A 72,089-nucleotide genomic window follows, 5' to 3' on the forward strand; every position below is an offset into this window, starting at 1 on the left:
AGAAGAAATATTTAAGACAATGAATGATAAACAAGGGAAGGTTAAGGAACATAAAAGGTTTCTCAATTTCAATTGAACTGGTAAAATTTTGACTCCAGTAGACTGAGATAAATAATGTGTATATAATAAAATACCCATAACAACAACTAAAAGGCTATACAAAAAGATACAGTCAAAAAATTACATATGAATCAGAATGGAAATCCAAATAATATTCAACTAACTCATAGGAATATGGGAAAAAGAAAACAAAGAATCAGAAAAACAGAAAACAAATCAAAACCAAAAAATAAAATACCAGACTTAAGACATATCTAAAATTGCCTTTGATATAAATGGTAAATAAATTAAATGACAGAGATTAACAGAGTTAATTTTTTTAAATGACTGAACAGATTGCTGCTTACAAGAAACTGACTTTAAATACAACTCTCTCTATACATAGGTTGCTAGTAAAAGGAAAAAAAAATACAGTTGTTCCTTGGTATTTATGAGGGCTCTTTACAAGATCTCTCGCTAATACCAAAGTCCTTGGGTGTTCAAGTTCAAGATATAAAATGACATAGGATTTGCATATAACCTATGCACATCCTCCTGTATACTTTAAATCGTCTCTATGTTAGTTGTCTAATATAGAATACAACGTAAATGCTATGTGAATAGTTTTTATACTGCATTGTTTAAAGAATTATGAAAAGAATAAAAAGATGTAGTTATTCAGTATAGATACAATTTTATTTTTTGAACATTTTCAATCTGGAGTTGATTGAATCCATGGATGCGGTGCATGAAGAAATGTACATATATGTTATAAATCAAGTACAGTAAATGCTAATTACAGGTGGTAGATATATGGTTATTCACTACAAACATGTTTTCAATTTTTCTATATGTTTGAAAATTTATAATGAAGTGTTGGGAGACAAATTCATGTAAAAATACATTAAAATTATCCAAAGAAATGGTATTCCTTCTGTAGCAGTTCAAAAATTGGTCATAGATGAGAAGTTGCTATTGTTCTGTCTAATAAGGTTTAAAAGAAAGACTCTAAAGGACACAACAGTTTCTATGTAAGTTAACTGCATCTCAGAATAAACCTCAAGTTTATTTATAAGAATTCAAACACGTCCAGCCTCTAACAAAATACAATTCACAATACTTGGCAATCAAGAAAAAAGTACAAGGCATGTAAAGAAGCATAAAAATACAACCTATGATGAAAAAGAGAATCAAACCAATAGTAACAGACTCATATATGAGACAGTAACATTCATGCACAAATACATTAAATGAGTTACTAGAGCTATGTTAGATATGTTACAGAAGGTAGAGAAAAGCATAAGCCAGTTCAGGAGACAGTTGCAAAATATAATAAAGATCCAATGAATTTATAGTGATTAAAAAATCTAAAATTTAATATGAAAATAATGCATTGGATGGGTTTAACAGACAATTAGACACTGCAGGAAAAAAAAATTAGTAAACATGAAGGTATATCAGTAGAAATTATACCAAGTGAAACACAAATATTAATGCTAGTAATAGTAACAATAAATAATGGTAATAATAAACAGAGCATCAGTGAGCTGTGGGACAACTCCCACGGTAAGTAAAGTCTCTGAAGAGGGAGGCAGAAAAAATATTTGAAGAAATAAGGCTAAAAGCTTTCCAAATTTAATAGAAACTATACACTCTCAGATCCAATAAGTCTGACAAATCCCAAGTACAAGAAAAATGAATAAAGTTCTGTTAAAGCATGTCATGACCGAATTGGTTAAATAAATGGTAAACAGAAAATTTTATAAATAGCCAGAAAAGAAAGACATAGTATATGCAGAGGAGCAGAGAAAACAATGACAGCAAACTTCTCTTAAAAAACACACTGCATGACAGTGAAGCACATCTTTAAAGCATAAGAGAAAAATCTCTTAGTAGAAATCTGTAGCAAGTAAAAATATATTTTAAAAACAAATACTGGCCCAGCACGGTGGCTCATGCCTATAATCCTAGTACTTTGGGAGGCTGAGGCAGGCAGATCACTTGAGGTCAGGAGTTCAAAACTAGCCTGACCAATTTACATACATATACATATAATATACACACATATATGCATATACATGTATATATATGTATATAAATTAGCAGGGTGTGGTGGTGGGCACCTGTAATTCTAGCTACTCGGGAGGCTGAGGCAGGAGAATCGCTTGAACGCGGGAGGCGGAGGTTGCAGTTCACCGAGATTGTGCCATTGCACTCCAGCCTGTGCAACAAGAGTGAAACTCCATCTAAAAAAAAGAAAAACAACAACAAAAAAAAAACCCCAAAACTATATGAACTTCTTTTCAGACATGCGAAAGCTAAAATAATGTATTACCCTTAAACCTGCTATACAAGAAATTTTAAAAGAATTATTTCAGCAAGAAGAAAAATACCAGATGGAAATATGGATTTATACAAAGGAATGAAGAACAATGGAAATAAGTGGGTATCTATAAAAGTTTGTTAAAATATCTTTTAAAATCTTCTTTTAATTATAAGTGACCATGTAAAGCCGAAAAATGACATGGTGGGTTTTAGAATATATATAGAAATAAAATATTTTACTAAAAGAGCACAGAGTTTAATAGTGGAAAACAGTAGTGTACTGTTATAATTTTACTGCACCATGCATGAAGATTTACAATATGTTTAGAAGTTAGTGCATGATAAGTTTACATAATTCATAATTCCATTTACTTAAAAATTATGGAAAATACAAACTAATCTATGGTGATAGGAGGAGATCAATGGTTGCCTAAGGTTGATAGACAAGGACCTAGGAAAGCAGGGATAGATTACAAGATGGCAGAAGAAAAGCATTGGAGTTGATTGATATATTCAATATCTTGATTGTGACAATGATTTTACAAGTTTATACACATTTATTAATGAAAACATTCAATCATAATTCATTTGAATAATTTGGAAAAATTAGTTCCCTCTTTTAAAAAATGTTTCAAAGTTGATCATTTACTATGTGTCAGGCTTTGTATCAAAAGCATTATATGAAAGATCTTCTTTCGTATTTATGACATGCATTACCATGAAAATACAATTATTATGTCTATTCCATACAAGGGAAAACAGAGGTGAAAATGACTGTGTAAGTTACTCAGCGTAACAGAGCGAGTTTTTTGCAGGACCAGAATTCAAGCTTGGACAGTCTGATTTCAGGATCTATAGTCTTCAGGATCCATACTCTTATCACCTAATTTATCCAGCTAATACTGATATTTTGCTCTAATATCAATGTTAAAATCAGTTTTAAGACTAAAAGAAATGGTCAAATGTGTAATTCACACTTCTTTCTTTTTCCTCCTGCAACCTCCATCACCACTGGAATTGATCAGTTCTGTACTGAAGCACAAGGTGGCTGCAGTAGCGTTTAATCTCTCTGATGTTGTTTCATCCTCTCCGCAAAGATCTTGCTGACCATTTCCAGAACTACTGTCATGATACACTAGTTTCCATACGTCACCTGCCTTTTCAGGATCTTAGAATAACCCTGTGATTCAAAATCCTATTCGAACTTCACAAAATTCCTCACCACTGCCTGCCAGTTATATATTATCACTTGTAATTTTAAATATACACAACTCTTGTCATTAGCATGTGACAAACATATTCTCAGGCCAGTGTCTGAGTTCAATTGCTCTCTCCAATAAGGACTTCCACTCAACTTATTTTAGAGTATTTGAATCTCCTCCTTTCTCTTTTACTGAAATCAAACTCTATTTGCTTCATGGATTCTATTCTGGATCCTGTAATCCATACTCATATCCTCCTTTTTGAATGCATTTGATGTTTATAATCAGCGCTTAACATTTAATCCTTGTTTACTGGTTATAGATAAGGCTCGTGAGATTATAAACACTTTCAGAGCAATACCTACTTCTCCTTTGTGTCAACTACAATTCCACAGCAGTTGGAATATCAGTAAGTCTTTACAAGTTTTCTGAATCACAAAGTATACATTTTATGTTGTGAAGTGTCTCTGTACATAGCTTTAAAGTCAATATTACTTAGATTTTTTTACTTACAGTTAGTTATGTCAACATCATTATGGCCACTTTGGGTGAATAGGGTTATGGTTAAAGAGCTATCCAGTTACATGATTCATTTCCATAAACGTAAAAAGTGCATGTATAGTGTTTGTATTCATATCATCTACCACCACTGTGACACAGATATTGTACTAGGTATTTATGTTAAGTATATTATTTTATGTATTTTGTATTGTTACACTTTAGAATCTTACAGGACTTTAGGCTTATTGTTTTCAGCAGTAATTCCCATTACACAGGATTATTGATGCTAGCAAGTTCAAAGATTTGGCTGAATGGGCCAACATCCTTCAGAAATGTATTAACTTTTCTATTTGTCTTTAAAACATATAATTTAATTTTTTAGCAAATACCAAGTTTCTGTTTTGTTGCAATAACTGGAAGAGGTAGTGGGAACACAGTGTAAACAGGATATAGGCTCTGCAATCAAGGAGGTTATAGCCTATACTTGTGAAGTAGACAAATGCATAGGCAATGGGATTACAGCATGAGGCAGGCTGTGAAAGAAAGGCATCCAGAGTCCTGTGCATCACAGAGGAGAGTTGTATAACTCAACTGGAGCTACCTAGGCTAAAAATGTAGAATCCTGCATTAAAATTTGGACATAATCACATATACTGTCACAAAGCAGTACCAATTTGAGTTCAGTTTTTGAAATTTTCACTTGGAATCGCTGGTACTTTCAATTCAGTTAAACTAATGTTTCTGGGTCATAGATTGCTTCCTAGGTTATAAACAGCCTTCTAGATGCTATTGTTAATAGAAAGAATAGAAAGATCAGCCTGTCTTCTGGATGTGCAAATATTCTCCGTAGTGGACTATCCTTCTAATTTGAAGATGGCAACAAGAACTTGGTCTGGCAAAAAGAATGGGTGATCAATATGCATAGTATTATATTTGGTCAAAAATCGATATATGATTATAGTGTTGAGGCTTACGTTTTTTCAGGCCTTGTACATTGATTTTTTAACAACGCCAAAAATAGCATATATAAAAAATATTTTGAGAAGTAAAAACACCTGAAGTTAACATATTATTTCTCACCTTGATATATAAGATTCTATGTCAGAATCACTTATTATGTATTTGTAGTCCTTGTGATGTCCCTTCTCCCTCTTTCGTCTTTTCAAGAGCTCATTTAATAGCATTGGAATTACTCCCAGATTTTAAAATAAGAACCACAAAGCCAGCTCTACAAAGAGAATGTCTTCTGATATAATTGAACCAACAGAATAATGTTGGTACTTGTTGAGTAAAACATCCAAACCAATCTGAGTTTAAAATATTTATAACACCCAGGAAGGAATCCAAGCTTGTTAAAGAGTTTTATCATGTTGCAAATGTTTTGCACAAATAGAGTGACTTAAATGAGAGTTTGCCTCAGAAGACTCTCCTTTCAACACTTTTGTTTGGTTAATGTTAAGTCTACTGCATTTACTAGTTTAAAAAGAAAATAAATACAAGAAAGTAAAAAAAAATCAAAACCATACTAAGATTGAGTCTACTTCTCTTTAAAGTTTTTCTGTGAGGGAAGTCAAAAGTAACAGCCATACACACACACACACACACACACACACACACACACACATTTTTTAGATTAATTGTCTAAACTATATTTGATTTTATACCCAAATTATAGCAAACACTTGTCACTCATTGATTGTGGAACGTTTTCTCAGTCTTTTATTTACAGTTCTGTTTGGAAAACTCAACTCTCTAAAGCACATGCTAAATAATGACTTAAAAAGTGAAGGGAAATTAACCTTACAAAAAATGAAAAGCCCAATGAAATGTGAATTATAAATATTGAAAAAGCAATTGATTCAAATTATTCTTCAATTCATTATAATTAGGTGATCTGTGCTTTTCATAAAATTAAAACTTTTCTTACTGCTGATTTTTTATGGCAACTGACTGGGAGCCTGTATGACTGTCTTCTTTGATATTGCTTTGCTACCTTCTAATCTTCCTTTTATAGTTATATGTATACATCCAAACTAAGAAACTCAATTGAGAGTGCTTAACAAAACTGTGATCAAAAGAATCCTTAAAATTGCCTGTAAAAATATCTTAATTCAGAGATATATGTCAACATGCAAACCATTCTTTGATACTGATCTGCTTGCTTTTGTTCACAGAACCAAACACAACTTTATTGGAAATTAATGATAATAAATATTTTTGTTACCTCAATATTGTAGAGGGGTAGTTAGAAAGATAGTTTAATTCACTGCTGTGGCTTTCCAAATATGTTCCTTGGAAATGTGGATCTTCAAGGACCATTTGGAACTCACAGTGTTGAATATATGTATAGTCTATGCTTAGAGTCATGTTTTTGTGCTTTACTTCTAATGGTGAATTGGGAGCCTGAAGTTACAATCACAGCATAGAAACAAAAAGAGAGAAAATTTATGGGTAGGAATTCAAAGATACTAATCTTACAGATATAACACTGTGTTAGATATAGAGGAATTAATGATAATCTCAGTTTGGTTCCTTGAACAGCAGCATAATAGATAAAAATATGCTTTTTGGAGGCATGCAGCAGGTTTTCAAATCTTGAATGACCTTTTCTATGAGCAAGATTTCCTATGACTCAGTTTCCTTAAACATAAAATTGTGTTAATATGACTTAATCATCAAAGGGAAAATGCAATAATAAAAATATTCAAAAAATCTGAGACAAATCAAGAAAGGACAGTAAAAAAAAAAAAAAGGAACAGAAGAGGGAGGCCACAGAGCACAAAATAAGATGGTAGATATGAACCCAAATATTTGGATAATTACAATAAATGTAACTATGCTAAATGTTCCAATTAAAATACCAATATTTTCAGACCGGATTTAAAGATTTAAAATCAAATTATAGTCTTTTACAAAAGGCACATATGAACATAGTGCTACAAAAATATTAGAAATAAGTTGAGGGAAAAAGAAACACTTTACCACTATATCCAAAAGAAAGTCTGTGGAGCCATGCTAATATCAGGCACACCAAACTTTAATGCAAGAAAACTACTAGAGATAAGAAGAGGCATTCCTGTGATAAAGATTCACCAGGCAAGAACTATTTAAAATTTGAGTACACTCAATAACATAGCCACAAAATGTAGAAAGCAGAAAAAGACAAATCTATGGGGAGAAAATAAATCAACTTACAGTTATAGTGGGAAATTTGAACCAGCTCCTTTCAATATTTTATAGAGCAAGATGGAAAAGTCAACATAATACAAATGCAATACACAAGAAAAACAAGTATCAATGCCTAGTTTGGAGTAGCTATGCATCATTCAGTAAGATGAGCTAACAGGCCTGAAAATGAAGTCTTTTGAGACATCACCCCTTCTTCCATCCTTTCCACACTTGTTCACTCTGGGTTCAACTTTCCTGAATTCTGTTAGTAACATGACAAAGTCAGACCCATTAGCTTAGCACAGTCTTTAATGAAAGAACATTTCTTATTCTTTCCCTCACTGCTTCTTAAGGCAAAATTCCATCAATGATGGACTATTCCATTTTCCAGTGTTCAGCTTTATTCGTTTCCAGCCAGAACTTAATCAAGATTTAAGGTCAATGAATAGAGTCAGTCTGGCCCTTGAGGGAATGAATGATAGCAAAGGACAAATGTGACTTAGAAAATTCTTATCACTGCCATTAGACCTACAGACAATCAAATATATATCTGGCTGTTTAAAGACTTTATTTTAACACTCCAGTGATCTGACTGGCTTATAATTTGGAAAAGGAAACCCAGCTAGGGCCAGTCAAGGCAATTACATATAAGAAGGAAAGCTTGATTGTTTTTCCATGCATGAAAACATTAAGAAAATTAAGTCTTTCCCCTTTTGTCCAAGTATTGGCTGTAATTATAGATAGCAGGGATTCTTAGTTACTATAAAATATAGAAGTGCTTTTATATTGCTGCTAACTGTATAGTTGTTTATTAAAGGATTATAGGAAAGCTTTGGTTTAATGAGTGCATTTTTGAAAAACAATGGGGAGAAAAGGCATTACTACATAATACTGCTGCTCCTTTATTATTAGCTTGAAAGGACAGCCAAAGCAATGTTAAACTAGCTCAGCCTCCATTCTAGTATGAATTTCCCATTAGTTGTTCTATCACTACCTCTTCTTTCTTAAAAAGACAGGGAAATGCAAATATATAATGTTGTAGCACAAAAGCTATTTAAATTACAATTTTCCTGTGACATTGTCCAGTGTTCTCAGCCTGGTAGGCAAAACAGAAACTCTTGATTTATATCAGAATAAATTTAGAAACAGGATGGAAACTTGGTAATAGAGGTGAAGAATATATGTCAAAGAAAAGCAATGTTCTAAGTCAGAAATAAGTTGAATGTTTGGAGTTGGAAAGAAATTTTTAAAAAGACACATTAATTAGGTTGTAGCCAATTCCAATAACTGCCATAATCTTAGTGATTATTATTACTAATTGTACAACAGTCTATTCTAACACTGAACATGCAAAACTCAATGGAGTATCATCAGAAAACAACTTGTCTCCCACAGTCCCTTTAAATTTACCCTGTGGGTTTAAGCTTTCCCTTGCCCCTGGAAGAAAAATGAAACAAATCTTCAGGGTGTTTCTGTTTAATCCTAAGTAGTGCAAATCATTATCCAGTCCCTTTGATTCACACAACATAGTTTCAGTTTAGTAACCAATTGTTTAGGTCTGTGTAATAGTGATAACTTCAGTATCACTTTCAAGTCCCACTTCTTCCCTGACTTGCTTACCATAAATGAGAATCTGAAGATAGAGAAAGGGCTTACAGTTCCTTACTCCACTTCTGCCACATGCCTTTATTCCTCCTTTACCCATTTTGTTAATTATGACTTTTGGCCCCCTATGATTGGAGCAGTAGGAGGAGGAGAGGAAATAGAAGCAGGAAATTTCCAGTGATTGGTGCCATTGTGAAGATCTAGCACCCTCTGAGCTTGGCAGGTGTTTCCATTCATTCTCAGAAATCTCACCATCACTCTGACAAATGCAACTGAGGTTCCATAAGTGTTGAACTTATCTCTATTCTAACTTTTCCCTTGTGATTCCTTTCACAGCCTCTAGGCATCACCATTATGCTCAGCTTCTTTCTGCTGTGAGCTTGGATACGTTCAAAGGCACCCAATGTTGGCTTCTGTTTGTTTGTTTTCGTGCAGAAGTGCCAAAGGAAATTCTCATGCTTCCACTACCCTGAAAACCCTGAAAAATTTGTGAATGCTGGAAAATTTGAGGGAATAACAATTGCTTATCTTTTCCACCATCAGAGCAATTAACCAATCACCTAGTCTACCTTCAGATATATGTATATATATGTAGTATGTCAGAGAGCAGTCCATTGTGTCTCACAAACTAGGTTAGAGCCATGTAAGATGTTCTGAGTTCCCAAGTAAAGCTTCTTTTCTTAGTCTGGAAGTGAGAAACAGGCTTCCTGTAATCCTTCTTTATAGAAGTTGTGATGGACACCCACTAATATCTGTTAGCCAAAGTATATTCTAATCTGTAACCACGTGAAGCCCTCTTATCTCCTCAAAGGGGATTAATAGTTTAAAAGTCATAAATTGTTTATAACTGGTTAATATGCATTCCTGATATCATACCTTTTCACTTCTCTTTAAAATGTGGTACGTATTCCCACAGTACTTCAACTACAACTTCCATTTTACATTGTGTTACATTAAGCTTGATGTTATCATTGCACAAATAGGGAGAGTACTTGGTCACAACTAATTTCATTTGATAGATCACTCTTGCACAAAGTTCTTAGATTAATCACTGTTTGGGCTAGAAATCAGTGCACAAAAATATCTAGGAATGCTATGGCATTATTCTTACCCTGTATAGTTGTAAAAGTGATCTGAAATATAAAGAGTAGCACTTTGCATTTTACTAATGTTTATAATTGTAGAACTTTTTGCTAGCATTCTTCTACTTATTCATTATTATGATTGCTTTGTAAAGACTGAGTGGATAGTTAGAGATAGGCTAAATAAAGACCTTGTCCTGAAGAAATAAAAGATTACTGGTGAATTTGGAAGCACTAAATCCCCAGAACATTTATTGCCCCTAAATAATTGCCTGTATTGTGTCTCCACAATAATTTTTTTATGTTTTCCAGATTATGCAAGCATAGACTAGTGGAACCAAATTGAAAGCAAGTTTTTACAATGATTACTGCATAATATTAGGTTCTTTTACCAAGTATAGTTTTGCTCTTTAAATAACAGGAATATCACACTCTAATTGAGTCCCTGAGTAATACTGTGTTCAGAAATTCCTTACAAGTTCATTAATGTATTTTCCAGAAAAGCTCGGTAGAAAAGTGTCCAGATCATTCTTTTAGTCACAAGAGAAACTAATAAAGAAAACTGCTGACAGTAAAGACTGCAGGGCTAAGTCCAAGAAACCTGGATTTTCACTTCATGGAAGTGTCATCTCACACAAGATATTTAATTTCCTTGGACTTCATTTTACTTGTTTTCCAAAATGTTGAATAATCCTGTATAGGCCGCCTCATAGATTACAAAATAAAATCCATGCATAAAAGTCCTTTGCAATTTTAATAAAAGTTTAAATCACTTTGTTCAGTTATGATCACCACCATTGCTATCACTATTCTTTGGATTTTATTATTTAAATCCTAATGTGGGGTATTGTCATTTAGGCCTTTAAAAAAAAACTCTGAAATATTATAGATATTTTAAGAAATAATCTAAATTCGTGAAATTTGTAACTTAAGACTAGCTGGGACTATGTAACTATAGATTTTTTCATACACACAAAAATGTTCTTTGATATTAATATTATGCTGAGATTAGGGGAGGTATAAGAGGTCAAATCTTGCCAAATTGATAATGTATACATTATAAATGTGACTATCATCATTTTTGATAGACCCACTGAAATTTATTATTCTCATTCTTTAAAGGTCATCATGAAAAAATGATGACCACACTCATCTGTGGGTGAAGATTCAATATATTTTTGCAAGAGGAAAGGGACTACTAGATGCACAGACAACTCATAATGTATCTGTTTTGACAGGAAACTCAACGTATTGAAATAATGATTTTGGATTAATCCAGAGCAGGTCACCTAAAGCAAGTGCTAAAAAAGGTCAAAAAGCAACAACACTCAATAAAGCAATAAAGTTAGTACATTTCCTCTAGTTTTCAATGTCTATATTAAAAACAGCTGTAATGTGGAAGAAATATCCAACCCCAAGTGTGCAAGGAGTGCCAAAACCTCAAAACCACCAAAGGTATAAAACCACGTCCTACTTAATTGAGGCTGGATGAAAAATGATAGTAAAATGTTGCTTGAGGTTTTCACATAGAGCTTTCCTCAAGCCAGAAGAAAATAAACAATCTCCAGATGTTCAGATGATGTGCACATTTCCTTTACTAATGTTTTCATGTGGTCTCCCAGTTAATCGTTTATAGCAGTTCTAACTAGGAAAAGAATAACATTTTATTTTAGAGACTTTTCTCAAAGATAGATGTTTAGGTGTATAAATCATTCTTTTCTCACTTAAACTTCGGATCTCTTAGGAATAGTGGGATGAAACTTCTTGGAACCACAAAATGAAGCTAATGCTAAAACCATTGCAATTTGCTGTCTGGCGAAAGAAGCAGCGCAGCTGCCTATAACCACCTTCAGCTAAGGGGTGGTCTAATTAGGTATAAGATAATATTTTTCCGATTATTTCATTCAAGACATTTAAATCGAATGACATAGTCTATTCCGTCTCCTTCTTTGACAGATACTCAACCAGATTCCACTTTATGGAATTCTATAATGCCCTCTTATTTCTAAGTGACCTGAGTTGAGGAGGTACTGCCAAAATGAACTAGGAGCTAGGTTTAATGGTATGGCTGTTTTAAATTACCAAGTGTAATCAAGTATCTCTTTTCTACAAATATTCTGACTATTATCATTGTACATGAGTCAATTTACTATTTTTTGTTTTGATTTAGGTTTGGCATCATTAAAGGTATAGACATGGTCAGAAAGTATAAATTAACATGATGTATTACTTTTTTTGAAGATATATATTTTTTCTAGGATTTTTCCCTTATTGCAATATAGGTTGACAGTAAGGGGCAAAGTGAAAAGGGCATTACTTTTCTGCTGTTTCCAACTTTCAGGATGTATTATTGTCTAAAACATTCCGTGAGCATCAGGACCTATTTATAATTGTGTGTGTGTGTGTGTGTGTGTGTGTGTGTGTGTGTGTGTGTGTGTGTGTTGGAAGGGGGTATTTTTTATTTTTTTAAAAAACAATTTTCTCAGGAATATATCCACTCAAATTTGATTTTAGTTCCTTATAAAACTACTTAAAATTTTAATTTTAAATAGGTTTTTTTTTTGGAAGGGCATTACTCTCAAGGAACCATTATTATTCCCTGTAGAAAATTCAACTACCATTTTTTTTCTGTTTATTTTACACAGAAAGATTTACCACAAGGATAACTTGAAATAATACTTGTCTTAATTTTGTTATTACCATCATAAAAATTACAATAAACTTAGTGACTTAAACAATACAAACATATTCTCTTCTCTGAGAGTTATGGAGGTCAGAGTCCAAAATAGAACTTAATGGCCTAAAATCAAAACGTGTACAGGGCATTCTTGAGGCTATAGGGAAGACTCTATTTCCTTGACTTTTTCAGCTTCTAGAGCTGCTTGCATTCCTTGGCTCATAGCTTCTTCCAGCTCAAAGTCAGCATCTTTTAATTGCTCTCTGAGTCCGATGCTCACTCTTCTGACTCCTTCTTTCACTTATTAGAGTCTCTGTGACTAAGTTGGGCACACTCGGATAACCCGAGATAATCTCCCCACCTAAAAGTCAGCTGATTAACAACTTTTCCCATCTGAAAACATAATTTCCCCATCATATAGGAATAAGATATTCAAAGTTTACATAAATTAGGACATGGGTATCTTTGAGTGGAGGGGAATGAAGTGAGATGATTATTTCTACTAGCATAATAATTAATCAAGAAAATAGTAGTAATATGGTTACTTCCAGAGACAACAGTCATACCTGAATTCTCTCGAATGCTCACATCCTTTGACTTCACTGTCTTCATACCTCATGGGAAGATGGGTTGGATGTTCCATTTCAGTTGCAATTCCCTGTTAGAGGGTTACGGTTCTTCAGAGACATAAAATATTAATTATTATTGTTTTTTAACTTCTTGAGACTACGCAAAAAGTATTAGACAAACAGATTAAGTGGGTTGTTTATATTCTGCTTGTTTGAAGTGCCTTACTTTTGATATTGTTGCTGCAATTTCAATATCTACTTGGCAAGTTCAAGGTGCTGCCAAAAGGAACTATTGCATGGCAGGCTGCCTGCCTCCTTAGGGACCCTCCTGAAGTGATGTGGCACAAATCTCAACAATGCAGAAAAAATTAATACATTTGAAATGTTTTGTTGTGCTAACTTTGGGTTTGTGAACTGACACGTCTTGAGTGTCCGTTATGTGGGGTGTGTTTAATGAGCAACTTTTATTTATCCCTTGAAACCACCTTTCATAGATGATGAAGTTGGGGCTCAGATTTCTGACCTTGCCCAGAAAACATAAACAAGATCACACAGCCAATATTTGGCAGAGTTGAGATTCAAATTTGGTTCTGTCCGAGGTAATTACTTAACTAATAATACACCATAACAAAAACTAAGGAAGGGCATTTTAAAATATAACTATAGTTATACATAGGAGTAAAAAAAGAAAGTAGCTCATTCAATATGATATTGGCTGTGGATTTGTCATAAATAGCTCTTATTATTTTCAGAAACGTTCCATCAATACCTAGTTTATTAAGAGTTTTTAGCATGAAGGGCTGTGGAATTTTGTCAAAGGCCTTTTCTGCATCTATTGAGATAATCATGTGGTTTTGTTGTTGGTTCTGTTTATGTAATGGATTATGTTTATTGATTTGTGTATGTTGAACCAGCCTTGCATCCCAGTGATGAAGCCAACTTGATCGTGTTGGATAAGCTTTTTGATGTGCTGCTGGATTCGGTTTGCCAGTGTTTTACCGAGGATTTTCACATCGATGTTCATCACGGATATTGGTCTAAAATTATCTCTTTTTTTGCTGTGTCTCTGCCAGGCTTTGGTATCAGGATGTTGTTGGCCTCATAAAATGAGTTAGGGAGGATTCCCTCTTTTTCTGTTGATTGGAATAGTTTCAGAAGGAATGGTGCCAGCTCCTCTTTTTACCTGTGGTAGAATTCAGTTATGAATTTGTCTCGTCCTGGACTTTTTTTGGTTGGTAAGCTATTAATTATTGCCTCAGTTTCAGAGCCTGTTACTGGTCTATTCAGAGATTCAACTCCTTCCTGGTTTAGTCTTCGGAGGGTTTATGTGTCCAGAAATTTATCCATTTCTTCTAGATTTTCTAGTTTATTTGCGTAGAGGTGTTTATAGTATTTTCCGATGGTAGTTTGTATTTCTGTGGGATCAGTGGTGATATCCCCTTTATCATTTTTTGTTGCATCTATTTGATTCTTCTCTCTTTTCTTTTTTATTAGTCTTCCTAGCAGTCTATCAATTTTGTTAATCTTTTCAAAAAAAGCAGCTCCTGGATTCGTTGATTTTTTGAAGGTTTTTTTGTGTCTCTATCTCCTTCAGTTCTGCTCTGATCTTAGTTATTTCTTGCCTTCTGCTAGCTTTTGAATTTGTTTGCTCTTGCTTCTCTAGTTCTTTTCATTTTGATGTTAGGGTTTCGATTTTAGATCTTTCCTGCTTTCTCTGTGGGCATTTAGTGTTGTCAGTTTTCCTCTACACACTGCTTTGAATGTGTCCCAGAGATTCTGGTATGTTGTGTCTTCGTTCTCAACGGTTTCAAAGAAGATCTTTATTTCTGCATTCATTTCGTTATTTACGCAGTAGTCATTGAGGAGCAGGTTGTTCAGTTTCCATCTAGTTGTGTGGTTCTGAGAGAGTTTCTTAATCCTGAGTTCTAGTTTGATTGCATTGTTGTCTGAGACACAGTTTGTTGTGATTTCTGTTCTTTTACATTTGCTGAGGAGTGCTTTACTTCCAACTATGTGGTCAATTTTGGAACAAGTGCAATGTGGGGCTGAGAAGAATATATATTCTGTTGATTTGGAGTGGAGAGTTCTATAGATGTCTATTAGGTCTGCTTGGTGCAGAGCTGAGTTCAAGTCCTAGATATCCGTGTTAACCTTCTGTCTTGTTGATCTGTCTAATATTGACAGTGGTGTGTTACAGTCTCCCATTATTATTGTGTGGGAGTCTAAGTCTCTTTGTAGGTCTCTAAGAACTTGCTTTATGAATCTGGATGCTCCTGTATTGGGTGCATATATATTTAGGATAGTTAGCTCCTCTTGTTGAATTGATCCCTTTTCCGTTATGTAATGGCCTTCTTTGTCTCTTTTGATCTTTGTTGGTTTAAAGTCTGTTTTATCAGAGACTAGGATTGCAACCCATGCTTTCCTTTTGCTTTCTATTTGCTTGGTAGATCTTCCTCTGTCTCTTAATTTTGAGCCTATGTGTGTCTCAACAAATGAGATGGGTCACCTGAATACAGCCCATTGATCGGTCTTGACTCTTTAACCAACTTTTCAGTCTGTGTCTTTAATTCAACCCATGTACATTTAACCCATTTACATTTAAGGTTAATATTGTTATGTGTGAATTTGATCCTGTCATTATGATGTTAGCTGGTTATTTTGCCCATTAGTTGATGCAGTTTCTTCTTAGTATCAATGGTCTTTACAATTTGGCATGTTTTTGCAGTAGCTGGTACTGGTTGTTCATTTCCATGTTTAGTGCTTCCTTCAGGATCTCTTGTAAGGCAGGCCTGGTGGTGACAAAATCTCTCAGCATTTGCTTGTCCATAAAGGATTTTATTTCTCCTTCATTTGTGAAGCTTAATTTGGCTGGATATGAAATTCTGGGTTGAAAATTCTTTTCTTTAAGAATGTTGAATATTGACCCCCACTCTCTTCTGGCTTGTAGAGTTTCTGCTGAGAGATCTGCTGTTAGTCTGATGGGCTTCCCTTTGTGGGTAACCCAACCTTTCTCTCTGGCTGCCCTTAATATTTTTTGCTTAATTTCAACCTTGGAGATTCTGACAATTATGTGTCTTGGGGGTTGCTCTTCTCGAGGAGTATCTTTGTGGTGTTCCCTGTATTTCCTGAATTTGAATATTGGCCTGACTTACTAGGTTGGGGAAGTTCTCCTGGATAATATCCTGAAGAATGTTTTCCAGCTTGGTTCTACTCTCCTGGTCACTTTCAGGTACACCAATCAAACATAGATTTGGTCTTTTCACATAGTCCGATATTTCTCGGAGGCTTTGCTGATTTCTTTTCACTCTTTTTTCTCCAAACTTCTCTTCTCACTTCGTTTCATTAATTTGATCTTCAATCACTGATACCCTTTCTTCCACTTGATCAAATCGGCTATCCCACAGCCAATATCATACTGAATGGGCGAAAACTGGAAGCATTCCCTTTGAAAACTGGCACAAAACAGGGATCCCCTCTCCCTCCACTTCTATTTAACATAGTTTTGGAAGTTCTGGCCAGGGCAATCAGGCAAGATACAGAAATAAAGGGTATTCAATTAGGAAAAGAGGAAGTCAAATTGTCCCTGTTTGCAGATGGCATGATTGCATATTTAGAAAACCCCATTATCTCAGCCCAAAATCTCCTTAAGCTGATAAACAACTTCAGCAAAGTCTCCGGATACAAAATCGATGTGCAAAAATCACCAGCATTCCTATACACCAATAACAGACAAACAGAGAGCCAAATCATGAGTGAACTCCCATTCACAATTGCTACAAAGAGAATAAACTACCTAGGAATCTAACTTACATGGGATGTGAGGGATCTCTTCATGGAGAACTACAAACCACTGCTCAGTGAAATAAAAGAGGACACAAACAAATGGAAGAACATTCCATGCTCGTGGATAGGAAAAATCAATACCATGAAAATGACCATACTGCCCAAGGTAATTTATAGATTCAATGCCATCCCCATCAAGCTACCAATGACTTTCTTCACAGAATTGGAAAAAAATACTTTTCCATGTGGAACCAAAAAAGAGCCCCCATTTCCAAGACAATCCTAAGTCAAAAGAACAAAGCTGGAGGCATCATGCTACCTGACTTCAAACTACTACAAGGCTACAGTAACCAAAACAGCATGGTACTGGTACCAAAACAGAGATATAGACCAATGGAACAGAACAGAGGCCTCAGAAATAACACCACACATCTACAACCATCTGATCTTTGACAAACCTGACAGAAAAAGAAATAGGGATAGGATTCCCTATTTAATAAATGGTGCTGGGAAAATTGGCTAGCCATATGTAGAAAGCTGAAACTGGATCCCTTCCTTACACCTTATACAAAAATTAATTCAAGATGGATTAAAGACTTAAATGTTAGACCTAAAACCAGAAAAACCCTAGAAGAAAACCTAGGCAATACCATTCAGGACATAGGCATGGGCAAGGACTTCATGACTAAAACACCAAAAGCAATGGCAACAAAAGCCAAAATTGACAAATGGGATCTAATTAAACTAAACAGCTATTGCACAGCAAAAGAAACTATTATCAGAGTGAGCAGGCAACCTACAGAATGGGAGAAAATTTTGCAATCTATCCATCTGACAAAGGGCTAATCTCCAGAATCTGCAAAGAACTTAAACAAATTTACAAGAAAAAAACAACCCCATCAAAAAGTGGGCGAAGGATATGAACAGACAATCCTCAAAAGAAGACATTTATGCAGCCATCAGACATATGAAAAAATGCTCATCATCACTGGTCATCAGAGAAATGCAAATCAAAACCGCAATGAGATACCATCTCACACCAGTTAGAATGGTGATCATTAAAAGTCAGGAAACAACAGATGCTGGAGAGCATGTGGAGAAGTAGGAAGGCTTTGACACTGTTGGTGGGAATGTAAACTAGTTCAACCATTGTGGAAGACAGTGTGGTGATTCCTCAAGGATCTAGATCTAGAAATACCATTTGACGCAGTGATCCCATTACTGGGTATATACCCAAAGGATTATAAATCATGCTACTATAAAGACACATGCACATGTATGTTTATTGTGGCACTATTCACAATAGCAAAGACTTGGAACCAACCCAAATGTCCATCAATGATAGACTGGATTAAGAAAATGGGGCACATATACACCATGGAATACTATGCAGCCATAAAAAAAGATGAGTTCATGTCCTTTGCAGGGACATGGATGCAGCTGGAAACCATCATTATGAGCAAACTATCACAAGGACAGAAAATCAAACACCGCATGTTCTCACTCATAGGTGGGAATTGAACAATGAGAACACTTGGACACAGGTTGGGGAACATCACTCCCTGGGGCCTTTTGTGGGCTGAGGGGACGGGGGAGGGATAGCATTAGGAGAAATACCTAATGTAAATGACAAGTTAATGGGTGCAGCAAACCAACATGGCACATGTATACCTATGTATCAAACCTGCACATTGTGCACGTGTACCTTAGAACTTAAAGTATAATAATAAAAAAATTAAATAAATAAATAAATAAAAAGAAAATAACAATGCCATGTTAATTAGCGCAATGCAAGTTTTGAGGATAGAGTGATCAACATTGCATTTGTGGAAGAGAAAGGGAAGAATGAAGGATTATAAGATTACTTAATTACTGTTGATCCATCTACAAGACAGGGGTATTGGTATTATGATGAGTCAGATGGCAAAATGCAGGGAGATCAAGGGTGATAGGAAATGAAGATAGAAATAAAAAAAAATCTCAATGCCAAAAATGAAAGCACTGAAGGAAAGGAAAGAGAATGAATAGCAATTAGAATAAAAGAAGAGCATCTGTTGGTGCTATATAAAAAAACAACACTGGAGTTAAACATATATGAGAGAGAACTTTGCTTCTGCCATTTAGTAGACATAACTGTGGCCATTTAATAACTATTTGGATTGCAGTTTCCCATCTGAAAAATAGGGCCATAATAATTAATTAATGTTGTTGTAAGGATAAAGTATAAAAATATTAGATATCATTAGCGCTAGAAGATTTAAATGCTGAAAGAAAAGGGCTTGATGGAAGAGAATGGACAGAGTACTGAAAAAAAGGTGACAAGTAATGGAGATGTTGAGTGTTTTTTTTTTTTTTTTTTTGAGACAGAGTCTGTCTCTTGTTGCCCAGGCTGGAGTGCAGTGGCACGATCTCGGCTCACTGCACCCTCTGCCTCTTGGGTTCAAGCGATTCTCCTGCCTTGGCCTCCTGAGTAGCTGGGAATACAGGCATGCACCACCTCACCCAGCTAATTTTGTATTTTTAGTAGAGACAGGGTTTCTCCATGTTGGTCAGGCTGGTCTTGAACTCCTACTTCAGGTGATCCTCCCACCTTGGCCACGCCCAGCCAACATGTTGGTTTTTAAGGAGACTGAGATGGATTGAAATCCAGAGACTAAGTGGAAGAGTTAACATTCAGCCAAAGATTTATATTGTGTGTAGCTCCTTAAGTAAACTCAGAGTAATTCCGTAATGGTGAGAATGAGATACCATTAGAAAATGTCAGATGAGGGGATAAAAGGCTCTCTGATCTCCTTTAAGTTCTTCAGAGTGTCATTGGCTCTATCTCTGTCTCTTTCTAGTCAGTTCTGAAACCTCTGCTAAGAAAGAATACAGTATCTCAGAAATCCCTCTCAAATACTAAGCATTATTAGATTTATGCAGCTTGACTAACTTCTTAGCTTTGTTATATTAATTGGTGGCCTAGTGTGCAGTGGTGTGAATGTGGGGACTTGCATTGGTGTTCTCTGATACGACAATGATAACCCATCAGGAGACGCATGAGTGGGCTTCTGTATAACTGGGCAACAATTCCTTTCCACAAGCAAGGTAATCTAGTCTAATCAATATTTGGAATGTGGTCGGGTTAAATTATGTACTGGGTCTTTGCTTACTTTTTTCATAAGAAATCATTACAACACAGAAATCAGCATGATTACTCAGTGTGCTTTCATATTTGGCCTCTTAGAAGACACCATATAAATCTCCATTAGAAATTAGTGCCAGGAAAACCTTACTGCTCCTGTTGATATCATATGATTTCTTTTATAGTACATTGACAAAAATAGATCACACAGGATTGTGCTTTTGTGTGTGTGTGTGTGTGTTTTGTCTTTTCTTATAGAAAATTCAAAACTAAGCAAAACACTAAGTAAAGTAACTGTGTTATTGGAGTCCTTTGTAGGATTTTGTTTGTAAAATTTGTATGACAATGCTCAGTTAAAAAAAAAAAGCACAATTATATATAGACCATATTTATAACTACAAAAAGATACATAGAAAAAAAGAATTAGCAAAATGTTAATAGAGGTTGTGCTTGAATAATGAGATAATTGGTGTTTTTCTTCTCTTATCTTTATTCAATAAGTTGAGTAGTTTTATTATAAGAGAAAATAAAAAGGATTAATCCTACTTGACCTCAAATTTTTCTTGTAACAGTTTAATTTACTCATTTATTTATTTTGTTATTTTGTGTTTTCTTTGTCATCTCAAATGGCTTATTCTTTGGAAACTAGCAGGAAATAAATTATATTTTATAAAACATAAAATGCTGTATGTAAATATTTTGATAGATCAAAGATATATTATTTACTTTTATTTTAATGCTTTTTCTTTAAATTGATTCTAGTTTTAAAGAACAGCACATTGTCATTGAGGATTGTGAGTGGGAAAATAAGAAAAGGCTAGTGAATAGAAAGAAGTCAAATAAAAAAAAATATAACAATCTAGTGAGAGTATCTTTGGATACTAGATAACCCAGCCTGTGGTATTTGCTGTATTCGTAAGTGTTCTTTAAAAAAATAAAATAAAATGTAATGATATGGGAACTTCCTGGGAAATCAGAGGATTAACATCTAAGTGTTGTGATTTTTTATTTTAAGAAAGGGAGAGAGCCTCCCCTGTCCTGAATTAGTTAGTTCCTTTTCTGGTTTTCTCTACCAACTAAGACTTGTATGTACATGTGTGTGTGTGTGTATTAGTTTGTTTTCATGCTGCTAATAAAGACATACCTGAGACTGGGCAATTTATGAAAGGAAGAGGTTTATTTACAGTTCCATGTGCCTGGGTAGGCCTCACAATCATGGCAGGTGAAAGGCATGTTTCACATGGAGGCAGACAAGAGAGAACTTGTGCAGGGAAACTCCCATTTTTACAGCCATCAGATCTCCTGAGACTCATTCACAATTATGAGAACAGCACAGGAAAGACTCACCCCCATAATTCAATCACCTCCCACTGGGTTCCTCCCACAACACGTGGGAATTGTGGGAGTTACAATTCAAGATGACATTTGGGTGGGGACATAGCCAAACCATAAGATTCTGCCCCTGGCCCCTCCCAAATCTGATGTCATTTCAGCATTAACTCAAAAGTCAATAGTCCCAAGTCTCATCGGAGATATGGCAAGTCCCTTCTACCTATAAGCCTGTAAAATCAAAAGCAAGTTAGTTACTTCCTAGATACAATGCGGGTACAGGCATTGGGTAAATACAACCATTCTAAATGGGAGAAATTGATCAAAACAAACGGGCTACAGGCCCCATGAAAGTCCAAAATCCAGGGAGGGCAGTCAAATCTCAAAGCTCCCAAATGATCTCCTTTGACTCCATGTCTAATATCCAGGTCACACTAATGCAAGGGGTGGGTTCCCATGGTCTTGGGCAGCTCCACCCCTGTGGTTTTGCAGGGTTCAGCCTCCCTCCCAGCTGATTTTCCAGGCTGGCATTGAGTACCTGTGGCTTTTACAGGCATACCATGCAAGCTGTCGGTGGATCTATCATTCTGGGCTCACAGCTCCACTAGGCAGTGCCCCAGTAGGGACTCTGTGTGGGGCTCCCACCCCGCATTTCCCATACACATTGCCCTAGCAGAGGTTCTCTATGAGGACCCTGCCCCTGCAGCAAACTTCTGCTTGGGCATTCAGGCATTTCCATACATCTTCTGAAATCTAGGCAGAGGTTCCCAGGCCACATTCTTGACTTCTGTGCAGTCACAGGCTTAACAGCACATGGAAGCTGCCAAGGCTTGACACTTGCACCCCATGAAGCTGCGGCCTGGCTCTATGTTGGCCCCTTTCACACTCTATATTTTCCCTTCCACGGCTGTAGCAGCTGGGGTGCAGGGCTCCAAGTCCCTAGGCCGCACACAGCTTGGAGATCCTGGGCCCAGCCCATGAGACCACATCTTCCTCTTAGGCCTCCAGGCCTGTGATGGGAGGGGCTGCCATGAAGGCATCTGATATGCACTGGAAATATTTTCCCCATCATCTTGAGGATTAACATTTGGCTCCTTGTTACTTACGCAAATTTCTGCAGCCAGCTTGAATTTATGCTCAGAAAGTGGGATTTTATTTTCTATTGCATTGTAGGCTGCAAATTTTCTGAACTTTTATGCTCTGTTTCCCTTTTGAAACTGAATGCCTTTAACAGCACCTGAGTCACCTCTTGAAAGCTTTGCTGCCTAGAAAGTTCTTCTGCCAGCTACCCTAAATCATCTCTCTCAAGTTCAAAGTTCCACAAATCTCTAGGGCAGGGGTAAAATGCCACCAGTCTCTTTGCTAAAACATAACAAGAGTCACTTTTGCTCCAGTTCCCAACAAGTTCCTTATTCCCGTCTGAGACCACCTCAGCCTGGACTTTATTGTCCTTACTACTATCAGCATTTTGGGTGAAGCCATTCAACAAGTCTCTGGGAAGTTCCATACCTTCCTACATTTTCCTGTCTTCTTTTGAGCTCTCCAAACTGTTCCAACCGTTGCCTGTTCCCCAGTTCCAAAGTTGTTTCCCCATTTTTGGGCATCTTTTCAGCAGTGCCCCACTCTCCTGGTACCAATTTACTGTATTTGTTTGTTTTCATGCTGCTAATAAAGACATACCTGAGACTGGGCAATTTACAAAAGGAAGAGGTTTATTGAGCTTACCATTCCACATGGCTGGGGAGGACCCACAATCATGGCAGAAGGTAAAAGGCATGTCTCACATGGCAGCAGACATGCGAGAGCTTGTGCAGGGAAACTCCCATTTTTAAAACCTTCAGATCTCGTGAGTCTCATTCACAATCATGAGAACAGCACAGGAAAGACCTGCCCTCATAATTCAATCACCTACCACCGGGTTCCTCCCATGACACATGGGAATTGCGGGAGTTACAATTCAAGATGAGATTTGGGTGGGGACACAGCAAAACCATATCTGTGTGTGTGTGTGTGGGTGGGTGTGTGTGTGGGTGGGTGTGTGTGTGTTAAGAAAAGAAGACATATGAAAGGAAGGGAAGAGAAAAAAATGGAAGGGAAGAGAGGGGAGGGCTGAAAAGAGGAAAGGAAAGGGGAGGAGGGGAAAGAAGGCAGTAGGGGAAGAGAAGAGAGAGTCTTGCAACCTTGGACTTAGTGGAAATGATTAAGGATCATACAATTAATTTAAGGATAAAAGAAAGAGAAGGAGTTAATCTGAATACCCAAGGAAAAAAAGGTTGTAAAAATAAATTTCTTTGGCTTCTTTCTTCAATAGCTTTTATTTTTTTAAGAATCTGTCATTATTCTGAGAATTTATTGTAGATGCAATAGAATACATGCAACCTATGTTAAATAGTTGAGTGATTGTGTGGGGAACATTCTTAATAAAATGAATCCAATTTTATTTGCATGTGAGTATAAAAGTCTTGGCATTGAATAGGGTGCTGATTTTGTCTTCTAATGTATTATATGTTATTTCTATTTGATGCTATTGGTAGAGTTAAAGAACACTTCATTACTGTAGTTGTTCAAGGCAATAATGAAAAATATTCACCAGGAAGGTGTTCTTAGATTTCCGTCATTGACTTCATGCTGTATTTATAATATTTTACTACAAGAATGTCTGTATTATGATGGTCTTAGAAAGATAGTAGAAACTTGATTCCTGCCCTCAAGAAAACTGTAATTTGGCTAAAGAGGTATGAATATGTTGAATAATGTGTTTTATATGGTCAAGATTACATGACAGGTACAAATTTAGAGATATTGAAGATCAGAATAGGAAGAAATATTTTTCATCTTGCTTGATCCAGAGAAGGAGATAACTGAGTTGAGTCTTGGAGAGTAAGTGGCTTTGGGTATGTAGAAATAAAGGAGTAGACATTTCAGAAAAAGGAACGCACCAGCAAAAGTTTGAGATAGTTGAAGATAAGACATAATCAGGTAATGTCAGGTTAGGCAAAGAAAATCAGTAAAATAATTTTCATAAGTCTAGTTAGCAAATAAATTGCCAGTTTTTTATTGTTAGCCTTAAACATAAACCCACGTTCTTTCCCTTTGTTATGCTGTTTCTGTTCCATTGACTCTTTGAGAAGAAAAGAGTTACTCAACCAGGTAGTACTTAGGGACATTCCTTTAGATATGTTATGCAAAATAGATAGTAAGAAGCCTTAAAGAACTTGCAATGGTTCACATTGGAAGAGTAGTTTTCAGCCATTTATTTGAACACTGTCTGTCCTTCCTATCAGAATATTATGATTAAAATCCATAGGCTATGTCCTCATCTATCCATCTTTATTTAACTATTTAGACAAATGTAAATTTTTCCGTATTGGCATAATGTATCAGCAATGTGGACAGTTTACATTGCCAAAAGGACCTTTTAAGGCCTGTCAATTAAAATTTGGGAAACAAACTGGTCTGTGAATAATGAACCCATCTTTTAACTGGGATCCCTTAGGCTAGATTTCCTCATTAATAAAGACTGCACTGCTGTCTTAAAAATAGCCATTATCTTTTGATCGTTCACAGCCCCAGAAAGCACTCTACAATTCATTTTTTCTGAGTGGAAAATCTCACAAGGAAGTTTCATTAGCTCTTGAACTAATTATTTACCAGAATCTTTTGTAAAAATAGTGGTATTTGGGGGCTGAAAGATGTCAAAAATAGTCTTGATTACAACAAGCACAAGGAAAAAGATAAGTATTATGAAGAGGACATGAAATCTTGAATTCCAAATAATCAATTTGATCATTACAGATTGTATGCTTGTATCAAAATAGCACATGTACCCAATAAATATGTACAACTATTATGTGTCAATAATTTTACCAGACCTTATAATTTGCAGAACAAGTTGAGAAGAATTATTAAATTTCATTCTAATTTTTCACATTCAATTAAATGAAGACAACATGAATTTCATGCTTACTTCACAGATTTGCAAATGTACTCTGAGTGTTTAAACTGCTCTGCAAATATTGTTAAAATATTGACCCAAATAATAAGCAATGTTATTTTAAGAGTGAGAAACCCATACAGAGCTGTCTTGACATTCAAAGATATAGACCTTGCTTAACCTCTCTTGGTTCCTCAATTATGTCATTGCTTCTGCTACAAATATAGTGTTCTTAATTACATTACTAATTAAGGGGAACAGGATGCTCAGAAAAGGCAAGCTGAATAATGATTTGGGAATAATGATATTAATAAAAGTTTTTAAATTCTGAATTTTGTTTTTGAGTTTTCTATTTTAAATGCAGTTGTATTCCTTGTGGCTGTATTAGCTCTTTTGTTCACAACAATTCTGCAAAGCTTTATAAGAGAAGGCATGTAAAACTATTGGGAAATTTTTTGAAAGGAATAAATAAATATACATTACCTATAGCATCAGAAAATGTACAAATCTAAATAGAATGAATCTTTTACTCTCTAAGAAATAAACTAAATAAACTACTTTTCTGTAGACTTTAATTAAAAAGTTGTTTGTTAGAGAACAATTCTGTAATTTCAAAATTGCATTTGAAGACTCCAATTCAAGATGATCTGAAACTAAAATCAATGCTGTCTACTTTTCAGCATTTGCCTAAGTTCTACATTATTTGGGTGTCTGTATTGTTACTCAGTTCTTTATTAATACTGTGATGTAAGTATGCTTTCCTCATTTAATCCCATTTCGAAACTAAAATGTTTTTAATGTGGGTAGCTTGGGAAAATTTTATTTGTTAAAATAACCAATTCTTTGCACAGAGTGTGCTATAGTAAAACAATTGGCTGCAATGGTAGTGAAAGCACTTACTTCTATATTGGAGATATCCCTAGAACGTTCTAGTTGCATTCATAGCCAGACTTTATACGTTCTACATAATTCTGTGATTAGTTCTAGGAAAATAGCCAGAGTTTAACATGTTTCAAACTTGGTATTTGTAAGTGGTGTAGGACTTATAGCTTCTAACACCATGTTATTAGAAATGCCTCTGATTTATGAGGCATGGATTTAAATGACAACTGTCAATAGAACAACTACCTTAAAAAATCATCTATTATATGTAATAAACAAATTGAGATATAAACTGCTAATCTCTTCTAGTTTCTTTGGTCAAGTGATGGAGCTTGTCTCTTCAGCCACCACTGTCTGTGATTACCTAAACATGTTCCATGGAAAGAAACATAAGGTTATTGAGCCAGTCTCTCATCAATAATTAAAACTAGGGGGAACTAACAGGCTAGAGAAAAATGGGAATTTATTATCTCATAACCTCACACAAAGACTTCAAGCAAAATGAAATAAGAATTTGTATATTAATTAAAAAGCTGAAATTTCAGGCTGTTTTAATGCTATAGTTCTGCAGTGTTCTTTATAACTTTCTGTCCAATTAATGATTTTACGTTTATAAATGTATACAACTCACCTAGCTGACAAAGCAGAAATGCTGTTAAAGACCATGAATTAGTAGCTTTTTACAAGTCATTAAATTCAGTTATAGATCAAGCATTAGTAAGTATCAGCAGGCCATAGAGCACAGGAATAAACACTAGGATTTATATGTGGTTTCCCACAATTCAAGAGAAAGCTCTCTTTGGTTCTCCTAAGCAGCAGAAAGATGAACACCAATTACCATTTATTTATTTATTTATTTATTCATTCATTCATTCATTCATTCGAGACAGAGTCTCGCTCTGTCTCCCAGGCTGGAGTGCAGTAGCATGATCTCATCTCACTGCAATCTCCACCTCCCATGTTCAAGCGATTCTACTGCCTTAGCCTCTGATGTGTTTTTTTTTTTTTTTTTTTTTGAGATGGAGTTTCGATCTTGTTGCCAAGGCTGGAGCGCAATGGCGCGATCTTGGTTCACTGCAACCTCCACCTCCCAGGTTCAAGCGATTCTCCTGCCTCAGCCTCCCCAGTAGCTGGGATTACAGGCACCCGCCACCACACCCAGCTAATTTTTTGTATTTTTAGTAGAGACCGGGTTTCACCATGTTGGCCAGGTTGGTCTCTAATTCCTGACATCAAGTGATCTGCCTGCCTCAGCCTCCCAAAATGCTGGGATTACAGGCATGAGTCACTGCACCCAGTCAATTATCTTAAAAATCTACTCATGTGATCATTTTAATCTTATATGTAACTCTAAAACTTTTGTTAAGCCGATAGTCCAAAAAGAATTGTGATTTTAGGCTGGGCACGGTGGCTCATGCCTGTAATCCCAGCACTTTGGGAGGCCGAGGCGGGCGGATCACGAGGTCAGGAGATGGAGACCATCCTGGCTAACATGGTGAAACCCCGTCTCTACTAAAAAAATACAAAAAAATTAGCTGGGCGTGGTGGCGGGCGCCTGCAGTCGCAGCTACTCGGGAGGCTGAGGCAGGAGAATGGCATGAACCCAGGAGGCGGAGCTTGCAGTGAGTGGAGATAAAACCACTGCACTCCAGCTTGGGCGACTGAGCGAGACTCTGTCTCAAAAAAAAAAAAAAAAAAAAAAAATTGTGATTTTAGAAAATTAAGCTGTAGGATTTTAGGGACTAGGAGTTTTCTAAAATGACACTAACATTATATACACATATCTTTCGATTGGGTTGGGGGGAAATTGATGTATGTTTAAGATGGTCTTCCCCAAAATTTGTACAAAAGAATTAGAGCTAGGTCTATATCCTCACATTGTTCTTATTTTCCTGAATGACAGAACAGTTTCTTACAGTCGTATAATAAACTTTCAGTTTCTTTTTTCCTTTATTTTTTAAGTTTAGGGGTACATGTGCTGGTTCGTTACAAAGGTAAACTTGTATCATGGGGGCTTCTTGTACAGATTATTTCATCACTCAGATATTAAGCCTGGTGTAACCCATTCGTTACTTCTCCCGATTCTCTCCCTCCACTCACCCTCCACCCTCCAATAGGCCTCAGTATGTTTTGTTGCCTTCTGTGTGTCCATGTGTTTTCATCATTTAGCTCCCACTTATTAGTGATAACGTGGTGTTTGATTTCTCCTCCTGCGTTAGTTGGCTAAGGATAATGGCCTCCAGCTCAATGAATGTTCCTGCAAAGAACATCATCTTGTTCTTTTTTACGGCTGCTTAGTATTCCATGGTGTTTATGTACCACATTTTCTTTATTCAGTCTACCGTTGCTGGGCATTTAGGTTGATTCCATGTCTTCGCTATTATGTTTTGTGCAGCAGTGAACATATTCATGCATGTGTCTTTATGACAGAGCAACTTATATTCTTTTGGGCACCCAGTACTGGAATTTCCGAGTTGAATGGTAGTTCTATTTTTAGGTTTTTGAGGAATTGCCACACTGTTTTACACAATGGATGAACAAATTTACACTTCCACCAGCAGTGTATAAGCATTCCTTCTTCTCTACAACCTCCACAGCATCTGTTAATTTTTGACTTTTTAATAATAGCCATTCTTACTTGTGTGAGATGGTACCTCATTGTGGTTTTGATTAGCATTTCTCTAACGATCAGTGGTGTTGACCTTTTTTCCATATGCTTGTCGGCTGCATGTATGTCTTCTTTTGAAAAGTGTCTGTTTATATCTGTTGCTCCCTTTTTAATGGGGCTCTTTGTTTTTTTCTTATGAATTTGTTTAAGTTTCTTATAGATGTTGGATATTCGATCTTTGTCAGATGCATAGATTATTTTGCTGTAAAGATATTTAGTTTAATTAGATCCCATTTGTCAATTTTTGCTTTTGTTGCAATTGTTGTTGGCATCCTTGTCATTGAATCTTTGCTTACTCCTGTGACCAACATGGTATTGCTTAGGTTGTCTTCCAAGGTTTTCATAGTTTTGGGTTTTACATCTAAATCTTCAATTAATCTTTGAGTTAATTATTGTATATGGTGTAAAGAAGAGGTCCAGTTTCAATCTTCTGCATATGGCTACCCAGTTATCCCAGCCCATTTATTGAATAGGAATTCCTATCCCCAAAGCAATCAGGCAAGAGAAAGAAATAAAGGGCATCCAGATAGAAAGAGAGGAAGCCAAACTATTCCTGTTTGCAGATGGCATGATCCCATATCTAGAAAACCCCATGGTCTCAGCCCAAAAACTCCTTAGCTGATAAACAACTTCAGCATTGTTTCAGGATACAAAATCCATGTACAAAAATTATCAGCATTCCTATATACCAACAATGGTCAAGCTGAGAGTCACATTAGGAAGGCAATCTCACCCACAATTGCCACAACCAGAATAAAACACCTAGGAATACAGCTAACCAGGGAGGTGAAAGAGCTCTACAAGGATAACTACAAAACACTGCTCAAAGAAATCAGAGATGACACAAGCAACTGGAAAAAAACTTTTCATGTTCATGGATAGGGAGAATGAATATCGTTAAAATGACCAGACTGCCCAAAGTAATTTATAGATTCGATGATATTTCTATTAAACTGCCAATGACATTCTTCACAGAACTAGGAAAAGATATTTTAAAATTCATATGGAACCAAAAATAAGTCCGAATAGCCAATGCAATCCTAAGCAAAACAACAAAGCTAGAGGCATCAGGTATGTAACTTCAAACTATACTACAGGGCTACAGTAACCATAATAGCATGGTACTAGTACATAAAAAGACATACAGACCAATGGAACAGAATGAAGAGCCCAGAAATTAGACTGCATGCTTACAACTATCAGTTTGATTTTTAGTAGAATCAGAAACCAAGATCAAAACAGTTTCATTGGAAGTTTTTACTTCATTTGCTATTCCATATCAATGATCTTGGTTTACATTTATCTTTTCCTTCAAATGTTCATATTATATTTCTAAAAATGATATGTAAGTCACGTTTGTACCTATATCTATGTGTTTTTCCTCCTCTTTCTTTTTCTTTTAACCAGTGGATGGCTTTCTCATCAGATGCCTGTATTAAATGTGGTGATTGAGAGCATGAGCTCTTAGCTAGAAAGCTTGGGTTTAAATTTCTACTCTGACAGTTACTAATTATGTAACTTTAGACAATATATTTAACCACTATATGATTCAGCTTTCTCATAGCATTCTTCTACAGATTAAATTGCTCAATACATGTAATGAGTCAAAGAGCACCTAGCACCAAGTAATCACTCTTATTACTATTATTATCCCTATTATTTTTATCATAGGCAAAAATAAATGTATATGTGGATGATCTATTGGGAAGCTTTCTATCTGTTCAATTTCCCAGGAGCATTATTTCAAGAAGCTAATGATTTCATAGGTAACAAAGACAAATTCTAACCTGTAAGTCCTGATGTCTTGACTCCAAGAGTCTAAAGAGAGTTTATCTTCAAATAACTGTAAAAGACAGGAGCATTAATGTGAAACAGAGTGGCCCTGGTTGACAGAGAGGGAGGGCTTAGCAGTTTGATGGTTGGCCAGAAGGATGGCAGCTATCCTGATGCTAGAAGATGAATTGATACTGCTTTTGGAGAAAGATGGGGAGAACGGTACTGGCTTTAGAAACATTGTGCTCATGAGTGGGCACGCAGAATTCAGCACCTGGGAGTGACAGATTTCAAGGATTCAGGTGAGAAAGATGGGCTTTCAGATACACAGTGGGAAATCTGAGCCATGTGGCAACCCAGGTCTTCAGGAACTAGGAAAAGAGGTAGAATATAAGCCAAGAGGTATCTGCTCTCTGCCAGGAGAGAAGAGATAATCTCTGCCCCATACCAGTGACTAGTGAAGGTCTGTGAGTGAATGGCAGCAAACACACTTGACTTTGATGTGAAGTACATCCAAGGTAGAGGCTCTTTATATGATTCAGGCTCTAAATTGTCACGGGGCTAAGGAGTGGTTTGTTTTGAAAGCCCAACTAGGACAAGCTGCTGACTCAAATATGGATTAAGGTGATAGGTTTTTTGCAAATGAATGGAAGGTTAAGATCTTCCAATTAATTTTCTTTACTATACCCAGCATTTCTTGTGTTTGGTATTTGTTGGACCTTGAATTGCAGTATATACTCAATGGGCCCTACTTGTTCACAGACACCATATAACTGATTCTCTCCTACTGTTGGTATCGTCATGTATTCCTCTTTTCAGAGCAGACGGAGACCTCATGGCTGCATTCACCTGCCCAGTACCCTCCTCACACTTCCTTCAAAAGCCATGCATGCACACTCATCTCTCTTGTCTTTTGTGGAGTGGGCTCTGCCCTCTCCTGCTTCATGTGTCTTTCAGGATGGCTCTCTTCCTGTTCTGTCGGGATCTACCAGATGTCTTCAGTTAACCCCCCACTGATTAACAAGAGAGATTGCTCCGCAGGGCAGACATTTGCTTTATAGGCCAGGATGTTTCTCATTTTATGTAGCTTTAGAGAGTGTGATGAGAGGTGGCGTAAATTAAAACGTCAACCTCATTTTCCTTTCGTACACATTAAACAAGCTGAATGAGAAAAAGAAAACACCCTGATTATTTTAGTTAGCAATAATTTAAGATTTAGAAAGTGAGCATTCTGTATGATTCAGAAAGTAAATAGATTTATGAGAATAGTAAACCTCAATCAAAACCTCGAAATTGTGAGACCCCATCTCTACAAAAAATTAAAAAATTAACTGGGCGTGGTGGTGCATACCTGTGGTCCTGGCTACTCAGGAGGCTGAGGAGAGAGGATGTCCTGAGTCCAGGAGTTCGAGGCTACAGAGAGCTGTGATAGTGCCAATGCACTCCAGACTGAGTGACAAAGCAAGACTCCATCTTAAACAAACAAACAAATGAACACAAATCCCTCAAAAGTTTTTAATCACCACCCCCACATCTTGCTCTATACGGTATATGTAGATCCCCCAAAAGAGATGAAGCAAATTCCTGAAAAGTTGTTTTTACCACTAAAATGTTTGGATGGAGAGAGGATGCCCTTATTTATAAGTGGTTGTTTCAAGACCCATTTAATGGCTAATTGTATCCTTTTCCTAAAAAATAATTCATTGTTACTGTTTTTCTGTGAATTATGTACCTTGACTCCTTGACTCAAAAAAAAAAAAAAAAAAAACAAGCAAGAAAAAAAACCCAGAAAACTCAAATTTCCCCAAGTTTCCCCAGACAGCATACATTTAGTATGTCTGGAAGCCATTGCCTTCCAAACAGCTCTGTTCTTTCTGAAATGTTATTCAAAAACAAAGTCCTGATAAAAATATTCCTAGGATATAAATTATCTCTGCCACTTAGGCCTGACATGGCAAAAATAAGGGAAAAAATGTGTTTTACCTGTTTCCCAAAGGGACTATAGTCAGCTTTAAAACTTTGTCCTCTCTTAAAGAAATCCTAAATTACAAAATAAAAAAATTAACATTTCACTATGCTAGTGTAGCAGGATGAGCCGCAGACAAAACCCCTCAGACACCAAGTTAAAGAAAGAAGGGCTTTATTCAGCTGGGAGCATTGGCGGACTCTTGTCTCCAAAAACCGAGCTCCTCAAGTGAGCAATTCCTGTCCCTTTTAAGGGCTTACAACTCTAAGGGGGTCTGCGTGAGAGAGTCGTGATCGATTGAGCAAGCAGTGGGTAGGTGACTGGGAGCTGCATGCACCGGTAATTAGAACGGAACGGAACAGGACAGGAATTTTCACAGCGCTTTTCTATACAATGTCTGGAATCTATAGGTAACATAACCAGTTAGGTCAGGGGTCAGTCTTCAACTACCAGACCTGGAATGCAGCGCCGGGCTGTCTGACTACTGATTTCATTTGTGTCTTTTCTTTAACTCCTACTTTTCCTTTGAGGCAGAAATTGGTCATAAGACAATATGAGGTGTGGTATCCTCCCTTACTAAAATTTTTCTCAAGATTATTACAGTTTTTGTCAATGTTCTAGTTGCAAAATTCCATAAATTTTAAGTGGTCTTCTACAATCTTATTTTTCCCTGTAAACTTTGATTTTGCTGAGCTGAGATTTTTCAGAAGTGCGTATATATAGCATTGAAACAGAAATGCCTTTTTTGTTTTTCTGAGCTGTGCGTGCTTTCATTAAGTGGAAGAGAAGCATTGAGGCTTGGGAGGATTTTTCATACACCAAAGTGTAATATTAAATTTGAGTGGCACAATTTAATAATGTTTAGCTCTACTCAGTGAAAGATTTACAGTGGCAACACGACAGCCAAATGGTTTTCATGTCAGTCAGTTATTTTCAAATTTAAAGCCATAGCCTTACTATAGAAATAATTCTGTTGTAGTTCAAGTATTTTAATTGTTTCTGAGTTATTAACAGAGCGCTAGGATGGAAAACTAGGTCTCATCAATTAAATATTCCAGATTTTTTTCTTCTACCTTTTGCCTGAGTGTGAAATTTAAAATAATTCACTGTGTATAAAATCTGAGCATAAAATACGGTTGAGAAACAGGACTGATTCTGGTAAAACCAATCACATTACTTCATCTGAACACATTTTCTTAAGGAGTATGGACAAAAGAAGAAAATGAAGTTAGTAATTACTTCTTAAATCAGGTTCCTGGTGACCTTGTGGAAATTCTCCTGTAATTCTGAGTAAAAAGCTATCTATTCTATGTCCCACAGTAAAGAGCAATAATTACAGAAGTAATTCTGGAAGAAGAAGAAGAAAAAAAACGACCTCAAGTTGTTGAATCCAGGTGTTCTGAATTGAATCAGAAATTGAGTACTCCAGACCTGTCCTAACAATAGCTTTAAAGTTAAATGGGGACTGATGATCCAGGGTACAGGCTTGCCAAGCAACGCTGAGATAATAGATCATGGTACCTATCCTGTTCAAAAACACACACATTATAAGAAAACTAATACATTGTATTAAAAATCATAACCATGCAATATTATTTCTGTTAGTTTTTAACAACTATTGGTCTGCCTTACAGGTGGAGGATTCTTTTTTTCTTAAAGATAAGTTTAGGCATATCTGACATATTATATTTGTCCATAGGTTTATGCTTATCAGTTGAGGCAATGGTAATGCTGTGTTGCATGTGATTGGTGAGTCATGAAGCAGCCATCCTTCAGGAATCTGGATAAATTCAGAAGTGGTAGAGTGTAGTAGTTGCATAAAAGGCCTCAAATTGGAGAAACTAGTTTGAATTTTGGTTATGTTGTTTATTAGTTGTGAGACCTTGTGCATGTAACCTCACTGAACTTCAATTTCTCAGTTATGACAAAGTAGAAAACCCATTATTGTGTTTGAAGCTGAATTTATTAATGTCAATAAAGCCACTACTGTTCAGTAAATTTTAGATCTGGTTAGTGATTGGAGCAATGTATTAACTGGACTAGCTAGATAATCTATTGATAAGCTAAACCACGTCTTGTTTTCACCACCATAGAGGCCTCCAAGATGGTAGCCACTCTTAATCCCACCCCCAGAAGGGTAAGTAGTTCATGTTCTTAAGAAGTGAACTTATCTTTCCTCAAGAGAATTGATTATCATTTTTATGTTTCTCGGTTGGAAAGGAGCCATTGACAGTCAGCATTGGTATTGACCTGAAGTCTTTCCTTGAACTTTTGTTTCAATGCTCGTGAAGTCATTGAAGCTAAATTGTTTAAAGGGAGAAAGGAATGGATAGATTTTTGTTGTTGTTGTTGTTATGAGCATTAAGGGTTTGAACACCCAGAAGACACTGGAAGCAAGGAGAAGGTGGTGAGGCCCTTATACAGGGGTTTGGATCCCTGAGCCACATTTTAAGAAAGGTTCTCTAGAGGGTATGCTACCCAGACAGTGGGTGAATGGGTGTAGAGAAAAACTCAGATACCTGGAAGCTTCCAAGGAATAGTATTAGATCAGAGAGGCAACCTTAGCCCTTCCTGCCTGACAAAACTCCTTAGGGCAGTGGGAGAATTGATCTTTTCTTCCATTATTTAATCATAATTGAGAACACACTGGCTGAGATGAGAAACCTGATCTGTGACTTGCACATTCATGCAAGTGGGGAAAAGAAAAAAAAAAAAACTACCACTTTGTCACCCTTTGGGTATTACATTATTGAACCACCCAGTAAGAATGCCTCACTGAATCTCCCACCTCCAACTTCAAAGCACGTTTGGACTCCTACAGGAGGAGAGGAGTTAAGAGAGGAATTTCTGTACCTCTGTCTCTTGAGACCAGTCTGGGGAAGGTGTTATGTGGTCGCAAGCTGGGAACAGAAGAGCGTGTGTACATTGTCATTATAATCACCTTGATATATTTTAAAATCGATATGACTTTTTGATCTTCTAAACACTGGAAAAGAAGAGTTTAATTAAAAGGTTTTCATATTTATATTATCAGAAAGAGTTCAGGTCTAGAATTTTTGAGGAAAAAAAAACTGTTTTTTTACCCAAGGATAGTAAACATCTTTCAACCTTCGTCTGAGGTATTTGGAGGCAACTATTATTAATTTTGCTGCTTCTTTTACACCCTGGGTTCCATTAGATAAGTGGTGGTGTCATTAAAAACCACCAAGTAAGGAGGCTCTGAAGGAGAGAAAAGAAAACCAGTTAAAACTAAAAAGATGGGAGAAGCCCTATGGCGAAGTTAGAGACAGATCACCAGCTTTTTCCTTCTCTTAAAATTTAAAATAATTTTTGTTTTCTTTCTCTCCTTTCAGGTACTTTGATTCTTTCCATAGCATCTTACCTAGTTTATAAAGAGCTTTTGGAAATATCATTTTTATAGGTACTGTTATCACCTTGTAATTTAGCTTGACTAGAAGAATGACAAAGCTGGGAGAATTTAAGTTATGATTGCTTTAGAAATTTAGCAGCACACTGCTCAGCTGTAGAAAACAATGTCATTATTAGAAATAAGGGATCTTATTCTGTTCAATATTTTGGGAAGACTGGAGATCTGAAACAGAAACTTCCCAAGAAGTTGGACTTAAAATAAAGTTTCCAGGGACTTGTGCTAATTGTTTACTATATTCAGGGTTTTACATTCACTGTGAGAGTTACCACCTATGACTATCCTGGAAGGAAAATGTAAGTAAGTATTTCCATTTCTTGGATCAGTTACATTGTACCCAAAATATGTGGATGAGAAATATGTTACCACATAGTCTATGTAATAATGTGTTGTACAAGCAAATAAGGCTTGTAATAATTTTAGTGATTTTCAGGATACTTCATTTTAAAGTAAAAAAAAATAGTTTTCACAGAAAAGAGATTATGTGTGAAATGAAAGTAGATTTATTAAATCTAAGCCAATAAATAGATTTCAAATTTCCATGGTGATCTGTCTTTGTACAATTATTACATCAGAACTTACACTGGAGATGTGCAAAGCATATTTAACAAATACTTAGAATATTTTTAAATAAATTAATGACACAACTAGGAGTTGAAAACTGTTTTTTGTTTTGTTTTGTTTTGTTTTGTTTTTGAGACAGAGTTTCTTTCTTGTCATCCAGGCTGGAATGCAATGGTGCAATCTATGCTTGCCATAACCTCTGCATCCCAGGTTCAAGTGATTCTCCTGCCTCAGCCTCCTGAGTAGATGGGATTACAGGTGGCCACCATCACACCCAGCTAATTTTTTGTATTTTTAGTAGAGGTGGGGTTTCATCATGTTGGCCAGGCTGGTCTTGAACTTCTGACCTCAGGCAATCCACCCTCCTTAGCCTCCCAAAGTGCTGGGATTACAGGTGTGAGCCACCACGCCTGGATGAAAACTGTATTTTTATTCCATCGTTATATCCTACTCAGATTTATTGGCTATTTAAATGAAAAGAAAAAAAAAGATTGCCTGCCATGAATATTTCCATACCTTATTTCCTTTTAATTTTCAGTATGACCATCTGCAGTTTGTTTTATCAAAGACCAGAAAGGTTAACTGAATTGAAAAAAAATCACTCAGCTATTAAGTACCTGAGCCAGAATTAGAAACAAGCGCTATGTCTTTCTAAATATATAACAATTTTTACATGAAGAGACCTTTACTGCTTTACGGCTGACTTCTTTGTGGGATGGTAATTGCTCCACTCTGAAATGATAAGACTGTGTATAAAAACTTTACCTGGGATAGAGAGGGACCTTTCAAAGTTCAGAAAACTGACGGTGCAACTGGATGCCAGACTATGAAACAGAGGTAGATCTAATTATCAGAAAGCTACTAACAAGGCTGTAGAAGACAAAAAGATCTGTGCAGTCTTAAAGTTGAGAGAGAAGAAAAATGTGCTTGCTACCACCACTTCTATTAAATATTTTTGTTACAAATCCTAACCGAGAAGAAGAAATAAAAGACATCGAATTTAAAGAGGAAAAAGTAAATATGTTATTGTTTACAGATAATGTGATCATTATGTTGAATATAATGAACAAACAAATAACAACAACTACAAAAAACTCCATAAATAATAATGAAACTAATAAGAGAATCACAGTGGTCAAAGGCAGTAGTTTGCTAGACCTGCTGACATTGATTCTCAAGAACTAATTTTTAACAATAATGTCTTGTAATTTCAAAATGGCTAGAAGGGAGGATTTTGAATGTTCTCACCACAGAGAAGTGATAAGTATTTGAGGTTATGTATATGCTAATTACCCTCATTTGATTATTACACAATGCACACATGTATTGAAACATCACACTGTATCCGTAAATATATACCATTATCACGTGCCAATCAAAAACAAAATAAAACTTAAAAAAAAATTGACAAACTGAACCCAAGAAAAAGTTAAATTTCCTGTTCATCAAAAGATACCATTAAGAAAATTACAAGGAAAACCATGAACTGGGATAAAATTGCAATCCATATATCCTTAGAAAAAGACTTGTGTCTTGAGTATACAATAAACTCTTTCTAATGAACAATAAAAAGATAGACAATGTGATTTAACAATTGGCAGAAGACTTGAACAGTCAGTTCACCAAAGAAGATACATGGATGGTCAATAATCTCACGACAAGGTGATCAGCATTATTGGCCATCAGGGTAATGCAAATGAAAACCCACCATGTAAGGTCATTTCAACAAATTAGAAGCTATAAAATAAAAAAAAGTGACAATGTAAAAGAATGGCAATAATGTCAACAAGTGAACCTGCCACATGGTGTTGATGTGGATACAAAACTGTGTAACTACTTTGGTGAATTGTGGCAATTTCTACTAAAGGTAAATGCATATCTGTTGTGCTTTCTATTACAATTTGATGGAAACTGGGAAGTCCAAGATCAAGGCACTGGCAGATCTGGTAAATCTGGTGAGGGTACTCCTCCAGGTTTGCAGACAACTGTTTTATCCTGGTATCTTCACAATGCGGGAAGAGAGAAATTAACTTTTTCATGTCTCTTATTGTGAGGGCACTAATCCTATTCATGAAATCCCCACCCTCATGAATCCATTCTCCCACAGTTGTCACCTCCAAATGTCAACATATTGGGAACTTAGGCTTTAACATATGCATTTTGAAAGGACATATTCAGTTCATAGCAGCTTCTGACTTGAAAGCTCTGCTAATATGACTTGCACATTACCTATTTTTTATGACTGGCTGCCACAGATCACATATTGGATTTATTCAACTACTCAATTATATGTGACTATGTTTCTATGATAGAATTGTCTCTAGTTTTCTTGCTCATATTCCAATGATATTGGTTGGCCCATTTTGAAGAGGAACATAATTTATCACCATGAGAATTTTGTGTTATAAAAATAAAAGATAAAAAGAAAATGCAAGATGAGTTCCACATAGGACTAGAGATGTTATTTGTATTGATATATATAAAGAGCCACAACTAAAACAAAGATTATCCCAAATATTAATATAAAAGAATGACAGCAGCAATCTATTACATTTGGATTCCCACATCAGTGGTATGTAGTAAATGGTCATTAAAAGTCTACATCTGAAAGTTAGCAATCAGTGGTCAATCGTAAATATTTTGTAGTATATATAATTCAAGAGATAAAATGATAATGATATTTCTCTTCTTTTTTTTTCTTTTTTAATTAATTAATTAATTTATTTTTTGAGACAGAGTTTTGCTTTTGTCACCCAGGCTGGAGTGCAGTGGTGCGATCTCAGCTCACTGCAACTTCTGCCTCCCGGGTTCAAGTGATTCTCCTGCCTCAGCCTCTTGAGTAGCTGGGATTAGAAGCCTTCGTCACCACGCCAGCTAATTTTTGTGTTTTTAGTACAGACGACTTTCACCATATTGGCCAGTCTGATCTCAAGCTCCTGACCTCAGGCGATTGGCCTGCCTCACCTCTCAAAATGCTGAGATTACAGGGCGATATTTCTCTTCTAATGCAAAAAGTTACAAGTGCCTGTGAAGAAATGTTAGGCTTAGGTTGTAGCTTTCACCTGGAATGACAAAGGAATTTCTGTTTGCATACTATCTCCCAATTGCTTAGTGGTGGCTGCCTAGATTATCATGATAAAAAAAGTCCTTGGTTGGGCCTTATATAAGTGTCATTAAATGGACTGAGGATGGGAGAGTTGTAACTTTCATATAACATTTGTGATATTTCTTGACTATGGCCTTAGGAAATTTCCACTCTGAAAAGACAGCTTTAGGAGGGCAGCTCTCCCCTTCTATTTATTGTTTCTGTGCTCCCCCTACAGCAGCATATCACCAAGATCCAAACAATTGCATGTTGTGTGTTTTATATGTCCAAAAAATGAGAGGATATGTCAGGATAGACAGTATACGTAGATGTGTAGTGACAGATACAGTTAAATCATGCCATGTTTAGTGTAGGTTAAGACATCCTTGGAATTCCCTTGTTTTAGCGACTGTGTCACACACAGGTACTCTTATTTCATCAGAGGCAAATAGCTTATTCACTATCCTGGACCCTTCTGTCAGCTCATCCTAGGAGCTTTCTTTAATTCTGTTTTAGCACTACTTTCTTTAATGTTAAAAACACTACCTTGGATTTATATATGATATTTTACAATTTACGTAACACTGGAAATTTTGTCCTTCTATCTGATACATTAAATAATTTTGGGATGTCTGTAAATGTTATTCCAATTTTTTATTTAAGGGAGAAAAAAAGAGCAAATGTACAAGTCATCAAAGAAACAATTTTCTTTTCTAAATTCAGAAATGATTCCAGAACTCAGCTACCTGACTTTCAAATCTTTAATACTTAGCCCCAAAGAGCAGACATAGTATATACAAACATACTGTATGTAAAACCACAGTAACAAAAATGCCCAGGAAAAAGCTGGAATATAATGGTTGTTCTGATAGCTCTTATTACTACCTAGAATACAGGGAATCTTATGTCAGAACAACCAGTTCAAAGTGTAAAACTGCACTGAATATTAGAGAAAGATCTGAAAGATTTTTCTACTCCTGAACGAAACATTTGTGCTGGTGTGATTTGCACAGCTCCAAAAAATGCTGCACTTCCTGCATTTAATCCTGGACTATAGTTTCTCTTTTCTGTTTAAATAAGCCCTCTAATCTCCACAAAGACTTGCTGAAATGTAGTGGCAATTTGAGGTAATAGTGTCAGTAGAAAAAAGGAAAATCAATTTTCTTTTGTTATTTCCATTCATGGTAAACCATTTTCCAATGCTAATATTTTTCAGAAGTGTTTGTGGGAATAAAAATGGATTCTCAACATGATTTGTTTCTAATCATCTTTCCTTTTTTAAAAAAAGTAGAAGATAAATAATCTGATATAGTTTTGTTATATAAATTGTTACTATCAAAGCTGTCAGCGTCCTGGATGATTTTTAGAAAATTGAAAATAATCAGGATTATATGAAAAATTTATTTGTGGTTGTTTGTATTTAATGCTTTGTATTTGAGTTGTGCTTTTTTGTATATTGGTTTTTCCCTTAGTAACATAAGTAGGGGTCATCATTCTCATTTTATAAAGAAACTAAAGGCAGATGACAAAGTATTTGAACTGGACTTTCGGGCTCAGAACCCAGTTTTCATGATTCCAGTTCTCTGCTCTTTACAGTATACTGGATATGCACTCAAAATTACAGACACACAACTCTATTTGAATCTATGCTTTTTGTAATTTCAAAGACAGAGAAGAAAGCCTCAGTTATCTATAAGATCTCTATGTATAAATTGTAATGTTCTTTGTCATTATTTCCTTTCAGCCTTATTTGAATAATGTCTATTTGAATAATGGACTAACTAAGCAGAGTCAGCATTTAAACCCAGACATTCAATGCTCATTTGGGAGAAGTTTCTGGGTGAGAATCTGCCCTCTTCTGGAATGCAATCATAATATGGTGAATGGTCCAAAAGGACTTCACTTAGCAGCTATTTATTGAATTTGTACCTTGAATATTAATATATTGATATGGTTTGGCTGTGTCCCCACTCAAATCTCATCTTGAATTATAGCTCCCATAATTCCCATGTGTCATCAAAGGGACCCAGTGGGAGGTAATTGAATCATGGGGCCCAGTCTTTCCCATGCTGTTCTCGTGAGAATGAATAAGTCTCACAAGATCTGATGGTTTTATAAATGGTAGTTCCCCTGCCCATGCTCTCTTTGCCTTCTGCCATGTAAGACATGACTTGGCTCCTCCTTTGCCTTCTGCCATGATTGTGAGGCCTCCCCAGCCACACAGAACTGTGAGTCAACTAAACCTCTTTCCTTTATAAGTTACCCAGTCTTGGATATGTCTTTATTAGGAGCTTGACATTGGACTAATACATATATTAAGTAAAGGGAGAAGAGTTACCTAGACTTTTCTAGCTTCCCATTTGAGAAGGGTCTTGAGCATGTAGATAAATTATCGGATTTGTATCACAGTAAGTGAGTTATGCCTGCTTTTTAGAGCATAGACTGGTGCATGGCTTGATGTAAAGCTGAGTGCACGCCAGGATGATACTGTAACAATCCTGGTGATAGTAAAGAGTGATGAGGAGAGGAATGGGAATAGAGATGGGGGAAAGAGGGTAAATTTGTAGATATTTAAATGTTGTAATAAGAAGTCCTTAATGGATGTTGAGCTGTTTGATAAGGGGAATGACAGAAAGTTGAGGGAGGTGCTTGGATTTCTTAACTTGAGTACCCGGGATGATGAGGATGATCTCATAAGGAATTCAGTGGAGAGCAAAGCTTTTTCTTTTGTCTTTTTAAGAAGATTATTACTCATTTTAATTATTTTTCTGAACGATAAAGTGGAAAGAGAAGTTTTGTAGAAAGACTTGAAGGTTTTTTGTTTTTGTTTACTGGCCTTTTGGGCTAATGCATGATAGTCAGTAGAGCTAATATAATACATAGAAGAGAAATTTTCTGCAGTTGAGGTCAGGTATAATCGGTGTTCCAATGGGATAATTTTGTCCTGTCTCACTGACGGTGAAATTTCCATGCCTGTCATGTTGTGATGTGTCATAGAGCCAGTCAACTGGCAGCAGTTTGTTCTATTTACCAAGAGCATTTGTAGCTTGAAATTGATTTGTTAACTTAATCCAGTGACTGCTAAGCATACTAACAATAGGAGGTGAAGGGGATCTCAGTACCCTGGGAGGTGGGCTGACAACTTAGAACTCTTCCAGGCTGAACTCTGTGTGGCTTTATACATGTTGCACCGCTTTTCCTTTTCCTGCTGTGAAATAAGGGCAGCTGCAGCAGTCCAGTGCTGGGCTGTGGATATCCACTCCACAAGGGCAGGATGCCAGCAATGTTACAGTATCTTAACATTATGGAGCTAGAAGGCTTAAGTAAAAAATACACTCCAATTACACACATATTCCAGACAAAATTAACCCTTTCACTTAAATTACCTGTTTGAAATATGTTTTAATGTCTGATTTAAATATTTATTTTGTTATAGGAAAAAACATGAATAATGATTTTTTTTAGCTACATTCCTTTCTACTGTGAAGTTAATTAATTAATTAATTAATTTATTTGAGACAGAGTGTCGCTCTGCCACCCAGGCTGGAGTGCAGTGGCACAATCTCAGGTCAATGCAACCTTCGCCTCCCAGGTTCAAGCGATCCTCCTGCCTCAGCCTCTCAAGTAGCTAGGATTACAGGCGTGGGCCACCACTCCCGGCTATTTTTTTGTATTTTAGTAGAGATGGGGTTTTGTCATGTTGGCCAGGCTGGTCTCAAACTCCTGGCCTCAAGCAATCCACCAGCCTTGGCCTCCCAAATTGCTGGGATTATAGGCATGAGACACTGTGCCGGCCATTTTTTTTTAATTCTCACTTCCGCATTAAGATGTAAGGTAACATGCTCATTTTAAAATATAAGAACATAAGAGTTTCAATGACTTCCCTAAGGTCATTTAATAGTTAGGAGCATAGATAGACCTGACCAAAACACCAGTCTGATCATATGTGGTAATAAATAGAATCTGAGTGATTTTGCCTACTAGGGGACATTTGGCAATGTCTAGGGACATTTGTCAAAGATAGAAGGTATGATGCAATTGGCATCCAGTTGGTAAGTGACAGTATGCTGCTAAACATCTTAAAATACACAAGGAAGCCCCTGCCCCCATCCCCAGCCCCCTCCATACACACACACGCACACACACACACCACAAAGCAGAATAATCCAACCCTAAAGGACTTTTGATCCAGGTAGCATACACCTGGATCAAAGTTTATAGGTAATTAAAAAATGTTAATCTTAGGGAGTTTCTACCTGTCCCAATATACTGCACCTTTTGCAATTTTGGGAGATTGGGCCCCTTGCCTTTTTAGGAAGTAGTAGAAGGTGAAGGTTGCTATTTCCACATTCAAGAGGAAACGTCTGAAGACTATTCTATTTTATAATTATTATATAACTTCTCACCTATTCTTCTGAGGATAATAAACCTTATTAGGGAATAAGAATAATACAACAAAGTCTGTCAAAATTATTTGTCTCCAGCAACACAAGTGTACTAGAATTTACATGTATACCCAATTGTAAACATACATATGCATATATATATGCATGCATTCATTTCTAGACATACCTATACATGCATATATATGCACCCATATACATGCACAAATGTTTACATCCACATACACAGGTAATTTCAGTATGAGCACATAGTGGACACAACTCTTTCTGCAAAGATTTAATGATTTATCTGAAGCTATTGCTTGAGACTTCTTCCTGTATGAAGCAAATTACAAATTTGCAATATCAAATTAATAAGAAGTTTATAATCTCTGAAATCACCCAAAGTAAAATTCACAACTTCAAATCTAGAAGTTATCCATGTCAAAATCAATTCTCGTGGAAAACATCAGGAACATCAGCCTATAAATTCTCATCATAAACACTAAAACGCATGTCAGAATGAGAGTTTAAAAACCCAAACATAACCTCAAATGTGAACATCCCCAAATAAGTCTTTGCTATTATGTTGTAAACAGCAAAATAACCACATAGTTAGAGGAGAGATCCTTTTCCCCTATAATGCAGGTATTTTTAAAATTGGTATTCTTAGATTGAAGTAATTAATTTCATAATTCCATAGGATTTCAGCAAGTCAAAATATGTGCATCACTGGAATTCTAATAATCATGAACAAAAGAAGCCTTGGAAGGGGCATAAAATAAGGAGAGTTGGAAATAGTCAATATGCAGGTGGAATAGTATTTTGGAGGGAGTTTGCCAAACGACCATCAAGTATTCTACAGAGTGGAGGGTGGAAGATGAGACCAAGAGGGATCCATGAAAGATAGTTGATATTGAGTACCTGTGGTAAGGCACCATGGGCTACAAGAACATATAAGACATCACTCTAACTCGAAAGGAAGCCTACACAAATTGAAAACAAGAAATATTAAACTGCACAAGATGATAATAAAGGTTAAATAATGCAAATTATATATATATTTTTTTTTAATTAATTTTTTTTTTTTTTTTGAGCCGGAGTCTCACTCTGTCACCGGGCTGGAGTGCAGTGGTGTGATCTCGGCTCACTGCAACCTCCGCCTCCCAGGTTCAAGTGATTCTCCTGCCTCAGCCTCCCAAGTAGCTGGGACTACAGGTGCATGCCACCACACCCCACTAATTTTTTGTATTTTTAGTAGAGACGGGGTTTCACCATGTTGACCAGGATGGTCTCGATCTCTTGACATCGTGATCTGCCCACCTGAGACTCCCAAAGTACTAGGATTACAGACGTAAGCCATCGTGCCCGGCCGACAAATTATTTGTCTTATAGTTAAAATGGAGAGTAGTTTCATAGATGTATTATTTGGCTCCTTAACTGAGCCTTAAAACTATAAGTTTACATTGAAATAGATGGTACAACAAAGAGAAGAAAAAGAAATTATGTGTTTGCGGTCTGTGATGTCTGTGTTGAGGTTCTAACTGTAATTTTTTTAAACCCACACATGACTTCCTGTTTATTCCCTGATTAAGTTCTTACCTACCGTCCTCTCCATAATCCTTTCCCCTGAGCATACATCTCCTGCTTACCTTGTCACTGTCTTCAAAAGTTGCCATTTATGGTGGGGCCACCATCTTTCCTGCTTTTTTATTCCCGGTTTATGAGAAACATGATACAGCGTAGGCAGTTTATAAAATTTGTTTGAAATAATAAAAATGAAAGCCCAGGGCAAGCTCTGGACGAGGCCAAAGATTTTCTTTACTCATCACAAGGAAAATTCTAGGCCCAGAGTGTACAGTGTATGCAGAAATATTCTGAGACTGAGCACAGAAACAGTGATGTTGATGCAATGTCCCTTTCAGGAAAACATTTCTGTCTTTTTAAGAGCACAGAGTGATTACATTTGAATACACTCATCCTCTCTTGCTCACCAAAATGCTACGTATTCTGAGAAGTGATGTACATAAACTGAGAGACTAAGAAATATTAATATGAGTAAAAATGCAACTAGTTTTAGAAATTTTCTCTTTAAAGGTAACTTATTTATTTCTTTCTTGTTCTGAGTAAGTGTACCAATTTGAGAATTCTACATTGGCAAAGGTTCGGTAGAGCTGTTTCCTCTTTATGTAGAATTACCCTATGGAAATTCTTTTTTCTTCATTTTGCCCCTGTGAAAAACAACCTGAGCACATTTTTTACCCCCATAACCCCACACAGATAGAATCACCTGTTCTGCATCAAAGTTTATGGGAAATAGAGTTTGGCTTATAGAATTGCTATCTGCCCCATGTATGGTTAGCTAAGGTTGTGGGGCATTTCTCTGACCTTGAGACACCCTTTAGAACTATATGTTTAAATGATATTACAGTGCATCTTAAATGATCAATTGAAGACCTGGAAAAATTGGCAACCCAAGCTCTTGCAGCTCTTCACAGGCAGCTGAGACGAAGCTAAAACAATTAGAAGTGGCACAGGTTCTCTAAGAGCAGTGGTAACTGGAAGTCATTGACATTCATAATTGCCTTTACGTGGTTCTAGCATCTGCAGATCCAAACTCAAACTCCCTTTAAGACAAAATCTGAAACTGGTAATGCAATCCCAAAATCAAAAAGTGGGTAGAGAAACAAGTACAGCGAGAAGGAGAACAAAAAGTACTCCCTACTGAGTATTAGTAACAATGATCCTTAGAAGGAAATCTGCATATGATTAAGCACAATATGTGACTTTACATGAGGGTTTACACCACACCGTTAGTTCTCTCTTAATATACATTTATTCTTTCTTCCTTGTTAATAGAATCTTTTCTTTTCAGTTTATTTAAATTATCTGTTCAAAAATTTTATTTACTTTTAAACTGACATATAATAATTGTAGATATTTGTGGAGTATGTAGCGATATTTCACCACATAATGTAAAGTGATCAGACCAGGGTAATTAGCCAATATTTATTATTTCTTTGTATTGGGGACATCTAATATCCTCCTTCTAGTTATTTGAAACTATATATCATAGTTAATTATAGTCATGCTAGAGTGGTATAGAACACTAGAGCTTACTCCTCCTATCTAGCTGTAGTTTTGCATCCTTTAACAAATTTCCTCCTTGGTTATATTCAGGGAAGCAATGTGCCTGAGATAAGAAGCCATTTTCCCAGCTTTACTTGGTAGTAGGTGTGGCCATGAAACATAATTTCAACAATGAAACATGCTATGGTTTGAATGTGTCCCTCCAAATTCTTGTGCTGGAAGCTTAATCCCCAATGCAACAGTGTTGAGAGGTGGGATCTTTAAGAAGTGATGAGTTCATGAGGGCTCTGCCCTCATGAATATATTAATGCCATTATCACGGGAGTGGGTTAGTTATCAAGGGAGCTGATTCCAGGTAAAGGATGAATTTGGCTCCCTTCCTCTCCCTCTTGCACATGCTCTTTTGCTTTTACACCTCCCTCCACGGAATGACACAGGAAGAAGACCCTTGCAAGCTGCCAGCACCTTGATATCGGACTTCCCAGCCTTCAGAACTGTGAGATATACATTTGTTTCCTTTATACATTGCCCACTCTGTAGTATTCTGTTATATCAACACAAAGCAGAGTAAAACAAAACATAAATGTAAATTTACAGCATTTTATTTCAAAAGCTTTTGCTTTCCTGAAAAAGAGGGACTTGCACAGCTGGTATAGCCTTTCTTCCTTCTTCCCTGTCCCTGCATTAAAAGCAGGCCTGGTGCCTGTGATTGAGCAGCCATCTGGTAATCCTAAGGAGACAAATGTGAGGGTGGTGGAGCAGAAAGCAGAATTGCCACAGGTCCAAATGATCTCGTGGAGCACCTGCTCCATGTCTAGCACCCGCCCAGCTCTGGACTTCAATGCATGTGAGTTAAATAAATCCCTAAACTGAATTCAAACTCGATTGAGTTGAATTTTCTGTTGCTAGCAGTTGAATTCAGTCCTAAATGACACAGCAGTCATCTTTCATTATGCAATAAGCACTAAATAATCTAATCATCTAACTCAATGTTTGGGTCAAAGGGAAACAGAGCAAAAATTCAGAACACAAAATACATAATAAGAAGTGATTTCTCTCCGGGATGTGAGGGTGGATTCAATGTTTAGGCAGGTTTTAGGTGACCGTTGAGACAGAAATGGGCTGCACATAAGTAAGGAGTGAAAGGATACATGTGAAAAGATGAAAGATCTGGGAATATATGTGCCAGCAAAAGAACACACTGAACTACTGAGGAGTTAGGAGTTAGACGTAATCATTACTTTGCCTTTAAATTGTTTTACAGCTATAAGTATCTGGTCACTCACTAAAATAAAACCAGCTAATTTTTGGGAATTCTGTCAATAAGATGAGTTTGTAAAACTAGTAATTATCGCTTATAGTGGGCAAAGCCACTGTTTGGGGACAGTAAAATAACAAATATAAAATAATTTAAAAAAATACAAAGCATCCTTTGAATACAAAATTACATAATGAAATATACGGCTAATTAGACAGGAAAAGGTTTTAATCAGAATTGGGCCATTTATCTTAAAATAATGGAACCTTAAAGGTTTAATGTGTTTATCTGAATTATTTTTCCATGTTTTCTTTGTCCATTTAAAACATATCTTCTGATATCAGAGATAGGCTTCTGATTATTCAGAAATGTGATTCCCTTAAGCATTATACAGACAAGCCTGCCAGCATGACTCTATTTATTGATATTGTGTAGTCAGCAGGCGGTATCTGTTAAGATACATATTTCTTATATGTCAGTTTAGATTTTCAAGAATTGCCTAAAAGTGAAAATCACTGTAATGCATAAGGAATAATTTCCAGTGAATTTTACAAGTTTATCTGACCCCTCTTTTATTTAGCGCAATGATTCTGGTGGTAATGGTGGAAAGTGAAGCATAATGGGAATAGAAATAATGAAATAGATAATAGAAAGGTTAGGATTATATGATTTTATATTACAGAAATATGGCAATTTTAATGCAAGAAATACTGCATGTGAAATGTATACATGTGCGTATGTTCACACATATATATATATATATATATATATATATATATATGTGTGAACATACACAAGTGAGACCTGAACCATGCAGGGGTTAAGGGTGCCAACTTCCTACAAAGTTGAAAATCTGCATAAAACTTTGACTCACCAAAAACTTGAACTACTAACAGTTTACTGTTGTCTGGAAGACTTACTGATAGCATAAAGTTAATTAACACGTTTTGTATGTTATATGTACTATGTACTGTATTACAATATAGGAAGCTGAGAAAAGAAAATGTTAAGGATATTATAAGAAAGAAAAAATGTATTTGCTCTTTATTAAATGGAAGTGAATCACTACAAAGGTTTTCATCCTAGGTGTCTTTACATTGAGTAGTCTGAAGAGGAAAAGGAGAGTGGTAGAGGTTGAAGAGGTGGAGGAGGTGAAAGGGGAGGCAGGAGAGGCAGGCACACTCGGTGTAACTTTATGGAAATAAATCATAATTTCTGTCTGACTTTTTGGCCTTTTCATTTCTCTAAAAATATTTCTATATGGAACCAATGCTTTTTCCACCATTTGTTTTAGTTTCAGTTCATTTATCATAAAGGGTTCATTTTGTAATAGAGTCGAAAGCAGGCTTGAATAATCTGAGCCCTTCTGCCAGATTGTCTAATGCCAGTTTGTTTTCTGTCACTGCTCCTTCCATGTCTTCTTCATCATCTGGCACTGGTTCAGAAGCACTCATCTCCATCAAGTCATCTTCTGTTCATTCCTGTGGTGTGGTGTCTGTTAACTCTTGAATTTCTCCAAGATCCATATCTTGAAACACTTCGTCCTCCTCTTTTTTTTTTTTTTTTTTTTGCAGTAACCACAAATGCTTTCATGATTTCCCTGATTGACTCTGTCAGTGCTGTAAAGTCATGCACAATATCGGAACACAGATTTCTCTAGCAGGGTTTTTTTTTTTTTTTGCTTTGTTTTTTGGCTTGATGACTTTCATGGCTTTTTCTGTAACTATAATGGCATTTTCAGCTGTGTAATCCTTCCATACTTTTATGACGTTCTTTCTGTAGTTCTCTTCTATATTATGATAATCCTTTTGATAATGTGTATGACAAGACTTTAAGACTCTTATGACCCCCTGATTAGAGACTGAGTTAGAGACATTGTATTTGGAGGCAAGTGGACCACTTCGACACCTTTGGTATTAAACTCCTGGCGTTCTGGATGGCATTGTCCAATATCAAAAGAACTTTAAAAGGCAGTCTCTTACTGGGAAGGTACTTATTGACTTCGGGGATAATGCATCAATGGAACCAATCCAGAAAAGGGATTTCATTGTCCAGACCTTATTGTTGTACAACAGAAAAACTGGCAGCTGGTATTTACTTTGCCCCTTCAAGGCTTGAGCTTTATAGATAAGGGCAGCCCTGACCATAAACCCAACTGCATTTGCAAAAAAACAGTAGTTAGCCTATCTCTTTCTGCCTTAAATACTGGTGTTGACTTCTCCTCCTTAGTAATAAATGTCCTTTGTGGCATTTTCTCCCAAAATCAGGTACTTTCATCTCCATTAAAAATCTGTTCAGGTAGGTATCCTTCCACCTCAATAATTTTCTTAACAGTTTTGGGAACTCTGCTGCCTTTTAGTAGGCAGAAGCTCCTTCTCCAGTTGATATTTCAAAAGCCAAACCTCCTTCTAAAATTATCAAACTATCCCTTACTGATGTTAAATTCATAACTGAGGAATAGAAAAGCAAATATCATATGTTTGCACTTATAAGGAGAAGTTAAGCTATGAGGATGCAAAGAGATGAGAATGATATAATGGACTTTGGGGACTCAGAAAAGGGTGGAATGGGGTGAGGGAGAAAAAACTACACATTGGGTAGAGGGTACACTGCTCTGCTGTTGGGTTCACCAAAATCTCAGAAATCACCACTAAAGAACTTATCTATATAAACAAATTTACACGCTTCCCGAAATCTATTGAAATTAAAAACAAAATTCTACAGCTTTAGGTCCTTTACCTTCTTTTATCTTATGATTTTTTCATATCCTGATTTTGCTTTTTCTCAAATCATATTAGCCTACAGGTATGCCTTTCTTATAGCAATCCTGTACCAACATAAAAGCTGCATTTTCAGTACCAGTTAAAAAGGTATTTCTCAGGATATGGAGGCATTCAGTGAGGAGGGAGAGGACTCTCCTACATGAAGAAGCTGAGCACAGGCTCCCCTTACATAAAGATCCACTCTACTGCCCCTCTGTACCCAGGACCAGCTGCCAAGTCAAGCTTATCTTCAGTGGTAGCAGACTTGTGCCTTACATGTCATGGCATTTTTCACAGTGGGTCCGTTTTATTAATCATGGTACAGTATCTGTTATTGGTCACAGATTGTATTGGCCATATCTTTAAAAATGAACACCAATTTTCAAATGAATCACAATTTATAAATATACTCCAAATGTTGACACAGATGACTTTATTGATCACAGGCTTAACAAACCCCATGCAAATGAGTGTATATGGCAGAGTCCCATGGAAATATCCCTGAGCATGAGTGGATATTCCAGGAACTTTATGCTAAAGCGCTCTTGTAGAAGGATAATTTTATAATTTGTTATTTAGTATTTTATTACCTAAACCCTGAATATCTTTACAGCTTCCATCAAGATATTCTATTACATGAAAAATGGGTGACTACTGAGAAAAGAAAAGAAAACACAGTCTATAGTAACATACAAACTTAGTTATTTGATTTATGCCTTCATTTAAGAGAATAAAAATTTATACTTGAATGGCCAGATGCTATTAGGGTTAATCCATATAGTCACATGACATTAGTTTTTATGAGGGTGGAATTTAGATATGATTCTTTTGCTAGCCAGGTCTCGAATAGAATAAACAAAACAAAATAAAACTATCTCTGAATGCCAACATCAGAATGTTTTTTATTACTAGGATATAACTGGATATAATTTAAAAGAATCATAATATTATAGAGCTGTAATAGATCTTAGTTATCTTTTTCTTCAAATTCTACATTTAAAAAAAGTCAGTTTGGGGGTTAGAGATTATGTACATATATTCAAGAAAACCACTTATTATCACTCTAGTAATAAGTGAGTCAAGTCTCTGAGAATCCCTGGAAATGTATAGCCTTAATGGCTGTGAGTTATGCAAGTTTGTACTGAAACTTCAGAACTGTGTAAAGGACAAGGACATAAACAAGCTTATGTCACTAAAACCTATTTCTTGTTCATTTCCCTTTGTCTCTTTTTTTCCTTCAGTAAGATGCTGGCTCTCTTCATTTCCTGATGTGACAGACCCTTCTTTGTTCTGTTCCGTAATGTCTTTGGGACTGGCTTAGTCACAATGCTGAATATTCAGCTTCCTCTGCCAGAAACAGTATTACTTGTACCAAAATTAATCACTTGCAGAGACTCTGAGCTCTTTTTTCCAACTACTCTCTCTTAAATATGAAAAATAGTCTACCAGACACCTCTTTTTATTTATTTCTCAGTTGTAGCAAAGTATATGTTGGGCCTCAGATGGTCTCATGGGAACTAAAGAAGAACGTAAAGTACCTGAATTTCAATTAATGCAGAATCAGAATCAGTAATAATAATAACATAGTTGCTATTCTGTAAACATTTGATACCTGCTGATTTCCATGTTAGTTATTTTATATGAATTAGCTCTATCTCTATTCTTTAAAAAATTTATAAATAACCTTTATTGTCTCTGCATTACAGATTAAGAAAAGGCAGTTCAGAAGAGTTAAATTAGTTACCATGTCAACACAACTAGCAAGTGTTTAGGTGAGGATTGAAATGTAGTCTGCCTTTCTCAAATATCGCTAGTCTTTTTACTGTAGCCTTTTCATTTTCTTAGTGCTTTTATTGCCAATAGCAACAATAATGACAGTTATTATACGGTGAGTATGACTATGTGCCACACTTTGTGCTAAGCACTTTATCTGCATCTTTACAAATTTTATTTGTCCTATATGCAGATGTGTGATACAGATGATGCCACTGATTAGAATATGGGTCATATGTGGCATTTAGTATATCTGAGATTCAATTACCAATCATTATTGGCATCATTAAATCCCTGCATTCTAAATGATTGTCTCCTAGGCTCATTATCCAAAACCATGAGCTCTCAATCCTCCACCTAGATTCCAACATATTCCCATTGCCTTTGCATTTTGCTGCTTATATCATCCCTAGATGGTCCATGTTTTCTAATGGGCTGTGTGCCTTCATTTCCCATATTTTCTTTGTCCAAAATGAACTTCCTAATCTCTTAAAATCCTCTTATCCTTTTTTACCCAAATATCTTATACTTAGTAAAGTTCCACCTGGTAACCCACTCTCAATATGAAACCATCTTTCCATTTACTTTGTTCTCAAGAGGACTTTTATTACACTTGTCTAGTGGAACTGATGATTTTAAAATTATGTTGTTCCTGTGTATGTATGTGTATATACACACTTCTACATTTCCTACCTTCATTATACTGTAGGATAATAAATATATGTTCTCTTTAAAATGGCAATGTTTATTTTCTTTTTATAAGGTAGCACATTTTCTATCAGAAAATTTTACAAATTTAGAAATGTGTAAATAAGAAATTGTCATTCATAATTCTACCATTTACATAGAATTACTATTAATATATGATTTCTTTAGTTATTTTTTAGTTTTTTTTTCTTTTTCTTCTTTTTTTTTTTTTTTTTTTTTGATACAGGTTATCACTAGGTTGCCCAGGCTGGTCTTGAACTCTGAGCCTCAACCAATCCTCCCACCTCGGCCTCCCAAAGTGCTGGGATTATAGATGTAAGCCACCACACTCAGCCTATAAATCACATTTTTATCTAACTTTTTATGACTATAAAATAGATATTGAATTACTTGTGAGTAACCTTCACAGTTGTTAACTCAATGTTAAAATGCAGTTGTATAATTTGGATATTGCATGTATCCAAAATTATTAAGAGACAAATTTTTATTTGTCTTTTATTCACATTGCAAGAATTTGCACACATGACTAGTAAAGATCAAAATGCATGTACACTTTTGAAAACATTTTGTGGACAGGCACGGTGGCTCACACCTATAGTCCCAGCACTTTGGGAGGCCAATGCAGGCAGATCATGAGGTCAGGAGTTTGAGATCAGCCTGGCCAACATAGTGAAACCTCATTTCTACTAAAAATACAAAAAATTAGCTGAGCATGGTGGTGGGTGCCTGTAATCCCAGCTAATTGGGAGGCTGAGGCAGGAGAATTGCTCGAACCTGGGAGGCAGATGTTGCAGTGAGCCAAGATCGCGCCACTGCACTCCAGCCTGGGCGACAGTGTGAGACTCCGTCTTATATTAAAGAAAAAAAAAAATTGCAGTACATTTCAAGGTACAAATAACGTATGCCATCTGATGAAGTAATTGAACAGCTAGAAACCTTAAGAAAAGTAATCAATGTTGCAAAACATGATTTATATGTAAGAATTCACATTGCAATTATTTGTAACTGAAAAATTGTAAACAACTTAAATATAAAATTATTATGTAATAGCCACATATTTGAAACATAATAGTAATAACACATACTTAGCATGTGCTAGGACTTGCTTAGTATATTCCATAATAGTTTTAGAGCTTTACACATATTATCTCGTTAAGTTCTCAAAATAATCCTGTATGATAGTCAATTATAGTATGTCCATTTTCTGGATAAAGGAATAAGGCACAGTTCACATGAGTAGCCTAAGATTATACAAATAGTATTGTCAAAGCCATAATTTGAATTCAGATTTCTAGCTCCAAGGCCTTTCTTACCACTATATTCTACTGCCGCTGTATAGCATCATTCAAGATATTTTTAATATGAATGAAGATTATCCTTCAAATATCTTGAACTTTATCTTCTCACCTCCAATGATCTTGTTTCTCATCTACCTCATCCACACACTACCACTGTCATCCTCAAACCTTTTCTATAACCTTCAAATTTTCCATATCAAGCACTCACTTTCAGATAAACACCACCTATCTTTAAAATTTATTCTGTATCGTATCTTGACTCCAGCAATGTTTTGGCACCTTACTATTTTCAAACAATGTACACTAATGCCTTTTTACTTTTCCTAATTTTCTTCCTTTATTCCAGTTGGATTAGAACCCTGTCATTATCATTACTTCTTTGTAAACCTTCTCTACTTCCTTTTCTTTCTCTTCTTCCAATCTCCATCCAGGTTAAATGTACATCTCTACCTACTCTGAGCCTGACATTTGAGTAGTTGGAGGTGGCTTAGAATATGGAGAAAAACACAAACCATGCTGAATCATCTCAGTTTTAATCATGAACACTAAACTTGAACACTAAACCAAAAAGACCCCATATAGCCAAGACAGTCCTATGCAAAAGGAACAAAACTGGAGGCATCACAATACCTGACTTCAAACTATACTACAAGGTTACGATAACCAAAATAGCATGATACTGGTACAAAAAGACAGACACATAGACCAATGGAACCGAATAGAGAACTCAGAAACATAACCACACACCTACAACCATCTGATCTTCGACAAACCTGACAAAAACAAACAATGGGGAAAGGAGTCCCTATTTAATAAATGGTGCTAGGAAAACTGGCTAGACATATGCAGAAAATTGCAGCTGGACCCCTTCCTTACACCTTATACAAAAATTAACTCAAAATGGATTAAATACTTAAATGTAAAACCCAAAACTATAAAAACCCTAGAAGAAAATCTAGGCAATGACATTCAGGACAATAGGCATGGGCAAAGATTTCCTGACAAAAAACCAAAAGCAATTGCGACAAAAGCCAAAATTGACAAATGGGATTTAATTGAACTAAAGAGCTTCTGCACAGCGAAAGAAACTGTCATCAGAGTGAGCAGACAACTTACCTAACGGGAGAAAATTTTTGCAGTCTATCCATCTGATGAAGATCTAATATCCAGAGTCCACAAGGAACTTAAACAAATTTACAAGAAAAAAGCAAACAACTCCATTAAAAAGTGAGCAAAGGACACAAACAGACAATTTTGAAAAGAAGACATTCATGTGGCCAACAAGCATATGAAAAAAAGCTCGTCATCACTGATTATTAGAGAAATACAAATCAAAACCATAATGAGATACCATCTCATGCAGTTCAGAGTGTCTATTACTAAAAAGTCAAGAAACAACAGTTGCTGGCGATGATGTGGAGAAAAAGGAATGCTTTTATACTGTTGGTGGGAATGTAAATTAGTTCAACCATTGTGGAAGACAGTGTGGAGATTCCTCAAGGATCTAGAAGCAGAAATACCATTTGACCCAGCAAACCCATTACTGGGTATATACCTAAAGAAATATAAATCACTCTGTTATAAAGATACACGCACACATATGTTCATTGGCAGCACTATTCACAATAGCAGAGACATGGAACCAACCCAAATGCCCATCAATGATAGACTGGATAAAGAAAATGTGGTACTTATATACCATGGAATACTATGCAGCCGTAAAAAGAACAAGATTATATCCTTTGCAGGGACATGGATGGAGCTGGAAGCCGTTGTCCTTAGCGAACTAACATAGGAACAGAAAACCAAGAGCTAGCATGTTCTCACTTAAAAGTGGTAGCTGAGGCCGGGCGCGGTGGCTCACGCCTGTAATCCCAGCACTTTGGGAGGCCGAGGCGGGTGGATCATGAGGTCAGGAGATCGAGACCATCCTGGCTAACACGGTGAAACCCCATCTCTACTAAAAAGACAAAAAAATTAGCCGGATGTTGTGGGGGGCACCTGTAGTTCCAGCTACTCGGGAGGCTGAGGCAGGAGAATGGCGTGAACCTGGGAGGCAGAGTTTGCAGTGAGCTGAGATCACGCCACTGCGCTCCAGCCTGAGTGATAGAGCGAGACTCCATCTAAAAAAAAATAAATAAATAAATAAATAAAAAAGTGGTAGCTGAATGATGAGAACGCATGGACAGGACACACTGGGGGAAAAACACATACTGGAGCCTGTTGGAGGAAGGGGAGGGAGAGCATCAGGAAGAATAGCTAATGGATGCTGGGCTTAATACCTAGGTGATGGTGAGCAGCAAACAATCATGGCATATGTTTACCAGTGTAACAAACCTGCACATCCTGTGCATGCATCCCAGAACTTAAAATAAAAGTTGAAGAAAAAAAATTAATCTCTTAGCGCTGCCTGACAATACTGCTATTTACTCTCTCACTCTCCTGGATGATTATTTCACATAATCTACTTTTCCTCATACCTCCAAATTTTCTTTTTTTTTCTGTCAAATGCAGTTGATGAGCTTATATCTTATTTTATTGGGTAAATAGAATAACAAGAAATTTCCTGGTGCTTTTTATATAAACTTTAGCATAACACATGTACCTTGAGCATTTTTTCAATTATAATGAATTAAACTTTCCACATTCTCATGTAGAGCCAACCCCAATGCTACACACAAGATCATATACCTGCTCTTTATTCCAGAAATTCATACTTGCCTTGGCTTCTCTCCTTTTCACCATCAGTAGCGCTCTCTCTCCTTTATAATTATATTATCATGCAAACATAAAATCATATTGCCTGTCTTTGAACAAACCCTTCTGATAAAAGCACATTTCCCACCAGGTAATGCCCAATCTGTCCAACCCCCCATTTTCAGAAAAGCTTCTCAAATTTTAGGCTATATTTTCTTTCCCCGTTTTCTGTAGCCTCACTCTATCTTAAACACACTCCAATCAGACATCCACCTTGCCAATCTACCAAAACCCTTCTCACAGTGACTATGCCCTTTAGAGGTCACTTCGGGGGTTATTACTTAGCTCTCCTATTAGCTGATCTGACAGCTGCATCTGAAACTCTTGATTGCCTCATTCTTCTTTAAACACCGTTAATTTTCTTCCTTTGGTATACCACTCTTTCTTCATATCTCAAAATTTTCCAGCCTCTTACTTTTGTTCCCTACCCTGCATCCTCCTTGGGTTCCTACACTCTACCTGTAGAATTTGCTCAGAGTGTGGGCATTGGCAATCCTCTCTCTCTTCATACAGTCCCTTGGATCCCCTCCAATATGAAAACACCATCCATTAACTGTTAACTCCCAAAGTTTTGTCTTTGGCCCAGATTACTTCGCTGAGGTCCAAATTCTCAAATTCTTGACACTTTGACTTGAATCTCAAGTACTCATGTAAAATTTAACAAGTTCAAAACCAAACTGCTGATTTCCAACCTGTTCCTCCTATCAAGGTAACTCCCTAGTTTTCATTGGCGCAAATAACATATTTGGCATCATGCTTGATTTATCTTTCATGGACACCCCACAGTGATCAGCCATAAAATCCTTTTAGCTCTACAAAAGATAATATGCAGAATTTGACTATTTCTCACTTCTGTAATCACGGTTGGTCAAGCCACTGTAATTTCTTACCCAGGCCATACTTTCCTGGATATTCTTCCTGTGGTCACTCTGGACTCTCTGTGGTCTATCCTCCACAGAGCCGCCAAAGCCATCATTTCATAAAGCAAGCCAGGTCCCATCACTTTACATGACTGGCTGATCACTAATAATAAAAGTCAAAATCCAATATAGCCTTCAGAGCCCTATGTCACCTGGCCACTTTATCCTATTAGGGGTTTCTTTCTTCCACTCCTGCCTTATTCTTTTGTCATCCTTCAAATATTTCAAGCAAGGTTCCGCCTCAGCATTTGCAATAACTTTTCTGCCTAACAGGCATTTCCTTCAGATCCTCCCCTCAGTGGCTCCCTCACTTCTTTAGTTCTCTAATCAAATGTCACCCTTGGAAAGAAGTCTTCCTTGACCACTGTGTATAATGCAGCCCTCACTCCAATTATTCTTTGTCCTCTTGCCCTGCATATCCTGCACCATTGCACTGCCACTTAACACATATGTACATGCTTTTGCATCTTTGTTTGTTGTCTATGAATTTTCAATAGAATGTAAACTTTAGCAGGATCTTTGTTTTGCATAAATAGTATGTGGTACCTTGTAAGTTCTCAATTAATATTTATTTAATGAATAAATAGGGGATTTAATAAATATGACTTACTTGTGTACACTTTTTAAAATTATTTGCATCCAAAACTTTTGATGAAAAGAGAAGATGTCTAAGATACAATGTTAAGTTGTTAAAACAATAGAAAACCCTGTTTGACAAAATCGGGCAAAACATTTTTTTAAAGCCCAGTTCTTCATAATGTTTAATTACACATAGATATATTAAATATTAATGAGTGCATCAAAATATTGACAGTGATTTTAGCTCAGTTTGAGACTAAAATGTCTAATTTACATTTTATCTTCATATCATCAAATTTGTAAGCCAACATACATTAATTTTTAAAATTTTAGAACCATGAAATGAAAGATTTATTTTAAAATAAATAAAATCAGTATTTATTAACTACATACTATCATACCTTCTTAACAGTTATATTCTTGACACTGTCCAACATAACATCATGCATATAGCAGATGTGTAATCAATTTGCATAAAATAAGTGTCTAAAATGCTATTTCAATGTGAAGGTCTTATGATCAGTTTTAACTTCCAGCAAAGTGCTTCAAAAGTACTTTTATTTATTCTCAGAATTCTATAAACATTTATTAAGCAGCTATTCTGTGCCAGGCAAGGTTCTAAGCCCTAAGAATATAGGGCGGATATGACAGCTAATGTTGCTACCTTATAGAATTTACTTTCTACTACAGTTAGACATATTAAGCCCTGTAGATTTCTAAAATATTAAATAATAGTCACCTCTTTTGTTAGGTATTATAATAAAATGATGAAAATTTAAGGAAATTCTATTTGATTGGAAGCAGTATGAGATTCTTTCTAGAACATGTTTGAAATGTCCAATTGAATACATTTTATTGACCGATTTTCCCTCATATATATTGTGATAAAATATAATCATTGTTGATACTTGTGCTTTATCATCCCTAAAGAAGTGTTTAAGACCTCAAAGATGAAAAACACTAAGAATATTAAAACCATAATAGATATGTGAGTATACATATATATATATATACACATACACACACATTTAATGTATATTTTGAAGCACAAACAATTCTTACTATTACATATAACAATATTTATAAGCTTAACTAATTCAGTTTGGGTGATTATAAAATGAAATCATATAAATTTTAGGTTATCAGATTCCAAAGCCATTAATTGTTTCATTACCAATTTAATTCTTCCTCTGATTTCAAGCTTGCCAAGTGTCATTCTGATTGCAATTTGTTTTTTGATGTAATTTATCTTCAGGGTTAAAAGATGGGTGTTGGTGAAGTTGCTGTGAGGATAGACTTGACAGTAATATTTCTTGATTAATGTAATTAAATTTTTATTAGGTTGCATATTTCTATGCAAAACCAATGTGCAAATAAATGTTTTCCAGAGATTGTTCTATGACTGGTTACAACCATATCATATCTAATATGAGGAAAAAATACCAATGATACTTTACCAGTTACATGAATCATTAAATATTGATAAGTAATATCATTTTTCCTTCGACTATGAGAATGCCTTTTACAAAACAAGGTTTCTAGAAATATATGCTTAATTAAACTGAGTTGAATAGTATAGTCTAAAGCATAATACTTCTTTTGGCATAAAATTGTGAAATTAAGTTACTAAATAAGTTAAAATAGCTACAATATTTATACATTATTTACTTGATTCAAAAAAAAGAAAAATTCTAGCACTCTATTTACTTCTAAAGATGTTATCTGGGTGGAAAACATAGTCTCAAAAAAAAGATTACAAGCTCACATCTGAGAATGAACACTATGTGCAATTTTTTCAGACTAGAGAATGGTTTATCGTCAGGTGCTACATGTTATTTTAAATAAAGTTTTATTTCCAGAGGCATTTCTATTCTATAATAGCTAACTGATATGTGTGTATGTGTGTGTGTGTTTTCCTAGATTAAAGTGAGTAATTTCTGGTCTAGTTTTATTTTCTAGAAAGATAGCAATGCATAAATTAAAGTTGGTCTCTATTTCTCACTGTATTGTACATTTCTCAGTACCCTTATGTAAAAGAATTAAAAATGAAACACAAATAAGGTAAAAGATCATACTATCACAGGCAGAATGAAAGGTCATTATCTCTAACTTATCTTCAGAAACTTGAAGAAAAGTAGCTGAGATATTCAATAAGACCAAAAAAATTATAATAATTTCATCCTCTGTTTCCTTTTTCTACTCAATTTCCTCTGATAATAATTACGAATTTCACCTTGTCAAGCAGTTGAAATATAAAGAACATAGGCTTAAAATCAGACAAAAGAGGATGTGAATTTCACCTTTGTACTTACTCTGTGGCTTAACACAAATTATTTATCAGCACTTATTTTAATTTTCTTTATGTATAAAAATGTAAATAATACGTTCTGCTTCATGACATTGCAAAGATTTAATGAAATAACATGCAGAGTGCTGAATACACTGAATGTTGGTTGTCCAGTTTCCTCAATGATGAATCTTGTGGGGTAGGTGAATTTTTTTAGATGGCTGCGGGTCACAGTTGAGAATTGTGAATTCTAAATTCACGATTAAATTCCAATTTCACTAGAATTAAAACTAGTACTCTGTGAATTTTCTAAAATAGAAAAATTTTAAAACTAAAGGTAATAATTGCTATCAGAAGAAAGGCTACCCATAGAGCAGGCATAGCATTAGGCGAGCATTTCTGGTAGTCAGACAAACTCCATGAGTTAGGAACTTAATAAAAATAACTTAAAAATAAAAAAAATGAGGCTCGGTAATGTTGAATAGCCTCCTGTAATAAAGTGCATGCAATATATTAATATCTCAAATCATCCCTTGATTCTCAGTGTCTTTGTTATGCACATGGCCATTGCAGTGAGGAAGACTTGCATTAACATTTACATTGAGGGTATATTGACACGGATAGGTTTAAGTTTATCATCTCACTAATTGTTTTCTATTGGCTTAGCTCTCCTTTGTTCCATGTTTCCTCTTTTTCTGCCTTTTTGGGATTAATTACAAATTGGATATTTTATTTTCTTTGTTGACATTGATGTAAAAACTGGCGAAATCCAAATAAAATCTGGAGATTAGTTAATAGTAATGTACCAATTTTGATTTCTTATTTTTGATAAACATAGTGAGGCAATAGAAGATGTTAACATTATAGAAACTGGGTAAGGAGTAAGGGATATATGGAAACTCTCTGTATTACCTTTAAAACATTTTTATAAACTTATAAAGTTATTCTAAAATTTAAGATATTTGAAAGGGTAAAGATATTGCCAGTGAAAACACAAGCTGAACAAATTAATTGCCAGCATGCCTGCACCAATGGAAATGCTAAAGACCACTCTTTCAGCTGAGGGAAAATAATCTTATAGAGAACTGAAAGGTAGGAAGGACTGAAAAGTAAAGAAAAGGGTAAATGTATATGTAAGTCTAAATATTCACTGTATAAAACAAAATAATATTATGTGGATTTAAAATAAATGTAGAATATTAGATTCTAATAAGGAAAGGATATACACTCTGGGATGAATTGCATAATAAAAATATAAGACCTTTCATCTGACAAACTAAAAAAAGGGAAAATGAAATAATGTATTATTCATTTCAAAGTATAAATGAGACAAAAGGGAAACTAATGATTAGATAGTTAAGAAAAACTGAAATATAAAAATTATTGTAATGTGAGGGATATAATGATATATCTTTCTAAAAAGTCCTACACACAGGCAACAAGAGTAAAACTAGACAAATGGGTTGGCATCAAACTAAAAAGTGTCTCCACAGCATAGAAAACAATTAAGAAAGTGAAAGGACCATCCATAGAATGCGAGAAAATATTAGCAAACTATACATCTGATAAGAGGTTAATTTCCAAAACATATAAGGAACTAAAACAACTTAATAGCAAGAAAACAAATAACCAGATTAAGATGGGCAAAGGGCTAGAACAGACATTTCTCAAAAGAATACATACAAATGGCCAACAGGTACACAAAAAATGCTCAGCATCACTAATCATTAGGGAAAGGTAAAATAAAACCACAATGCGACATCACCTCACACATGTTTGAATGGCTTTTATGAAAAAGATAAAAGATAAGAAGTTTGTAAAGGGTGGAGATAAAAAGAAACTCTTGTATATTGCTGGTAGACATGTAAATTAGTACAGTCATCATAGAAAATGGTGTATAGATTCCCCCAAAAAACTAAAAATATAGCTACTATATGATCCAGTAATCCCACTTCTGGGTACATATCCAAAGGAACTGAAATCAGCATGTTGTAGGAATACCTGCACTCCCGTATTCATTGCAGCATTATTCACAATGTTCAAGGCATAGAACCTAAGTGCCTGTCAATAGATGGATGAATGTTTAAAATGTGGTATATATAAATAATGGAATACTATTCAGCTTTTAAAAGAGGAGAAATCTTGACATTTTTGACAACAGAGATGACTCTGGTGGAAATCATGCTAGGTAAAATAAACCAGGCACAGAAGGACAAAAACCACATCATCTTACTTACATGTAGAATCTGAAAAAGTTGAATTCACAGAAGCAGAGGGTTGAATGATGACTACCTGAGGCTGGGAGGGTTGGAAGAGAGGGAATGGTGAGTTGACTAAAGGGTAGCAAGTTTAAGACAGAAGAAATAGGTATTGAAATTTATTGCGTAGCAGAGTAACTATAGTAAATAATAATGTATATTTTAAAATAATGAAAGGAGTAAATTTTAAATGTCTTATAAAATGATAGGTGATCAATATGTTAATTAGCTTGATTTAATAATTCCACATTGTAGGCATATACTGAAATATCACATTGTGTTCCATAAATGGTAAAATTATAATTTTTCAATCAACAAAAATAATAAATCCATATATATTAGACTAAGTATCAAGTATCCAATTAGAGAACAAAGGCTGTCAGACTATATATATTTTTTAAAAACCTCACCATATGCTGTTTACAAAAGGAATATAATCCAGAACATTTGAAAGTAAAAGAATTGAAAAACATTATGAAAATACTAAACAAAGTAAACACTGTATATCAAAGTAGTTTTTAAAACACTATTTGATAGAACCAAAGACATTTATACTTGAAAGATATCATTTTAAATCTATATGAATCCAAAAACTTAGCTTGAAAATATATTAATTAAAAGGTGAAGAACTTCAGGAAGAAATAAACAATTCCACAATATTAGTGGAAAATATTAACACATCTCCGTCAATTACTGATTGAAGAAATAGCAAGAATATAGGAGATTTGAACAACAGAAAAAATAAGCATTACTTGATTGGCATATACACAACACTTAAATAGAGAAAAATGTAGTAAGAATCATTTTAACTGAAAACTAAAAATAAAAGTAAAATTATTTAATTTAATTAACCATATTTAGAAATTCCTATACCAAATATTATACTTCATGGTGAATTATGACAGCTTTCCACTGAAAATGGAAGAAAAGAAAGTATGCTTGTGGTCAACATTTATATTCAGGTCCTCAGTGCAAAAAAAAAAAAGGCAACAACAAAAAGCCAGAAGAAGTGAAAAATAAGAAATAAAACTTAATAGTTATGAACAGCATAATTGTATACATAGAGAAAACAAAATATTCAGAGATAAAAGTTTAGAATTAATGGGTGATTTTTAGCATCCTGTTAAATATACAAAAAATTACAAAAATAATTTTGATATTCCATTTAATTCCATACATGAAACAAATCACCAGAAAGTATAAAGTGATACTATTTATATCAGTATTTAAAATATCAAGTAATCAATTGAATGTAAGATGTTCAAGCATCTCAAAAATCTACAAAGTATTACTAAGATAAATAACAAAAGACCTTTAATTAACTGAAGGATTATATGTTGTAATGGTTTGGAAAACTAAATATTGTAAAGATGTCAACTTCCCCCAAATTAATCTCCAGTTTCAGTTTAAACCAATCTTAGTATTATTTTTGTGGAATATAACAAGCTGATTTCCAAATTTTTCATATGAAAATATGAAGATCCAAAGCTAGCCAATATAATGTTGAAGAATAAGAATAATTTGAATGAGTTTTACTACAATATATTGAGACATTATAAAACCACAGTAACTAATAACAGTTTGCTATAGGCACAAAAATACATAAATAGGCTAAAGGGACCATATAGGAAGTCCAGAACACTTAACATGTAACCATTTGATTTCTGACAATGATGTCATAAATGGAGTGCGGATTTTTTTAAAAACAATAATGTTAATTGTATATTCATAGGTGAGAAATAAATAGTTTTTTGATTTCCTATGTGATATTATACATAGAAATCAATTCCAAGCATTATGTAGGCCTAACTGTGAAAGGTAAAAATTGTCATCAATTGATACTATTAAGATAATGTGAAATCAAGCTAGACCATAGTTGTGATATAAAATTCCAATGATGGACATGAAATCAAAATATTAAAACTCTTACAAAACAATAAATGAAAAGGCCAGCGAAATTTAAACAATGGGCAAAAGACTTGAACAAGAACGTACCCCTTTCTTTTCATACAAAAATAGTACAATATGGAGGAAGCGCAGCTGTTAGGTAAATAAGCTTTCTTCCTCATGTTGGGTGTCATAGCTGTATGTCAATTAATACAATAGAATGAAGACCAGAAAAACCTGAACTCTCCTAAAGTAAGTGAATAAGGAATAAAATTATAATTTAAGTATGCTTTATGTTCTTATTTGATTACCCCAAATATTTTGGGGTATACTCAATTAAGTATGAAAGTAGAAAATTCAGTGAATTTGAATTGTTGAAAACCAAAACAATCTTGTTAGAGAAAAATTCGTCCACTGATATTTGCATGTTTTATTTTGTTTCTTAAAGAATTTTGTGGCAGGTAATTATCAGGACACCAAATTGTGAGAATGAAAGAAAAGATGGAATAAAATAAAAAATATCCTTAGTTTAGGTAAGATATATTATTGGTAGCATGAAAAAAGCAAGTATTATTCTCACAGAATGGATAACCAAGTATTCGAAAACATCAATGTATAAACGAAAAAACACGTTTTATTCCCATTAAAACTTTCAATGTTTGAGCTTTCGTTTGCGTGTTGGGAATTTATTTCGAGTAAAAATCTTAAGAGGACAGATACATGAGAAAAAAATCAACTAAAATTATTTTTGGTGTATACAACTCATATGCATCTTAGCATTATGGACGAGAGAATTTTTAACATTAGAACTACCTTGAACATGCTTAAGTCAGTTATGATTTAAAAAATGAACAATGCATTACACATTGATTTTTTAACATTATAAGTACAAAGTGTTCTTGATATTTTATTTTATTTATTTTAAAGCAGCATGACATAATATAATTTTGCGGGTAGTTCATTCATTTTGTATTTCACTAATTAATGATTTTCTGGTATTCATTAATTCACGGTATATTTCCTGAAACTGTCTTCCTAAAAAAGGGACCACTTTTCTGAAGCTTAGAATATGACTAGAACTGGCCATATTTGACCAACCTTTCTACTTGAGTTTGGTATGACCAAAAGGCTGATTTATAAAAAATTTATTTCTCCCTCAATGAAATGTGCTTTTTTCATTCCCCTTTATGTCTATTAGCTAGTATTCTGCCTTTACTACTTATAATTTCATAAGATGCCTTTTTTTTTTTTTCTTTTTTTTGACATGGAGTCTCGCTCTGTCGCCCAGGCTGGAGTGGGATGGCGCGATCTCGGCTCACAGCAAGCTCCACCTCCCGTGATCACGCCATTCTCCTGCCTCAGCCTCCTGAGTAGCTGGGACTACAGGCGCCCGCCATAACGCCCGGCTAATTTTTTTGTATTTTTAGTAGAGATGGAGTTTCACTGTGTTAGCCAGGAAGGTCTCGATTCCCTGACCTCGTGATCCGCCCACCTCAGCCTCCCAAAGTGCTGGGATTACAGGCGTGAGCCACCGCGCGAGGCCCATAAGATGTCTTTTTAAAGTAATACAATTTTCTACAACAAAGTCCTTACCAGAAAACAAGTTTAGGAATGAGAAAGAAAATGTCATATTTAGAGGACATTGTAGAAAGATTTCAAATACTTTAATACATTTTAACATAGGTAAATATGTGTCTGTGCATCATGTATCTTAATGTTTTATGGTAAATATGTGTCTGTGCATCAGGTATCTTAATGTTTTATCAGATTCATCTAAGGGCTTTTTATATACTTTAAAATTTTACCTTAGTGTATTTCTTTTATAACTCCTATTATGAGAAGATATTTGTAAGATAAGTTTTGTAAATAATTAGCATTATCATAGTCATAAATTTCATTAAATAAAGTAACAGCTCTCATGATGATCAAACAGATAAAATTTTCTTTACAATCAATAAGGACAACACTCTTCTCTTGAACCAGAGTATACATGATGGAGCTGACTTGGAATCTTGAACCAAATAAATGACAAGGAAGAAAGCCCTAATGAAAATTTTTCCTTATGTAGAGAGCCAGCCTTCTTTTCATCACTTCAATAATGGAGAAAGCTTTCCTTTACAGAGTATTTGTGCTTAGCACACTCATTTCTTAAAGTGAACAAAACTCCAATTTTAATTGTTGACCTTAGCTCCCTCTGATTTGTATAATTTCTGCCTTAAAATCCATTCTTGAGTGAAGCATTAACTTGTCTAATCATAAGGCACTGTGGAAAATTCTAGGTATATTTCATCCAAGTTATAGCAAAAGTTTCATATAGTACAAAGAACCTTTGTGTTCATAGTCTGTTTCTGACAGTTTCTACTTGGAAAGTCTAGTCACAAGGTTTCTAGTCTAGTCAGTGTTCCAGTAATTTGGGACATAACATTACTACCTCATAAGAATAAGAGAATTAAATGACGTATGTGAAAACAGTCAACATGGCATCTACAACTTTGCTGACTCTTCATAAACATTACCTTTCTTCCTTGTAAAAAAGGTAAAAGCTATCATGCTTATTCTAATGTCATTTCTCTCATGAGCAAAGGCTTAATTTGGACCATGCATAGGTCTATTATTCTTGCTACTAGCAAGAATAAAGCAATATTCAGGTCAGTTTAATAATTTAGAATGGGATTATATTTAGACTCATTTTATGCCAAATGCAATTCACACTAATGTTCACATTAAAAACCTTCACTGTATGTTTTTCACCGAAAGATTTTCAACAGTTTGTTTGGTGTCCTATGTTCATTCCTCTTTAAGAGGTTTAGAAACTGAAAGAATCTATCTACTTTTCTGAGATTACTTATAACAAGTAATAAATTCAAGTATATAATCCAAGGTTAAAAACGTGCTTAGATTTATATAAGGTCACTTCAGAGAATGCATTTAATTCTCGATTTCAGATTTACTAGGGTGAATAAAATAAACTGCAAGAAAACGTCATTTGTCTTATGGTTTAGACATGGCCATAACTGGAAAATACAGTATTTCAAAAGCTGCATCTGCATTTTTGTTTGAAACCTATTTTATTAGCAGAGTTTTATGAGAGAGAAATTGTCAACTAAAAGATAAATCCAAACTTAGGTGAGAAAAGGCTTTATTCAAAAAGATTATTGAAGTAGTGAAAAGAGGACCATTGCAATAGGAAGCATGCTCTAACCATAGTATCCACAAGCATGTCAAAGGTCAGACAGAAAATAAGTTTTCTTTCATAGGTGGGAGTAAACAAGGCTAGAAAGAACAGGTGTCAGATAATTGATAAGGGGATGTCTTTCTTTATGATCAGTAATTTTGAAGATTAATGAGAGGTTGTTTCTCATTCTGAAGGTGGGTCTCAAAGTTCTGAGTCCTGTGTAGAGAAAAGCTTAGCTAAAGCTTTAAGTCAAGTTAGCAAGCCTTTTATTTGGATTGATTGGTGGGGACAAACAGTTTATCTAATCTTTTATAAAGCAAATAATGCAAGTTGGTGGGTCTATGTCTGGCCTTATCCTAGGTGAACAGAGGGGCATCCCATGTCATATCTAAATCATATAGGATAGGGCAGTTCTTTGTGCACTTCAAGATCACAGGATTTTCAGAATCTAGTCAAATGTCTGGAATTTTCATTTTCAACCATTGGTAGACAAAAAAGCAATAGAGAGCTATAGTGTTCTGATTCATAGTTGAATCAGAATTCACCCCATTTCATGTGGAAAGCTCACAAGCAATATTCAAAACCTGACATTGCTTCCAAATTCAGTAAATAAACTCTTAGATAAATAAGTGGTAGTGACTTCCTGCAGCTTCTAAAATGAGAGTCTGATCCATTCCTTTCAGTGTCCTGTAATAACAAAATATTGTCAGACACATGTAGGTATTATATTACATGCTAATTGAGTTGCAATAATTCACATTTACTTAACAATGATTAAAAAGTAATACCGTATTTACCAATTAGTTGATTGTATTCATATGCTGGTAATATGTTAGAGGTATTACCTACACAATCCTTAAATTTAAAGAAAAGGGCTTTAATATGTAAAAGGAATACATCCTCATTCCAGCAAGGAACAGTGTGGTATGAAGGAACGAACAAGATTTTAAATCAAACAGACCTAGGTTCAACTTCTGCCTCTGTCAGAAGCTAGTTGTGTGACCATGAACAAATGACCTACCTGACTTTGCTTCAGGTTTTTGTTTTTGTTTTTTTTCAGTAAAATACTACCCTGAAAAATCTTCAAAGGATTAGATATAATATAGAGAGTTGATCTTCATTATATGTGGATTCTGTATTTGCAAATTTGCCTACTCATTAATATGCATTTGTAACACCAAAATAAATATTGTGTTCCTTTCATGGTCATTCATGGATATGTACAAAGCAGCAAAATTTGGAGTCACCTAACATGCATGTTCCCAGCTGAGGCTGAACAAGGCTGTGTGTGCTCTGCCTTCTTGTTTGACTTTGCCTACTATAAGTAGTATGGTCTAGTCAGTCCCACAGAAACACACATAAAACAATTTTATATATCGATCAGTTTACAAAAATGTTCAGACCAAAGGCTTATAGGAACCTAACCTTGTGTGTCTGGTAGGAGCAGTGCTTAAGTATTCATTCATTCAGTGTTCACAGTGACTTCATGAATATGTGAATATTCATTAACAATGAGAAACAAGTGTGTGTGTTTGTGTGTTTGTGTGTAAAGTTTAGTACTTGCTACAGTATCGGTATAGCGGGAAAGAAGCAGCCACTGACATCCAGGAGTCCAGGAGCTGGCCTGTCAGTTAGGTCTTGGTGTTCTCCTGCTGAGCATAAACAATTTTACAGGAAAGGGATCTCTGTGACCCGGATGGATTGTGACAAAAATAAGGCTATTCTGTAATGATGCCTGGGCACAGACAAAACATGAACATTGTCCAAGCCATGGAATACATACATAACACTCCCCTCACAAGTAATATAAATGACTGCTGATTCTTTACCCATTTACCTATTATTATAATACTTGCTCTATTCTGCCCTCTCTATTGATACGATTTAGTAAGATATCCAGTTATAGGATGGCTCCACCCTCTGACAGCACCAAATCCACATCAAACTCTTACTTTTTTTGTACCCCTCTCCAAAATCACCAGACAGAGGACAAATGTTCTAATTAGTTCTTTTGAACACCCTCTTACTGAGACAAGTCAGTTACCTATGCCATGTATTCTCCCTCACTGCAGTGAGAAATAAAGCCATTTGTTTACACCCTGTATGTGTTCCTGGTGGTCTTTGACTGGAGGGCATTAACAACAGATGTAATTAGCAGGTAATAGTGGTGGTCTTGACATTATAGATACATTTTTCCATCTGATTACCATCCCAAATGGAATAACAAAAGCAATTTGCAGGGTGTAGTTCCCTCATAGACAGTTAATTTTTTTGTCATAACTGTGTTGCAGGTTCTTTATTGTTTTGCATAGTACTACAAAGAGTTAAAATGTGGAAACTTTACTGTACTAATCATGATATTTTATTTTCTGATGTTTTGACATGTTGAAGCCTTGCCGGCTCTAAAGGGATTGTCCCTGGAAGGGTTAGCTTATTCCTAGAAATAGCAAACAACTCCCTGTGTGTGTGTGCCATTCATTCAAACCAAGCAAGCCAGAGTCCATGCCCCCAGTGCTCTCTTTTATCAGTCTCTCGGGCTCTGGGTCACAATTTCCCTGCCCTCATCACCCCAGGGCCAGGTACCAGCAATTATAAACAGCTCCTATGCCCCAGAGCCCACCGAAATTATTTAAACTAGCCAATCCTAGAACTGTGTGTATGCTGACTGTCTTGCTCCTTTCCATGGAAATCACAAAAATAGTGCTTGCCCACAATTCTGCGCACCCACACCTTGATTCCTCTGCCTCCTTCCTGACCCTAGTATTTCCCACCTGACTTGCCTGTAGCATGGTGTATCCCCTTCTCTTGAAGTCTGTGAGTGTAACAAACTGTCATTTCACAATTTCAACTGTCTCCTCATATGTTGGCCTTGCTATACCTAAATAATAGTAAAACTTACATTTTAAAACTCTCAGCTATTCTCATAAATAAATTTTGACTGTAACTTTGGAGACCAGATAACTTACAAAAGAGAAAAAAAAACAAAGCAATCAAACACAATATGTAACTGCTGCCCAACCTACACAAAGGTAGTTGTAAGAATGATTGATAGGGTTGGCAGCAAACACAAGAAGGCTGAATGGGCAATTAAAAACAGCAAAGCACGGAGGAAAGAGGCATGCTTCTCAGATGAGAGATGATTGAAGGTCTTTGTGCAGTACGTGATGAATGAAGCAGTGAATTTGGAAGTAGTTGGTTCCCCTGAAAAATTACTTCATTAATGTGAGGCATTATAATTTTCTGATTTTAATT

The sequence above is a fragment of the Gorilla gorilla genome, chromosome 12, assembly GCF_029281585.2.
Source record: "Gorilla gorilla gorilla isolate KB3781 chromosome 12, NHGRI_mGorGor1-v2.1_pri, whole genome shotgun sequence".
Classification (NCBI taxonomy): Eukaryota; Metazoa; Chordata; class Mammalia; order Primates; family Hominidae; genus Gorilla; species Gorilla gorilla.